The 72,089-nt window shown below is 47.1% G+C and overlaps 1 protein-coding gene across 1 annotated transcript; it reads left to right on the forward strand.

Moving 5' to 3' along the window:
* Positions 1-12,547: 12,547 nt before the first annotated feature.
* LOC147748543 (galectin-1-like) lies at positions 12,548-44,978 on the forward strand. The gene is made up of 4 exons (XM_086962998.1): positions 12,548-12,628; positions 18,300-18,379; positions 19,722-19,893; positions 44,664-44,978. Exons 2-4 carry the CDS (start codon positions 18,303-18,305, stop codon positions 44,805-44,807), a joined length of 393 nt encoding a protein of 130 aa, XP_086819124.1. The 5' UTR covers positions 12,548-12,628; positions 18,300-18,302; the 3' UTR covers positions 44,808-44,978.
* Positions 44,979-72,089: the final 27,111 nt, after the last annotated feature.

Below are 72,089 nucleotides of genomic sequence, written 5' to 3' on the forward strand. Positions count from 1 at the left end.
TGCCTAGTCAGTTTCCGGTCCCAGCGCACCAGGCTAAGTGCGGCGCACCAAGCCATAAGGACCGACCTGGTGACGGAGGGTATGTCTCTGGGCACCGGGGAGCCGTACAGAAAGCCCTCCAGGTGTGTCAACTCAAGAACGGCAAGCTCCACCCGGTAAGCGGGGTCAGACCACCCACCCGCAAACCAATCATGGATCACGATGAGCTTGGTGGCCAGGTAGTAGGCGTAGAGGTTGGGACCACCCATACCACCGTCATATGGGGGAATGCGGGAGTGAGAGAGTGATAGGCGGGAGCGTCCCCTTCCCCACAAGAATCGAATCAACATACTATCTATTTCCCGGAACCAGCCGCTCGTGAGGGGGAATCGAGGCATTTTGTAGGATATATAGGAAGCGTGGGAGGATCATCATCTTAAAAAGGGCACTGCGTCCCAGCAGGTTAAGGGGGAGGGATTGCCAATTACGGAGATCATTTTTCATCCGGGCGACTAGGGGGGTGATGTTAAGGGTCCACTCTAGTTCAGGCAAGAGGGTTATCCACACTCCCAGGTATTTAAAGGACAGTTTCCGAAGGGGGATCACCGCTTGCCAATCACAGCAGGCTTGGAAGGGGTGGAGGGGAAGCAGGGTGGACTTTGCCGGGTTAAGGCAGAGACCGGCTCAAAGGCCGCTAGCGCTCTAAGGGACAGGGGGCCGGAGCACTACGGGTCAGCCAAATAGAGCAACACGTCTGCATATAGAGCGATTTTGTAAGTGTGGCTCAGATCCCTTTGCCATCCCCGAATCAAGGGGTCTTGTCGTATGAGCGCCGCCAGGGGCTCCATCGCCAACGCGAACAGGAGTGGGGAGAGAGGACACCCCTGGCGGGTGCCCCTGCGGACGGGAAACAGGGCGGAGAGTTTGCCGTTAACGAGCACCCGGGCTCTAGGGCCATTGTAGAGGACTTGGATCAGGCGGCGGAAGGGAGGGCCGAAGCCCAGCAGCTCCAAAACATCGCCTAGATACCCCCAGACCCCATGTTGAATGCCTTCTCGAAGTCAAGAAGGAGAAGGGCCAGGTAGGGGGAGAGCCGGTGACGAGGGGCCAGGGCAAGGTGAAGAAGGTGGATGCAATGTCGGGTGCCTCTGGCCGGCATGAAGCCGCATTGATCAGGGTGGACCAGGTCAGACAGGAGAGGGCGGAGCCTCTGGGCAATGGCAGTGGCGAATATCTTAATTTCAGTGTTAATCATGGAAATGGGCCTAAAGGCCGAGCAATCCAGGGAGGGTGGGTGTGTCTTTGGGATGACCACGATGGTCGCCACATCTGATTCCGATGGAAAGGATCCATCCTCCACCACCTGTCGAAAGAGCTCCGTCAGGTAGGGTACCAGATCATCTCGGAATGCAGAGTAGTATTCCTGGGGGAAACCATCCGGCCCAGGCGTGTTTTTTTTTTTTTTTTGTAACCTCATATTGCGAAAGAGTAGATAAAAAGGTATTTTAGAGAATTGACGGTTTTTCCAAACTGTTGCCTTCACTGTCCCATTATTTTCCAGCTGTTACTTGAAACCAGTCAATGTACTCGAATGTACCTTTATCCTGCACAATAATTCCAACGTTCCTGAGATGAGCTAGCTATATAGCTACTCGGCAGAGTTCCGATCTTGCCTGGAAATTATTGTCTCCGCTTTAATCATTGGTAAACAAAAAAAAGAAGAAAAAAGGAAAAGAAAAGGAAACGGAATGAGGAAAAAGAGAAAAAACACATAGGAGGGTAAAGAAAAGAACTGGAGAGAGACAAAGGAATCTATCTTATCAACTAGGGGTGGTAAAATTTTCCCATATCGGCCAGAACAGCGACCTTTTGGTGCGTTTCCCTTTCCTGTCTAGTCTACACATTTTAATAGCAGAATTCAGCCAATCCTCATGTGTCGGTACTGCTGGTTTCACCCAATTTATGCAAATCTCTCTTCTTGCTAACAATATCAGAACATAAATTAGGCTTTCTTGAAGTTTACTTAGCCTTAAGACATCTGTTCGAATCCCAAAAATAATTAAAGGCGTACTTACAGTTATTAATGTTTCCACTACCGCTGATAGTGTCTTACCAATCTCTTGCCAATAACCCATAAGGGCCGGGCATCGATGAAACATATGAATGTCATCCGCCTTATCTTCACCACATTTGCTGCATGCTTTTACTGTTGCACCTTTAAACTTCGATAATCTTTTTGGTGTTCAATACGCTCTATGAATTGAAAGCAGATGATTTCTTTTTAAAGCTGCCAATTTCACACACGCCCAACATTTTTCCGAAGATTTTTTCCAAATCACTTTCAAATCAATCTCTTCGTTAGGGAACTCTTTTCTCCAAATTTTGTCTGATATTGTTAAATCTTCATCTCCAGCCTCGATTAAGGCCCAGTACCATTTTGATACCTCTTTTTTTATTGTGGCTTCTTTCAACATTTCTTCTTCGAGGTTACCCTTATCTGTTGCTTCTTTTGGTATGGTATTAGCCCAGCTATTCAGTTGATAATATTTAAACTTCGAAACCTTCCCTTCCGTTATTGTGTGTAAATGTTCCCAAGATATTAAGGAGTTTTCAAATAGAAGTTGTCCCCATTTTTCAAATCCTAATTGTCGGAGTGGTCTAGATAATGCGTCATTTAAGCACTCCGGTGTTCCAGGTGAGTCCCATATTGGGGCCATATTACTATAATATGGGATCTTCACTACGTTTCTAATCTGAGTCCACAATTTCACCGCATTATTTAGAATCTTCAGTTTTACTCTCTTAAAAAATTTCGGATGGCCAAATTTGAAAAGAAAATAATCTTCTCCATTTGTAAGATGTTGTAGGAAATTTGGGTATACACAGTGTTTTCTTAGCAGGGTTCTGAAGTTTTTAAACTGAAAAGCTCTAAAATATTCAAACACGTCTGGGCTTGCTATGCCGCCTTGTTCTTTTCTTCTCCTGAGTTTATTCCAAGCTATCCTTGTGCTTTTCTCCGACCAAATAAAGCTGGATATTTCTCCTTGTATTTTTTTAAGAGCTACTTTTTTAAACTCCAACGGAATGGCATTGAAAAGATACGTAAATGTAGGGATTATTGTCATTTTGACTGCGTTTGATTTACCCAAAAAGTTTAATGGTAAACCGGACCAGATTTTAAAAAGTCTTCTCATTTCTTTTACTACTATATTTAAGTTTAGTATTTTCTCCAGGTCTTTGGTTAGCGTGATTCCTAGATATTTTATTTTATCCTTTGAGAAAGCTGGCTTTGAGTTGCTATTCCAACTCATTGCTTCTGTCTTGCTATTATTTATCAAGTATCCTGAGACCTTGCCGAAATTGGTCATTATTTCATTAATTGCTTTTTCTGAGAAGTTATAGTTATCCGTGAACACCATGAGGTCATCTGCATATAGTGCCACTTTCTTTGACCAGTTCCGGTATTTAAATGGTGTTATTTGTCTATGATTTCTGATAGCGCAAGCCAGTGGTTCAATGTATAAATTGAAAAGCAGTGGAGACAAGGGGCAACCTTGCCTCGTGCCCCTCTGAATAGTAATATTGGCTGTCAGATATCCATTCACTATTATTTTTGCTCTGGGGCTCATATAAATTTCCTTCACCATGTGACTAAACTTACTTCCTAGATTGTTTTTTTTTTATGATGTTATTTAGAAAGGCCCAATTCACACGATCAAAGGCTTTCGCCACATCGTACGTAATAACTGTAAGAGGTAATTGCTCTAAAATAGCTACATCAATCGCAGCTAATAATTCATGTGTAATTTCTTGAATTTGTCTGCCTTTTATGAAACCCTTCTGATCCCGATCAATTAGTTTAGGCATTACTTTTGATAATCTTTTTGCTATTACGTTCATGAACAATTTATAATCACAATTAAGTAGTGATATTGGTCTATAGGACTCACACAACTTTGGATTTTCCCCTGGTTTTAATATTAGGCTTATAGTTGCTTCATTCGATGAATCAGGGATCTTTTCACAATCCATGTAGATCTTGTTCATGATCTCTGTCAAGTAAGCAATTAACGGCTCTTTTAGAGCTATGTAAAATTTGTTAGGGAGTGCGTCGGGACCAGCGGCTTTCCCCCTTTTTAAACTATTTATAGCAGTTCTCACTTCCTCTGTTGTTATTTCGCTATTCAAAAAATCCACTTCCTCTTCAGTCAATTTTGGCAAAGGTATACCCTCTAAATAGTTCTTGATGTTTTCTTCCATGGGGTTTGTGTCTTCTTTATATATCGTTGAGAAAAAATCTGGAAACTCTTGTCTTATAGAGACATCCTCCACACATAATGCTGATTGATCTTTAGTATATACACTTAAAATGGTATTTCTTGTCTGGTCCGTTTTCATTTTCCATGCTAACATCTTTCCGCAGCCTTCCCCATACTCATAATTAGCCAGTTTACTGTTCTCCCATTTCTCTTGAACAATATTCTCCAGATAGTCTGTCAGGTCTTCTTTTAACTTACGATTCTTCTCTCTTAGTCTTTGTCTTAACTCCGAAGATATCCCATCACTTAGCTGTACTTCTGTTTCTTTGATTTCTACTTCTAATTTTTTAATGTCTAACTTTCTTCGCTTATTTTTGTGGGCTCCCAAACTGAGTAGATTGCCTCTAATTACCGCTTTGTATGCGTCCCATATTACTCTTTTAGGAGTTCCCACATCATTATCTGCAAAATAATTGATGGTGGTTGTTAAAAGTTGATTCACCATATCTTCCACCGTTAATATCGAGCGGTCCAATGTCCATCTAGTCGGAGTTAGAATTTGTGGTAGTAAGAGCTTTAGTAGTACTGCTGAATGATCCGATAAGTGTGCCGGTTGGTGCTCAATGCTTTTAACCTTATCCCGAAGTAAGTTATTTATTAGGAAGAAGTTGATTCTGGATTTATGCCCTAGCTTCTTATTGTGAAAAGTAAAGGGGTAGATTTTCTCTCCCTTTTGCTTCCACATGTCATCCAGATTTAAATCTTTTTTGTATATTCCCAGCCATTCCCTCATTTTTGGTGAGTTCATTTGTTTAGAAGGAGGCAATCTATCTACTTTCGGATCTAGAATGACATTATAATCTCCTCCTACAATTATCGGGGCTGGGGATGTCAGCAGTTCTGAATATAGTTTCTTAAGAGGAACGGAATTATCAATATTTGGGCCATAATATCCTGCAATCGTAAATGTAGATCCTTCGATCCTGATTTTAGCCACTGCCCATCTACCCTTACTATCCACTACTTCAGACTCCAATTTTGCATTCAGGGATTTTTTTATGATGATAGCTACCCCTTTTATGTTACAGTCTTGTGTTGTATGGATGCTTGAGCCTATCCATCGTGAGTTTTTTACCATTTGAGACCATTCCGATTTCACCAGATGGGTTTCTTGGAGAATAATAATCTCGCTTTCAGCTTCTTTCAGATATTCCAGAATTCTTCTTCTTCTTTTGGGAGTTCTAAGTCCATTGATATTCCATGAGAGTATTTTTACCATCTTTTCTCCTGCCATTCCGTATTAAGTACCATCTTATTTTGAAAATGAAATCGAAAGAACCATCTGGTCCCCATCAAATACCTTTTGTTTACCAATTTTGAGGTTATTTTTTTATTTTTTTTCCCTATTTTGCTCCCCACCCTCGTGCAAATGTATCTTACATAATTAGTGTACAGTGTGAATCTAGAGTCCCACCCTGAAGAAGCCTCCCTTTTCTTCTTTCAGGTGGTTTTCCACCCGTTTTCGGACTCCATTTCACCAGTTATCTCTCTTCTTGAACATTTGTTGTACCTGCGTTTCCCCTTCTTTTTACACTCTTTATTCATAGGAATTTAATCCTTTCTTTGTAATGCTGACAGATATCCATAAACTTTACTCCTTATTAATCTTATCTATTTCGATTTGATCTTTTATTTGTTGAATAAGGTTTTCTACCTCTTTTGGTTCCCTTAAATTATGCATTTTGTTTCTCCACATTATTCGCAAAGCTGCAGGGAATTTCAACTGAACATTTGCTCCCAAACTTTTTAATTCCTGCATATATTGGCCCAGTTCCCATTGCCTGTCCTGTGTGGCTTTGCATATATCCGATCTGACTCGGAACGACCAATTATCCTTATTGATGATTCCGATTTTTAATCCTTCATTTAGAATTTTTTCTTTCAAAGCATAAGACCTAAAGTTCACCAAAATTTTTCTCGGGGCTTTTCTCTCCTTACTTTTCCTGAACGGATCCCTGTGGACTCACTGAATGTCTGCTGCTAAGTCACTATCTTTTGCCCAGGGGAAGAATTCCTCTAATAAGGATATAACATACGTCTTGATATCCGACCCCTCCAAATTTTCAGGGATGTTCAGCAGTCTAAGGTTGTTTCTCCTTTCCTGATTCTCTAGGGATTCCAATTTCTCTTTAATCGCCCTCTCACTGTCTTTTAGCTGTCGTATTTCGTTTTGGTTTGTAACCACTTTTTTAGATAAAGAGCCAAGTTCATTTTCTACAGCCGTTACTCTTACTCCTAATTCGTTTAATTTCTGATCTAAATTTTCAACTACCTCTTGAATCTTTGTTTGATTTCCTTCGGATATCGAGAATTTTTCTCTCATTTCCCCCAGAATTTTGTCCATCATTTTGTCCATAAAAATCTCCATTACCCGTTCCATTTTGCTTGTATCTTTCTGGTCTTTTTGGTCTTTATCCTGCTGTCCCGATGTCTCCTCATGGAGTTCTGCCACAAATTCTTCCTCAATTTGCTGCACCGTCGGACTTAAAACTTGTGAGGTTATAGCTGCGTCTGCCTGTTTTCCTGCAGGTTGAGCCATTGCACTACTCATTACTGGCTTTACAGGTAATTTGTGAGTTGTTTGCACTGGCTGAGCCAAAATTGGTGGGTTTATTCCTTGATCATCTGTAGCACCTTCCAAGAAATCTACTGTAAGTACCCTTTCCTCTTCTTCTTCCTCCTCGTCTTCCCACGTGTGTTTTGGAGACCTCTCTTCACCTTCCGCTACACTTTCACCTTCACCTTCACAAAGACTTGGGATTAATTCAGAGGCAATATCAACAGTATCACCCACCATCGACTGACCACTCCTTATTTGTAGTACTTGTTGCACCCTAAAATAAGATCTTAAGGATGGTGTTATCTTTACTTTTTGTCCCTTGATTTTGTTGTCAAGGCTCTAATTTTTACATTCTCAGATAGTGCTTCTAGTCGTGGTAAATTCCTCTTCTTTGTACTTCTTGGGAGTGCACACTTTTGTTTTTGTATTGATAATGTATTTTGTTTGAGTAAATTTCGGTTCCTTATGCAGTACACTGACCTAATTCCTTCTTCTTCTGTGTTGTCTTGTGTAGTTAATGGCGTTAATGGGTTTGTTTTCTCTACCAGTAATTTCCTTGACCTCGTCGTGTAGACAATTGTGCCTTTAATATCTTGAGCTTTAGCTGAATACTGCAATTCAGAAACACCATTTGAACTAGAGGACTGTGCTTCTGTGGGTGCTTTATTATTAGACACGTTTATCTGCTTCTCCTCCCTTATTGTCGTGCACGGTAGTTTACTTTGTGATGACTCTTCACCTTCGGTGAGACTTACTGTTTCAGACGGTTGGAGGCTTTTTTTACTCATCCAGCTCCAGTTATTCAAGGATTGTGGGGTTTTATTTTGTATCTGTTTCTCCTTTAAAGGAATGTTTGAAGTGTTTAAGCGCTTTTTCTCGTCATAGATCCTTACTATATGCCATCGTTCATTTAGCGTGATTTTGCCCTGGCTTAACTCACTCCAACATTGCTTGTGTTCCCCATTACGAGTCTCAGTTATACTGCACTTGCCGTTGGCTCTGCTGCCTCTCCCCCGGAAGAGAAAGGAGATTCCACCGAGAGTCTTCTTGCAGTTCCGGGCTGCGTCTTGTGCTCTCGCTCTAGCCTGGTAACCGGCGTTGCACGCAACCCCCTTTCACACTGCTCCAGCATGCAGGTTTTTTTCTAAGTCACTGCTGCAGCCGTTGTTATTTTCACTTCTTTTATTCTGCCTCTTAGCCTCCCCCTTGCCGGGATTCAGTCTCAAACAGCGGCCCCCCAAGCGATCACAGATTCACACAGTTTACCGCGGTAGCCGACTCCGCCAATGCCAGCCACCGCCGCTTCTGTTACCTGCAGGTAAGCGCCGTCTCCCTATTCGTTTAGCCGCCTCTTGCAGATGTTATCGATATCGGCACTACTAAGTCACATGGATAGAGCGAGTCATTAGTTCCCAACAATCACAACATAATATCAGATTCTTCACGGCTGTAGTACACCAAACCATTTGCCCCATATCTTGTTAAAAAGTTCCGGGCAACCCCTTGCCTCAAAAACTGATTCCTCTTGAGTCCCACACCAGTCCACCCCTCTTCTCCATTGCGACAAGGTCGGTGTCTCCCTCTGAGACCACCTACCAGCGATGTCTCGTTTCGCCACTGCCAGCGCCGTACCCAGAAAACGCTTCTCGGCACGGGAGCCGTCCAGACCATCAAACACTCCAAGAAGCAGATGTCTCGGGTCATGCGGAACCACCCAACCCAGCACACCCGTGAGCTCCCTCTCCACTCCCCTCCAGAAGGGCACCAGGACCGGGCAAAGCCACACCACGTGGAAGAAGTCAGCCGGGGTACCAGCGCATCGGGCACATGACGGGGAGTGCCGCACACCTGCGCGAAAGAGACGGACCGGCGTCAAATAGGCCATGTGGAGGAAGTAGAGCTGGACAAGGCGTTGTTTTAAAGATGAGGTTAGGGTTCTGGGCGCCATAAGGGCGTTACGCCAGTCCACCTCATCCAAGGGGCCCACCCATTCCTCCCATCTGTCTCTAAGGTGATCCAAGGATGCAGGGGAATTATTAATGAGGGCACGGTATATCCGAGAGACCCCTCTCTACCCCAGATCTCTCATCATGACCTGGGCCTCCAGGGGACTAAACTCCGGGAGGGAAGTGGGCATAGGGAGGTGAGTGTGGAGGGCATGTCTGAGTTGTAGGTATTTGTAGAATTGGGAGTGTAGGAGTGAGTGGCGCTGCTGCAGGTCGGCGAAGGAGCGTATGTGGTCCCCCACCCAGACGTCGCCGACGAGGGTTATCCCACTAGGTCCCATTGACAGAACCCCTCCAGGGCCGCGGCCTCACCCAACCAGGTGCCGCACCAAAGAGGTGTCTGTCTAGTCAGTTTCCGGTCCCAGCGCACCAGGCGAAGTGCGGCGCACCAAGCCATAAGGACCGACCTGGTGACGGAGGGTATGTCTCTGGGCACCGGGGAGCCGTACAGAAAGCCCTGCAGGTGTGTCAACTCAAGAACGGCAAACTCCACCCGGTAAGCAGGGTCAGACCACCCACCCGCAAACCAATCATGGATCACGATGAGCTTGGTGGCCAGGTAGTAGGCGTAGAGGTTGGTAACGCCCATACCACCGTCATATGGGGGAATGCGGGAGTGAGAGAGTGATAGGCGGGAGCGTCCCCTTCCCCACAAGAATCGAATCAACATACTATCTATTTCCCGGAACCAGCCGCTCGTGAGGGGGAATCGAGGCATTTTGTAGGATATATAGGAAGCGTGGGAGGATCATCATCTTAAAAAGGGCACTGCGTCCCAGCAGGTTAAGGGGGAGGGATTGCCAATTACGGAGATCATTTTTCATCCGGGCGACTAGGGGGGTGATGTTAAGGGTCCACTCTAGTTCAGGAAAGAGGGTTATCCACACTCCCAGGTATTTAAAGGACAGTTTCCGAAGGGGGATCACCGCTTGCCAATCACAGCAGGCTTGGAAGGGGTGGAGGGGAAGCAGGGTGGACTTTGCCGGGTTAAGGCGGAGACCGGCTCAAAGGCCGCTAGCGCTCTAAGGGACCGGGGGCCGGAGCACTACGGGTCAGCCAAATAGAGCAGCACGTCATCTGCATATAGAGCGATTTTGTCCGTGTGGCTCAGATCCCATTGCCATCCCCGAATCAAGGGGTCTTGTCGTATGAGCGCCGCCAGGGGCTCCATCGCCAACGCGAACAGGAGTGGGGAGAGAGGACACCCCTGGCGGGTGCCCCTGCGGATGGGGAACGGGGCGGAGAGTTTGCCGTTAACGAGCACCCGGGCTCTAGGGCCACTGTAGAGGACTTGGATCAGGCGGCGGAAGGGAGGGCCGAAGCCCAGCAGCTCCAAAACATCGCCTAGATACCCCCAGTCCCCCATGTTGAATGTCTTCTCGAAGTCAAGAAGGAGAAGGGCCAGGTAGGGGGAGAGCCGGTGACGAGGGGCCAGGGCAAGGTGAAGAAGGTGGATGCAATGTCGGGTGCCCCTGGCCGGCATGAAGCCGCATTGATCAGGGTGGATCAGGTCAGACAGGAGAGGGCGGAGCCTCTGGGCAATGGCAGTGGCGAATATCTTAATTTCAGTGTTAATCATGGAAATGGGCCTAAAGGCCGAGCAATCCAGGGAGGGTGGGTGTGTCTTTGGGATGACCACGATGGTCGCCACATCTGATTCCGATGGAAAGGACCCATCCTCCACCACCTGTCGAAAGAGCTCCGTCAGGTCGGGTACCAGATCATCTCGGAATGCAGAGTAGTATTCCTGGGGGAAACCATCCGGCCCAGGCGTTTTGCCGGAGTGTAGCAGGGTGATAGCCCCATGGATTTCTTCCGAGGTAAGCGGGCCGTCAAGGGTGTCTGCTACCTCCTTCGGAAGACAAGGCAGAGATAATCCGGAGTCTGACATCAGGTCTGCAAGGGAGGTACTAGGGGTACACGCAGTGTAGAGGGCCTCATAGTAGTGGGCGAAGGTCTGTGCTAATGCCTGAGACGCCACATGGCGAGTCCCAGCAGCCGCGCGGATCTCGGGGACAATACGGTGAGCGTTGGGATAGGAGATCAAATTATGGAGCAGTTTCCCGTTTTTGTCGCCCCATCCGTATACGCGGGCAACCGAGGATCGCCAGAGCATTTTGGCAGACTCCATAGAGACCCTCCGGATCTCGTCTCGGACCAGGGCCAGTTGTCTGGTAGAATCTGTGGCGTCAGATTCCAGTTGGTCGCGCTCTAGGCGGAGGGCCGTGGATTCCAGCTGCGAGAAGAGGTTGAAGACATTACAATCTGTGGCTTCGGCGATGAGTAGGTAATCGTCGAAGTAGAAGAAGCGTCGCCGATGATACTCGTCGACGTAGAAGCCGTCGTCGACACTGCCGTCGACGGAGCCATTTTCTGAGGTAAATCTTTTTGAGATAGTCTCTTGGAAGATGAAGATTTTCCAGACTTTCTCTGGGGCTTTCCAGGACCAGTTTTAGCAGGTGGAGAAGCCCTTTTTGAAGATGAACCCGAAGGCAAACCACAACCCTTGGAGGGTTGGGCTGTTCTCAACACCTTTGCCCCAGGAGAAGTAATCCCAACCTCAGCTTTCATCTTTCTAGAGGACATAGAAGATCCCGAAGCTATACTCCCTACCTTAGAAAGAGGGTTATCCTGGTCCTTGATCTTCTGCAGCCACAGGAGAAGACGACCTTCTCTGTCTCTGAGGGTCTTCTGAGGAAAGGTTCTGCAGATCTTACACTCCTTTACCTCATGATCTGGATAGAGACAATAAATACATTTCTTGTGGGGATCTTCCTTAAAAAGCCTAAGCTTTCCACAAGATTCACAAGGTCTAAATAGGGATTTAGAAGATGACATCTTCAAGAAGGAAAAAAACAATAAAGTTGTGAAGAACTGAGCAGAGCTCAGGGAGACTCCCTTCACACGACATGCGGAAGAAAATATGAGAGCCTGAGCCTCTGGGGAGAGCATTCTGTTGGGTGCTGACGCCTGATTGGCTGCATTTTGGTCTATACATAACGACTAGGATAGTCATGAGTGTGAGAGTTTTTGCTTCTGTAGCTTAGGGCTACTTTACTTCCTGGTTGGTTATTACCAAGGTTTTCTGGTTATTTTATGCATATTATTGCTTTTTTTAAGTACCGTGGGACTCCCACTTCGACGACGGGGAATGATTCAGGCATGTGAATCTATGAAAGACACCCCAATACTGGAGAAACTCCAAACCTCCTTACGGGGAAATCTTATCAGGTTTTGACCCAGTTTACTGGCTCAATGTGCTATTGTGTGCAGCAGTTGACAATAGCATTCTGTTTCCACTTGTAACAAGAGGGTAATTTCTATCTCTGCTGCATGTGTGTTTTTAACTATGTTCAGTTGTGGCTTTAAAATGTGCCATTTGTCACCCACTTTCACTTCTGAGAAGGAACAACAGCACAAAAAAAAAATTTTGTGGTTTGAAATATCACTGTGTCAATACAGCACACTTTCAAATGCTACCTCTTCCAGCCTGCCTCCTCTCTCCACATACACGTGTTTTTCTTTGCTTGTGGCTGTGCCCTTCAAAATAAATACTGCGTGCTATGGCCCTGGGATCCTCTGTTAATTAAATAACTCCAGCTGGGCTGGTTGCCAGACCCTCCCTGCTGATTGGCTGTGTGACGTTGGGTTCACCTGACACTCTCAGACACTTTCCTAGTCATTTAAGGGGGACGGGGAAGGAACAGAACTACTCGGCTGAGGAGGGAGCAGAGCGGCAGCAGTTACACTCAGACGAGGGACAGGTGAGGGACTTAATCAATTTATTAATTAATAGAGCTGGAGACTGAGCACAAACAATGGAAGATGCGTGAATGGGGGATGCATAGGTAGATGAATGGAGCGTGGGGGGAACAGAGCTGCAGCACTCGAACGCAGTGGAGGTCGGATGGACGCGGTGGGTGATTGGGAGTATATGGAGATTATTGGTATGGAGAGCTCGCACCCAGTAGGCGGACGAAGGAGGTGAATGGAAGTCTTAGTATGGTCAAGGGAGGGGGTGGGAAAGTTCGGTGCGAGAAAGGGTGTGCCGTCAGTCTCCCCAGGTGACAGCATAGACTCAGTCACTGAGTGGACGTTCCGCTCTGTTGATCAGTCTTTCTAGTGGGGTTACTCGCATGAAGTTTCACTCATTGTGTGCGAGTCTCGTGGGCGCACAGTCTCTCTGTGGGTGGGTGTGTTACACTCTTTGAGTGGTCTCCCTCTCAATGATTGTGAGGGGGATTTACTGACTGGTGCACGCTCTCCCTCATCGAGCAGGCGTCCTCTTCTCTACATCTGGCTGATATGAGTGATTCCTGGGGGGAGTATCACATGGCGTGCCAGTGTCGATCACTGGTACAGTCCTCCTTGGGTGTGAGACTCGCTCCTCAAAGCACCACATGGTGTGCATCCTCAATAGCCCCAATGGTTTAATCGTGTCTCACGGCTAGAAAACAATGTAAAACTTAAGGGTCTAGGTGAGATCTAGCTTGGAGGTGAGGGACTGTGCCAGTGTCCCTCAGTGTGGAGTGAGTGTGCTAAGGGGCATTGCAGAGCAGTCATGGTGTATTTGTGAGCAAGGATGTGACCAAAGCTAATGTGTTCCAGATTTTGGGGGCTTTGGGGGGGCGTAGTGGGCGCCGTATTATATTGAATATGCTTCCCCCAGAGACGCCGCAAAGTCGTGCGGCCCTGGGAGTAGTGCGTTCAAGTAAAAACCCGAATTGCTTTGCAGCACCCGCTCGGTGTGTCACTGTGCAGGCAGCAACTCACCTGCACTTTTAAGAGTGGGAGAAGTGAGTGAATACAAGCCTAAAAGGGACTATCGGGATGGGTCAATAGGACCCGTTTCCTTCCAGAGGGCTGCCATCAGGGGGGTGCACTAACAGTGCACCTCCTGACATCTTTTATTAGCCTCTTCACCCATGTCTATAATGACGCTGGGGCAAATAGGTTCCTTTATTTGGATGGGGCCACGCCCCCATGCAAATGAGGAAACCCCCTTCAGTGGCGTAACATAGGCCCCTGCAGTGCAGGGGGGCTCTAAACTACAGCGGCCCCATCAGCACAGTACCCTGGCCTACCTCCCGATTGAGTCCTTCGGAGGCACTTCCATGTACCTTGCAAGGGGGGGGGGGGCTTCAAGTTTCTAGTGATGGCAATGACGCTGTATGTGCACCAGCATTATCTGTATTACATAAAAAGGCTGCACAAGTGTCTGTGGCCCTTTCTGTAATACCAAAGTGACCTGCGGGTGTGCAAAGCAGGCGCACAAGCCCATTGCGCCCACGTGGCACATGCCATAATACAGCCCCTGATGTTTATGGCACATAGCAGGTCTGATTTTTAGATGGCTGTACTGGGAGGATGTGGTGGCTGGTCTGGGTGTGGTGATGGCGTGGGAGGGCATATTTACCATCTGGCATGTTGACTGTGTAAGATTTAGTTTAAAAATTAATACCAGAGTGTGGTTGGTAATAAGGTGTGTGGTGGCTGTGGTTAGTGTGGGATACTCAGTGGGCTGAGCATTGGCATCTTCCAGTCAGCAATGATGGGTATGTGTAGGTAACGCTTGGAGTGGTCAATAAACACTGACAGTGGCGGCTGGTGACATTTGAAAGTGGTAGGGCGTAAAAGCTGGGTATAAGGTTATGTCGCTAGCGTGCGAGGCACAGAAGCCCAACCAACAGAAAGGGTGTTTGGGGGTTCTTCCCCAGAGAAAAGTTTGAAGAAAACAGTGGCAAATAGTACATTTGAAAGCAAATTTGAGAATGGGAAAAAGTTTATATAGCAATTGTGAACATGTGCTGTTAAAATATTTAAGCATATCAGAACTGACCCATATCTTACTGCATTAAAAACATTCAACAGTTTCTGTAGTGAGCCACTTATACAAGTGGACATTAGTACACCAAAACTCGAACTGTCACACGTAAGTAATCTGAAGACTTGGCAGCTGTAAATAAACACTGACTGTCAGATCACCAATTAGCAATTAAAAGGCTTAAAAGCTCACAAAAAGCAACTTAATTGCTCCAAATGTGAATGTCACCTCAGACCAGCTTTCGCCTTTCCCCTCTTTATTTTCACTCTAGTCTACACACTCAAGCAGGCGGCATTGACCAGGGATGAAGACATCCAGCTCATAATTTATGACTTCCCAACAATAAAACCAGCAATTCACAGAACATTGGTTGCAACAATCAAGGGTTCACTGATTTGGGCAAATGCCAAGAAAGCACCTTCCCAAGTATTCATATAATACAATCTCTTAGCTTCCCAAGACTCTGCAGCCTTCAATATTAATGCTGTATGTGAGCCATATGCAGAGCTCTTTTATGCGTTGCGAAGGGTACTGGTTTCTGGTGGCCAGCCGGGGAAAATAAAGAAGCCCTCTCATTTTGTGCTACTCCCACGCCTGGCACTCTGTAAAAGATATTGAAACAAATTCTCATTCAGTCTCACACTAAAACATCTACATCCCCGAGCCAGCATCACTCCTGTGGCGCATTGTGTTAATTTGCTGAATCTCCTGACGGTTACTGTGCGGTTCAGCAGTTGGTGCACCAGGCAAGAGTCAATGGGCGGCCCTCTTCACAATGCAAATCTCAGGCTGTGTGTTGCACAAAAACACGCGCAGCCAAATCAACTGCGAGCGTTTGAAAGGGCAAACACTCCTGTGACCGTCTTTTACGGGCCCAGCAGGGCAAAGCGGAAAGCCAGGCCCCCAGCCACATTGGAAGCAGGCACAGCTAAACGTTCAGCTGCTTCGACGTTATCAATGCAGAGCCCGGTCTGTTTGGAGAAATGGCGGGAGCCCAAAGTGCGGATTAGCTCGGAGCTTGGTGGCTAAAGAACTCTTCACAGAAGACTCCGTGGCCTGCTCCCTCAATAGGCGCGCATTCGAGACAGACACGCCAAGGACCGGTTCAAGAGCATTGTTGCTTATCCTCTGGCTCCGCAACCTCTCCTGGCTCATTCAAATAATGTCCGTCATTTTCCAGAAGTGCTGCGGGCCTTCTCAGGTTTTCAAGTAGCATAAATTAAACAGCTCTAAAACTGCCGTTGTGAAGCCAAAAGCATAGAGCACTTTTACCTAAGCACAATGCCAAGGAAGGTCACTGAGACCCAGTCGTGGCCGGCATTACGGGTGGGGGGGGGGGTGAAAATGGTGTTGTCGCGCTGGGAAGGGGAGGGAGGGGGGGAAGCGGGATAAATAAAATAATAAAAGTCAAAAAACTTAACTTACCTTACCTTCCCGCCTTCAAGTTCCGACTCCGAGACTCCAGACTCCCGCCGTCCTGTTCTTTTGAATTCCCATGGTGCTCGTAGTCACGCAGGAAGGCTACAGGCCAGGCAGCCTTCCTCCCCTCCACCACAGCACAACTTTGTAATTGGTGCAGCCGGCTGCCCCAACCACGTAATTTCTATCTGTATGCTGCAGCATACAGAGAACAGGGAGAGTGGGAGGTGCTACTCGAGGGCAGGGGGGAGCAGCTTGCCCAGTGTTGTTAATACAGTTAATACTGTCTGCTTGGGCAGCCTCTCAGGCTGCCCAAACAGACAGTATTAACAACAGTGAGAAAGCCACTCCCCCTGCCCTCGAGTAACGCCGCCCACTCTCTCAACCAGGAACTTCTGCTTTCTCGCCGTGCGAGAAAGCAGTGAGGCGGCGCCCAATCGCCCCCATGGAGGAGCCGCCACTGAACACTGAGTGTATTCAGTTTGTTGTCTGTTAGTAAGTTGGTGCTTCGGGGTGGAATATCAGTGTGGTTCGTTGATTCTTTAAGGTGTAGGTGTAATAAATTGGTTATGGAATATGGCAGCAAGGGTGCAGGTCCACTTTGATGGCTGTAGGTGGGTTGAGCGTGATGTGTGAAGGGTGAGACTGGTGTGGTTTTGGTGTGCGTTCGAGTTCTTTGACACGCTGGAAATTTATGGGCTAGTATGACAGAGTATTCGGTGTACCTGAGCGGGTCATGGATAAACCCTTGAAGCATTGGTAGATGTGGGTTGGTTATGCAATGGGTACATCGTTGGTCCTCTGTGGACATGGTTGGGTTCGGCAGTGCATACGGGCTGATTCGAATGTGTTTCATTGGGTCCTTCACGCTCCCTCTCAGCGTGCCTAAGCACCACTTCCTCTTAATCGGTCACCGCACATGCGCAGATCTAATGACCCGGTGTTGCCCCGGCGACACCCAGGCCTTGTTTGCACCATAGGTCCATCTAAAGAATTAAACACTAAGCTGACCAGTGTTGGCCAAAGTTGGTCTTTTGTGGTGGTCACCCTTGCCTTCTGTTTCCTCCTGCCCTCGTCTGTTCTAAAGGACTTCAGGTGGCATAGGTCCTTTAGGCAAGTACATGCCATCCCTTAGTTTTAGTGATGAACCAGCATGAGGCTGGTAGACTGCTGTGGTTCTCAAATGCCACTGTAGGGTCTTGGTGACATTTACAAGCCATAAACCCTTATGTTGTGGTCCTGTATTAGCATCATAGGGTTCTGGTGATATTCACAGACCATGAGATTGGGTACAGATATCCCAGGGTTCTTTCAAAATGATGGTCCCATAATGCTGTTGTGGGGTTCTGTTGTCTCTCACAAACCACGAGACTGGGTATAGAACCATTAGGCAATCAGAGGGTTCTTTCAACATTTGCGGACATGAAATCTCAAGACGAAGTAACACGTCAGTCTTATGATGCTCTTGGGGGTTTGGATACATTTTGAAATCACACAGTGGACATGTGCAGTGGACCTATCGTGCCTTTGGCCAGTGTCTATAATACTGTGCTACATCTCACCCGCTGCCCTGGGGCTGCAGGCTTTACTTTCCAGTGGAAGGATTTCACTTATGGGTAGGGTGGGGGCTTTTGCCTACTCACGGAAGCGTAAACTGACAATTTCTGGAAAAAAGTACTTATGGATCAGCTACCACGGCCTAATCCAAGCCTGGGCAGCAGTCCCTGACACCAAACATAGTTCTTTCATCCTCCCTCAGCTCCTTCAAGCTACGTAGCCTGCTCTACAGGGTACAAACGGAATAGCGGCATCTCTGGGCCCGCCCATCTGGTGTAACTGCACATCCTATTTTCGTTTATTAGTAATAGTCAGATAAAACCCAATCTGGACATTGTCCCTGAACTCACCATGGGCACTCTCTTTCCTGTTGTGGGATCAAGGCTAGCTCTAAGCTTAAAGTATAAAACATGGGACCACAAAGGTCAGATGCCTTCCATGCCAGAGTTTCAGAATTTCAATGTGTCACATTTACATATAAAGATTATGAATGCTAGCGCTCTTTAATGTTGAAGTTGGGTAAAAGAGGACTCTAAGCCCCACAGCCTCCGCTCTCATAATATTATTGACGAGGAAAGGTTGCAGGGGTGAACTTAGAACCCCCACAATTCTGATGTCTTTTGCTTTCTTTACAGAAAATGGAAGTGCGCAATATGATCCTCAAGCTGGGCGACTGGGTCAACATTACGGGCATTCTACCACCGGATGCCAAGGAGTAAGGGCCAGGGCATCTGAAGTATTGATTGGGGGTGGGCAGAGGGAGATGGAGCCGGTATCTGAAGTATTGATTTGGGTGGGTAGAGGAAAATGGGTCCGGGTATCTAAAGTATTGATTTGGGGTGGGTAGAGAAGATGGGGCCAGGGTATCTGAAGTATTGATTGGGTGTGGGTAGAGGAAGATGGAGCTGGGGTGTCTGAAGTATTGATTGGGGGTGAGTAGAGGAAGAGGGGCCGGGGAATCTGAAGTATTGATTGGGGGTGGGTAGAGGAAGATGGGGCCGGGGAATCTGAAGTATTGATTGATTGGGGGTGGGTAGAGGAAGGTGGGCCGGGTTATATCAAGTATTGATTGGGAGTGGGTAGAGGAAGATGGGGCTGGGGTATCTAAAGTATTAATTGGGGTGAGTAGAGGAAGATGGGGCCGGGGTATCTGAGGGTAGTGATCCTAGAAGCAGACGGGGCATTGTCTGAATATAGTGACCGGCCCTAGGTTTAGGAGTTGGTGCGTCCAGTGTTGTGTGGGGGGTATTAAAGGTTGGTGAGGTATTAGTAGATAGGACTGCAGCATATTAGGAGAATAAGGCCAGAAGGAAACGGGGTATACCAGGGGTGGGGTATACATATAGTGTTCAAGGCTGAAGCAGAGGATCTTGGGGTAAGTAGTGAGCGGTGAGACCTCTCACGGGTGAGGGGTCACTTTAAGTGGTGATCACCTGGGTACCTGGAGGGTAAGGGGAAGTATGCGGATTAAGGTGCAAGGCTACTCTGAAGAGCGAGAGGGCAAGCTACTTTCCTGGGGTAACTGGAGAGTGAGGGTACAGGACAATCACCTGTGGTTGAGGGAATTAGAGGATGATGGCACAGGAAATGCCCGACTGGGGCAGTGGGTGAGGGAGGCTATAAACGCCTGGGTATCTGGAAGGTAAGGGTGCAGTACAGACTGTGAGTGGCTGGGTATTTGTGGCGGTGAGGGCATGGGGCGAACTAGTGAAGTTGGTGGTACCGGATTTAGCTTTGGTACGTGTTACGGAAGGTGGTTAAGACCCATTTATGGAGGTGGGTGGCGGGGAGGAGGGAAGGGTGGACGGGAGGGGTGTCTTGTATGGTTTTCCTGTGGGGTCGCTGGTATTTGAACCTCGCCCCTTGCATGCACCACATGGTAGCCAGTTGGGTGGGGGCATGTACTGTGCAGATGTAGTGTACGCTAGGACCCTTTAAACATAGCCACCCCATCCCAGTCTGTGTCCACCAGGGTACACTTTAGAACATGCCCCTGTGCTGCAATGTCTGCCTTTTCTGAGCGCAATGTTTTTCCTCTCTTCTCCCTTACGCTTCAGATTCGTTATTAACCTGGGCAAGAACAGCTCGAACATTGCCCTGCACTTCAACCCACGCTTCAAACTCCGGACCGACATCAACACCATCGTTTACAACTCCAGGCAGGCGGGCAGCTGGGGCGAGGAGCGGCGCGAGAGCGCCTTTCCCTTCAAGCAAGGGGAGAAGACCGAGGTGAGCAGGGGCGGCCGCACCGGGGAGCACTCTGGAGCTTCCCCAGCCAGCCACGTGACGGCCAGACCCAACCCAGTCTCTTCTCTGATCATTAGGAAACTACACCTCGTAGGCTGCCTCTTCACAACAGCACCCGGTATACACATAGTGTCAAGTACAACAAGCATTTACAATGCAATGGTCTCGTCTTTTTTAAAGTTAGAGCTATTGGCATTGCTCATGACATTATTTTTGTTTTTAAAACATATAAATAAATGGCATTGTCATTTACAATGCCAATAGCTTAATCTCTCGCAAATGCGTGACCTATTGCATTTGCAACCACACACACACACACAGAGCCACACGCACCCACCCACAAAGTTTAGGAGGTTTTTGATCAGTTAGGCTCCGGGTGCACTGCCCGTTTATACGCACACCAGTATAGAGTTGCTAACTATTGAGGTGCAAAACGGCGAGTGGAAAACCCTGAACCACTCAATTGAGTAGAAAGAAACTACCCCTACATGAACAAACTCGGTTGCCGTTGCACTCAAGACGGTGTATACAATGTTAAGTAACAATATTCAACCAAGATAATGACAAAATGACAGAATTATCAAAACAAAAAAACTCTCAATGAGTAAATCTTGGAGTCTTTAATGTAGCAAACAGCCAGCCGACACGTGTTTCATCGCACTCGCGATTCCTCAGGGCTGAAATGAACAAAAAGTTGACAATGGAGCATGTATCTCGCAAAGTTAAATTATACAATAAGACCTGGTTACATGGTCTTGCATGCTCAGTTGTTGCTTCCACTACAGTGAGTGTACAGAAATACATCTTTGATTCCTGAGTGCCACCCCAACACATCCGTGTCGTAAGTGTAAAAATTACCACTATTATTTCTAACCGTGCAGTTTAATAGTGATTTTGTGTACACAGATAGATCACTTTTCAAATAGAGACTCTGTCTCCTAATAATAATAATTCTGCTACACCCACGTATTAATGCACAAAATACTGTAGTAGAAGCAACAACAAGTATAATTTAACTTTGCGAGCCATCCCTGCGCCAGCCCTCGTCTGATCACCTGAAGCACCCCAAAGAAAACACTACTCATCCCGGGGTTGCTGAAGGCTCTCCCCTCCCCCTCCCCCCTCCCACCCTCTCATCAATCCAGGCGCTAGTTGTTCGTTCCTGGGCCCCAGGACAGCCCATCCCCCCTGGCACCTCAAGGCTCGCTGGCACCGCCTACTCTCCCCCACCTATGGCAGGGGTAATGACTGTTCCCCCGTTCGTGGTCCAGAAGGGCCGCCCTCCCCCTCCTTCCAAGCGGACTCCACTCCTTGGCCACCGAGCCGAATCCTTCTCTAGACCCGGGCCCGCCCCTCCCCCAGAGCTGATTATTTTCTTTGCCCAGAGGCTTGGCTTTTCCCCTCTGCCTGCTCCGGGCAAGCTTTTGTTTTCTTTAGCGCTAGTGAACCAGGAGCGGGCTTCTCTGCACCAGAAAGGGGTAGAGAACACCAGGTGTTGGCGAACCACCACTCACTAGAGTTAGTTTCGCACCGATCAAACTAACCTAGTTCCTCGCCCGTCCCAGTGGCCATCGTGCAATTTCATAACCCCCTCCCACCCCAACATGCATTATCGCATGCAGGGGCATCAGGTCCCAAAAATCCTACTTTATATGTTTAAAAAGCACACACACAAAAAACAGTTATGGGGACCCGCTCACTCCCAGGGGCGTCGGTTACAATACACCTGAGGTAACTTTGATAGCTAAGCCCCTTACTCCGTGATCAACATATGGTTAGACTACAGTGCCACGATTCGTGGCTTCAGGGAGCATTCGAGCCGCTTGCAGACCGAAAAAGCATAAATAACTCTGGGGGTTTACATGCACCTACCAGGCCGACACCCCGTGAGGAGCCCCGTCCTTTTCAGACTGGGGGCGTGTTTTTTGTTGAGTGACTGAAGACGTCACAGAGAGAAAGCACAGCAAAAAACACGCCCCTCAATCCGAAACGGACGGGGCTTAGCTTAAAAAAATGACTGGCCGCCGTTTAGGGAGCCAGCCAATGGAGGAGAGGGGCAGGTTTAAGCCTTGCTACTCTGAGACATAAGATCTCGCCAGCGAGACTGCGCATGCGCAGCCTATGCTAGCCGAGACCTAAAACCATATAATAAGGGTTATTTGTAAAAAATATCGAAGTGGGCGAGGCAGGGGCTCCATCTGACTGGGTTTGAAAAGAAATCTTATGTTTCCTTGCAGTAGAAGGCGTACACTGGAAATGCAGCACTGCCTTCTTTACCAGAAGGCCGCATGACTCTGCGGACACGCAAAGCTATTAACTTTGTGCGTTTCTTTGGTGCTTAGGTTCAGGCCGAGGCGACTGGTCCAGTATCGGCCCTAGGGCTTGGTGAATCTCTCAGAGTGAGTTGAGCTGACACTGCGGCACCATAGGACGAATCTAACTGTACTCGTGACACGGAAAGGGTTTTTGCAAGCGTTTGCATTTTGGCTTCATGTTTGTTTGGTATTCCTTCTGAACTGTGGGTCACATGCTTGAGTGGGGGTGCGCTCACTCTACTTCCCCATGAGGATAGTTTAGCAAGGTAGTGGGGGCTTTGGCCTGGTGCACTGGGCAGGACAAAGTACGCAGTGACGAGCGACTGATTTATAGCCTCTGGCCCAAGGGTGCGATTGCAACATTTCCGGCTTCACACTGGGTTAACAACTGGACTGATTACCTGTCACATCCCATCTTAACTCAGTCCTTTCTAGGTCTCGCCTTAGCCAGCATGCATGCGCTACCCGGCGAGACATTAAGTAAGGGTTTTGAGCCCTGAACACACGCTCATGCGTGTGCTTTTTTAAAATTAACCAGTGATTGGCCTTTGCGTGCGTCTTTCTAAGAAATAGAGCACACAATTGCATGTCCCGCCTTCTCTGGTCCTTGGCCTAGGGTCCTCGGGAGTGCGTGCGACCACTATCTGTTTCCAATTATCTTAAATGGAAACAGATGGTGGTCACGCTGGCCCTGGTGCAAATTCCTTTTAGCGCACGCGCACCATTCCCGGGATTGTTTTTTGTAGAGCTGAGCTTGGCCTGCATACCACGCACGCCTTCACATTAGGGACATGGCCCCACACAAGTGCACTTTCTTACAAAGTCCCAATGTTCTTGTGCTTGTTAATGCTGTACTGGAAGCCATGCACATTTTTCAGTTTCTTCATCGTTCATTTGGGGTGTGGGGGAGAGATAACACAATTGCCAGCTCCGAACAGCCCAGTGTCCCGCTCCTGCAATTGCCGGGCTCAGATTTCAAAAATACACTCAACATAGCCATGGAGGCTTTGAGGCTGGCAGTGAGTGAAGCCTGTGTCACCCTAACTTGATCTGCAATGCTTCCTCCCCAACCCAGGATCTTGTCCTGCCCACGTTCACCTCACCCCACCCCCCATTCCAATTTGCATCTGCTTTGAGCAGGTTATAAATAGGAGCATTAAACTCCCTGGGATGGTGGTGGTGGTGGGGGGCTGCTGACCGCATAAAAGGCAACGGGAATCCTGGGTGTGCAGGTTATTCTCCATCCCAGGCACTTTAACGCATGACCCTTGTACCCTGTTAAATCCTGGGGAGGCACCTGCTGGTATCGCCCTCGATAACGAGGACATCTTAATGAGGCCCTTATTTTGGCAGAATGCAATATTGCGTCAGTTATAATCAACCTTTTAAAGAAGTCTCCATTGATATCGGAATTGATCTAGTTCAGTTTCATGTTTTGCCCAGGCTCCACTCTCCTTGCCTTCAGTGAAATCTACACTCATTACGCTGCAACGTGTCCAAGATGCGGCTGGTCAAGGGTTTCTTTTTCCTTATAATGCAGCCAAATCTACAAATTGTTAGTTTTTGATCGGAAAAGTGGAGAGATTGCGTTGTGTCCACTCAACTTTTCATTCTTCTGAGGTCGATACAATGAGTACCACTGAGTTGGATACAGTAAACATCTGACATTCAGCACCAAGATACCCTTGAGTGAACGTGCGCTCTACATATGCACGTTATGTTATGTTATTGTGTGGGACCATGCAGTTGAGTGTGACCCCGTGACATGTTAGCTGGGTCTGCTTTTCACAACAAAGGTGGTGGGAAGGTAAACATAAAGTGACTCAGTTTCTCGTTGTGTACATTGGAGATGAATGTGTAAAAGACAAAATGATAAAAACAGAGTTAGACTAGGGTATACCTGGTCATTGATCCGTTCTGGGGTGGCGCGGCGTGAACCGCATTCATGTGCTGTGAGATTTATAACTGGATAATGCTCAGTCATCGTCGATATGTCATTGGATCACTTGTTTGATGAATTTTGTGCTGCCTATAAACATTTTTAAAAAGTTGGATCTCGCTTAGCGCGACACTTGGACACAATTTGTGACTGAACTATACTGGTTTTGACTAGTGATCGAGTTGGTAACCCCACTGTTGAATCTGAGCTCTAACACATCCCGGTTACATGCATGAGTAGCTCAAAAGCCATCCTTTTTGCTTTGTATTCTGGGATTTGTAGTTCAGTCGATCATAGTAAATCAGGACTACAAGTCACAGAATGTAAAACAAAAGCTTGCAGTGGACGCCATACTGACATATGAAAGCGGGAAACCTTTTAAGAGATGATCATGAAGCATGTCTCAGCTTCGGAGAACGGGGTGGCTGATGCACAGAAGAGTTCAGCTAGGGTGGCGGCAACCTCAACGAGACAAGACTACCCGCAGATGCTCGTGGTCGGAGGAGCTTCCGTTAGAAAGTTGCTGATCTGATACTACTGTAGAGCCAGCACTCCCATGTGTACTGTGCTCCTCGGATAGCGGAACAGCCAGATAGGAGCTAGCAATAGCGCCTTGCGTAAGTACTTGCCTTTCATCTGTTCCTCGCCCTCCCAGACCCCCATGCACGCCCTGTGGGGTGTGGTGAGCAAGTTCCTAATCTGCGTGAAACAGATTTGCGCCTGTAAACCGAGCTTTGGATCTAAGAAACGAAATCGAAGCCGCCTGTCACCTCTAACTGCAAAAGCCAAGTAATGCGTATATTTTCATGAGAAAAAATTAATTGTTTAGAAATGATCTTTGTTGACTGGTTTGCGTAGCTTGGGAATTTACATAAAATTTTAATACACATATTTTGGAACTGACAGAAAAAACTGAATGCAGCGGCATTATTTTAATTTGAGAAACCTTTTTCTGCTTCCACTAATCTCCTGAAGTAAATATGAATCATGTATGCAATATATATAAGCGCACCCTCCCAGTTTTCTAGGTCAGTGATCCTTAACCCTTTGACTTCTGTGAACCCCCAATTAATCATTACTGGAACCTGGGGACCCACTGAAACATTATTGGAATCTGGGAACACCCACTGTCTTACAGGGCACAAGTCCTAAAATAAGCATTGGCATAGCCAATAGGTCTCGCCTTTGGGACCTTCTAAGTAAAAAAAAACAAAAAATGAAGTGCAAGAATTCACGTTTATATTTACTACATCCTAAATACGAAGTAAATGTAAACGTGAAGTCTTATACTTCAGTTTTTCTCTTTTTACTTAGAAGGTCCCAAAGGCGAGAACTATTGGCTATGCCAATGCTTGTTCTTTGTATTCTGACGTCAGCTCGTTGTATTGCATGCAAAGTTTTTTAGCTGAGAACTCTGGGCAGGAGGGGGGTGTTTCTCACAGGCGGTATCTTGGGTGCAGACTTCAGCCACCCGGACACTCAGCTGCCTCCTTGGCATCGCCACAGGTGTTGGGGCAGCCTCTACCGGTGTTGTGGGTTGGCCACCTGCCTGGACGTCCAGTCGGACTCACTCGTCATCCCATGATCGCCTTCTCCCCTTGTGACTTCGTTCTCTCTGGTTGGGGTTGGGAAATCTCCTTCCACTTCCTTGAACCAGGAGATATTTCTGGTCACAGACTCTCCATCTTCCTCAGCGGTCACCATAGTCCCCTTGACATCCACCACTGTCCAGTGGCCAGGTTTGTAGGGGGTCCGGAACTTTCTGCCCGGTCTCCTGTCCTTGATTATCACCTGGTCTCATGATTGTAGGTTGCAGTGCCTGGCTCTTCTGTGGCTGGCAGCCAGGTTCTGCTGTTCTCGCCACACGCTCGGGCTTCCTCCTCATTGTACGTGGGTCTGTTGAACATGAGCGTCTAGGGCACTTGCTGGGTGGTGCTGTGTGGCTAGCTTCTGTAGTCCGCAAGAAAAGCTGCACTTGGCGTTCTGAATTTGCGCTTTCTGCAACTGCAATTCACAATGTCTTGTTGAGTATATGCATAAATCTTTCAATTTCTCTATTTGCCTGCAGCCACTGTGGGGTGATGCAGCGGTGTCGTACTCCGTGAAGTTGCATGAACTTGCGAAACACCCCTCCTTGAAAAGGGGGTCCATTGTCGCTCTTGATCTCTTCGGGGCATCCGAACATTGAGAATATCTTCTCCAGAACGGGGGCTACTCGGATGAACGCGATAGAGCCAATGACCTCAACCACTGGGTATTAGGAATAGCTGTCTATCATAACCAAAGTCATCCTGCCGTCTGGGAAGCTCTCAAAGTCTATGCTTACTTTCTCCAATGGTGCCTTTGCAGGCTCTTCTGCCTGAAGGGGTCCTGGCCGTTCTGGGGCACTGGTCAGCTGGCAGGCTGGACACCTTCTCACGTTCTCCTCCACTCGTTAATCCTGTCCTGGGAACCAAACCTTCTCCCGCATTCTTGCCTTCATCTTCATGGCCCCTTTGTGCCTCCCATGGGCCCGTTGGGTGACGTGGTGATGTAAGTTTGACGGGACCACAATTAGGAATCCTAGCAGTAGGATGCTCTCCAGGGTCACGATCTGCTCATTCCGTACTCTCCACATCTTTGTGAGATACTTCCTCTCTTGCCCTGACCAGTCCTTGGCGTTCCGTAGGATGGGTTGCCACACTCCCCCTTGGACAGCTTAGTGCACTTTGATGAGGATTGGGTCAGCTTTGGCTGCTTCAGTAATGTCCGCCAGGGTTAGGGTCTTGGGGCATGTGGCTGCTGACATTATGTTGATGTGCGCCTTCATCACTTTGGTCTCCAGTATCCCTTCAGGGCTCCTTTTTGTAGCTGGGTGGTGGTAGAGGAAATCCGCTGGGTTTTCGCGCCTGGTCGATAGATCGCCTCCATCTGGCACTGCTGCAAACTGGTAGCCCAGGGCTCGATCCAGGGGGGTGGGTGAGGGGCCGACACTCTGAAGAGGGGTACCACTGGCTGGTGGTCCATGACAACCTGGAAAGGTTGGCCGCAGATGTAGAGGTGGAAGTGCCGGCATGGCAACCTTATAGCTAGAGCCTCCTGCTCTATTTGAGCTTATCATGCTTAGGTGGGTGAAAGGCACTTGCTGGCGAAAGCCAGAGCGGCGCACCTTCCCGGCTCATGCTCCTGTGCAAGTACCGCTCCCAGGCCCACCGAGCTGGCATCCACAAGGAGCTCCTTATGCTTGGTGGGGTCGAAGTATACCGGGGTGGTGGTGTCAAGGAGAGTGCTCTTGATTTTCTGGAATGCTGCTTCTTCTTGTTTTTCCTACTTCCACCTTGTGTCTGATTGGGTGAGATTCCTTAGTGGTTCTGTGATGGTAGCTAGGTCTGGAATGAACCGCCATAGTACGTGGCCATCCCGAGGAAACTCTGCACTTCTGACACCGTGGTGGGGGGGGGGGGGGGGGGAGGGGGTGGCACTTCTTTTATGGCTTGAACTTTTCGCGGGTCCACCTGGATTCCCTCCTGATTGAAGATGTACCCAAAGAAATCGATTTCTCATTGGAAAAATAAGCATTTCTCCCGGTGCAGGGTGACTACATGGTGATGAAGGCATTTTAGTGTGCTTCGGAGATGATTGTAGTGCTCGTAGTGCTTGTCTGCGGAAGGGGAGTGAATGAGAATGCATCACTGATGTTTAGTACACCTGGCAGCCATGTCGAAATTTCGCATATTGAGTTCTGGAACACCATTGCTGCTGCTGCTATCCCAAAATTGAGGCGCTGGAGGCACTGCAGCACCAGATGAGTGCTCAATGTTGTGATATATCTACTCTCCTCTGCAAGGACCAGTTAGTGGTACCCTGCATTTAGGTCTAGTTTTAAATACCACTGGGATCCGTTGACGTCAGCCACGATTACATACATCATTGGTGTGACGTGACGCTCTTAGAAAGGCCTTCTTGGGGAGGCGCACATCGATGCACAGTCTGATTTTTCACAGTTGCCGTGGTTTTTTTCGATGACAATGGGGGACATCCAGGTGGTTGGCCCCGACACCGTCTCGATTACCCCATATCATCTAATTTCTGCAATTCGTGTTCCACCAGTGCCCAAAAGTGGAAGAGAATTTGTCTGTGGCGGAGTGCTGTGGGTGTCACTGAGGGGTCGATATGATGTGTCGCTTCATAGGGGGTCGTTTGATGCACCCCAGACCTTCAAAGAGGCTCGTAAATTGTTTCAGCAGTTCATCTGTTTGGTTTGCTTTCACTGTTCTCATGAAGGTCACGAGGGCCAAGTTCACAGCTGCATAACTGCTGAGTAGTGTGTCTGCCTCTTGATTGATGGCATGAACGGTTGTGACGATTTTGTGGTCGTCCGACTGGATGGGTACGGTCATTTTTCCTCGTAGAGGCAGAGGTGAGTAACGGCGTGTCACGACGGGTACACCCCCACAGCCCCCGCCCAGGCGTCCACATTGCTGCGCCTGGCATCTTTTTTACAACCATTGGTACTGCCTTACTCAGCAGACATTCTTATGAGGCTGCCCAGATCCCCGGGCCCCTCTTCATTACTAAACATGCCACCACTTTGCGGGCACTTGGAATTTCAACAGCTCGACGCTTCGCTGCATTTAGCATGTGTTCCACTCCTGGTTCACCTGACTGCTGCCCATTTGGACACGCCACTGCAGCCCAACAACTGGCAATTGTTTTTTTACGAGGCTTGACTCTGCCAGTATCCATTACCAGCTAAATCGTACTGCTTCAGTGGTTGAACTTGTTTTCAGGGACGCACAATTGTTATTTGACACGCTGATCTGGTCCGGTTCCAGGCACTTGTATCTGAAGGCCCTGATTCCCTCCATGGCATTCACTCAGGTATGTAATTTAATGTCCTGATAATGATCCCACAATTGCTGCATGTCTTATTTAATGTATTGTACACAAGTATTTAGTACTGCCTGAGCCCTTTGTTGTCTTAGAGTTTTGTTTTATGTATACCTCGTCGGATGCAGGATTGTGTCCCCACTTTATTTCTTGCTAAATAAAAGTGAAATATTAAATTGATCCTGTCCGGTTGGACAGCAGAAACATAGTACTGATTCTTCGTCTATATTTATTTTTCTTCTCTTATTGTCCTTGTCCGGGACCACTGTGTTTATAATGTACTGATTACCCAAGGTCCCTGACCAAAGTAATTGGGTTCCCTTGTTTCTAATAACTTCTACTCTGTAGGTGGCCTGTGCGGTTCCTTTCGTGCTGCCCTCCAGCGCGAGGGTGGCATGTTGCTTCAGTTATCTCTCCTCTGGTTCTTCTTCTGGCACACCAATACAAAGTGATTTGGGATCCTGCAGTGGGAGCACGTTCTGCCTTGTGTCGGGCACCCTTGGATGGGGTGTTCTTCTCGCTCGCAGTATCCACACCTTCCTTTCAGAGTTTGAAGTGGACGGCCTCCCTGCCCACTTCCTCTATCTCGTGTTCTCGCTGGATCGGTTCGCTCGGTATTAACGGCCTCCCTTCTCTCTGGCGCCTGTGTCAGTGCTAGGTCCATCTAGTCCGCCCTTGCCACGGAGAGGTCGTGTGTTCTGGCTAGGACTAGTATTTCATCCAGGGCTATGCTTGGTTGCCTCATGATCAGGCCTCATAGCGTCTAATTGCAGCAACCTATGAATTTCTGTGGGCAAATTTCTTCCTTAGCCTGATCGTCGGTCGCATAGGTGCTTGCCAGCTCTCGCAGGCTCGTATAAAAAGCATCAGTTGACTCTCCTTGTCTCTATCGGGCCTGACGTAGTTTGATTCGCTCAAATGTGCGTTGAATGCTGTCACAGCGGCGTCATAATTGGTAGGTGCTCCTGTGTTCGGGAGATTGTGAACAGGAGGTACACTTCCTCTCCTGCATAGTGGAGGAGTAGCGATCTTTTCACAGCGCCTTCCATCTCCCTTGTCGCCACAAAGTAGTTCGTACTAGCCTCTTCTTCCATCATGGGGACGCTGTGGGGGGGGGCGTCTAGCTAGCTGAATGGGGGTAGGACACCAGTAAGGGCATGCTGTATGACAATGCGGCTGGGTTGCAGGGCTGCATTATCTTCTTCTCCCATTTTGTTGGTTTATGTGGACGTCTGTGGGTGGTGTGCCTTCCTCCTGGACTGGTCCCCTGATGTATCGAATCCTTTTGTTTTTTTTTGTTTTTTTATTCTTCTTACTCTCTATTTGTTCTAACCCCTAGTGGGCACTAGGTACTCTTACTCCTCCCATTGGAAGCGGTGTCACCTGTCAGAATCGAACAGTCTTTAGGCACATGCCGCAGGCCTGGCCTCGTGGGAGGTCTGGCGCCCCGCCGGATGTTCTGACTCATGCATGAGCTAAGCTGCAGGGCTTGGCCACTCAAGATTGTTGTGCGCGTCACACGCATGTGTCAGGGAAGGCTCCTGGGCCAGCGATGCAGTGGTGCCGATATCGTCGTGCTAGGGTTTATCCTACCTGCTTCGTCACTGGAGGTAGTACTGTGTCACGGATGCTGCTGGGCTGGGGATACCACCAGCGGTGCACTGTGATGATGTCGACTGGTGAGCCCATCTCTGCCTTGTCTGCAGTGTAGCAAGGTAGGGGGGCTTAGGCCTGGTGCGCTGCATAGGTCAATGGTTGTAAATTGCATAAGATAAAATGCTTCAGTTCTTGTGGACGAGGCTGTGGCTAAGGCTGGAGCTATCGCCTTTGGAGCTGAGAAAGCAGCTTCGAGACTCATGTCGGCTCAATCAACATCTTGTGATTCAAAACATGAATATGTCCTTGTGTAATGTAACTGGTGCTCATGTTTGCTCCAAGTTTGTGCTATTTAAAACTGGAAAGATTAGCCTCTTTGAAGTTACACCAAAAGCAGTGACTGGTAGTACTATTGCAGAGTTAAGCTTCTGTTTTTCCCACCCTGAAGGTAAAAATGGAGAGCCCGGTAGGGACCCGTCTCAGCGCCTGCTTTTAAGAACTGCCGTGGCTGAGCACTGGCAGGACCCGACCCACTTAAAACCCTGACTCCAACAGTACTTCAAAACATACATGCAAGGGAAGTATGGAAGATGGGTGTGTTTGATAAATACAACAGTTCAGTGGCGGCTCCTCCATGGGGGCGTTTGGGCACCGCCCCACTGCTTTCTCGCCATGCGAGAAGGCAGAAACAAATAGTAGAATAACTACCATTGTTTCTGCCTTCTCGCACGGCGAGAAAGCAGAAGTTCCTGGTTGAGAGAGTGGGCGGCGTTACTCGAGGGCAGGGGGAGTGGCTTTCCCACTGTTGTTAATACTGTCTGTTTGGGCAGCCTGAGTGGCTGCCCAAACAGACAGTATTAACAACAGTGGGCAAGCCGCTCCCCCTGCCCTCGAGTAACACCTCCCACTCTCCCTGTTCTCTACATGCTGCAGCATACAGAGAGAAATGACGTGGTTGGGGCAGCCGGTCGCACCAATCACAGCGCTGTGCTGTGGTGGAGGGGAGGGAGGCTGCCTGCCCTGCAGCCTTCCTGCCTGACGACGAGCACCATGGGAATTCAAAAGAACAGGACAACGGGAGTCGGGAGTCTGGAGTCTCGGAGTCAGAACTTGAAGGCGGGAAGGTAAGGTAAGTAAAGTTTATTGACTTTTATTATTTTATTTATCCTGCTTCCCCCCCATCCCTCCCCACCATTTCCACCCCCCCACCCGTAATGCCGGCCGCGACTTGGTCTCAGTGACCTTTCTTCACATTGTGCTTCGGTAAAAGTGCTCTATGCTTTTGGCTCCACAACGACAGTTTTAGAGCTGTTCAATTTATGCTACTTGAAAACCTGAGGAGGCCCGCAGCACGTCTGGACAATGACGGACAATATTTGAATGAGCCAGGAGAGGTTGCGGAGCCAGAGGATAAGCAACAATGCTCTTGAACCGGTCCTTGGCGTGTGTCTCGAATGCGTGCCTATTGAGGGAGCAGGCCATGGAGTCTTCTGTGAAGAGTTCTTTAGCCGCCAAGCTCCGAGCTAATCCGCACTTTGGGCTCCCGCCATTTCTCCAAACAGATCGGGCTCTGCATTGATAACGTCGAAGCAGCTGAACGTTTAGCTGTGCCTGCTTCCAATGTGGCTGCGGGGCCTGGCTTTCCGCTTTGCCCTGCTGGGCCCGTAAAAGACGGTCTCTGGAGTGTTTGCCCTTTCAAACACTTGCCGTTGATGTGGCTGAGCGTGTTTTTGTGCAACACACAGCCTGAGATTTGCATTGTGAAGAGGGCCGCCCATTGACTCTCGCCTGGTGCACCAACTGCTGAACCGCACAGTAACCGTCAGTAGATGCAGCAAATTAACACAATGCGCCACAGGAGTGATGCCGGCTCGGGGATTTAGATGTTTTAGTGTGAGACTGAATGAGAATTTGTTTCAATATCTTTTACAGAGTGCCAGGCGTGGGAGTAAGCCAAAATGAGAGGGCTTCTTTATTTTCCCCGGCTGGCCAGCAGACACCAGTAATCTCGGAGCACCTGCACCCTTCGCAACGCATAAAAGAGCTCTGTATATGGCTCACAGACAGCATAAATATTTAAGGCTGCAGAGTCTTGGGAAGCTAAGAGATTGTATTATATGAATGCTTGGGAAGGTGCTTTCTTGACATTTGTCCAAATCAGTGAACCCTTGATTGTTGCAACCAATGCTCTGCGAATTGCTGGTTTTATTGTTGGGAAGTCATAAATTATGAGCTGGATGTCTTCATTCCTGGTCAATGCCGCCTGCTTGAGTGTGTAGACTAGAGTGAAAATAAAGAGGGGAAAGGTGAAAGCTGGTCTGAGGTGACATTCACATTTGGAGCAATTAAGTCGCTTTTTGTGACCTTTTTAGCCTTTTAATTGGTGATCTGACAGTCAAAGTGTTTATTTACAGCTGCCAAGTCTTCAGATTGCTTACGTGTGACAGTTCGAGTTTTGGTGTACTAATGTCCACTTGTATATGGCTATGTATATGGCTCACTACAGAAACTGTTGAATGTTTTTAATGCAGTAAGATATGGGTCAGTTCTGATATGCTTAAATATTTTAACAGCACACGTTCACAATTGCTATATAAACTTTCTTCCATTCTCAAATTTGCTTTCAAATGTACTATTTGCCACTGTTTTCTTCAAACTTTTCTCTGGGGAAGAACCCCCAAACACCCTTTCTGTTGGTTGGGCTTCTGTGCTTCGCACGCTAGCGACATAACACTTATACCCAGCTTTTACGCCCTACCACTTTCTAATGTCACCAGCCGCCACTGCAACAGTTATGACTGCATACTGCTGCTGTCACCTGCAAAAGCAAGTCAGAGCAGCCTCCCTACTTCAGTCACTCTGGCGAATGAGGCAACACTTCTTATATGTGAAAACCTGTGACATTTCATTACAGGCCCATGTAAGGAAGTGACAGCAGCAGCGTGAGTACAGAAAATGTAGAAATGCTGCCAGTGTGATACACGGTCGATACAGAGGGCACCCCGCTACAAAGTGAGCTGTGTTTGTGTACAAAAGTATATATTCTGCTGTTGTGGTGGTGCAAACTGCTAAAAGAAATATGCTCTCCAAGAAAAACAAGCATTTACAATGCAATGGTCTCGGCAATATTATAGGTAGAGCTATTGGCATTGCTTTTTTATCCCTAAGTAAATGTTATTGTCATTTCTATTGTCAATAGCTTAAGTGTTTGCATATGTGTTACATATTGCATTAGACATATTGTATTAGCAGAGAGAGAATGTGGTAGCGAGATAGAGAGGTATTGAAATAGAGAGTGAGTGAGGTAGTGAGAGAATGAGGTAGATAGAGAGTGAGGTAGTGATGGAGAGTGATGTTGTGAGGTAGTGAGATAGAGAGTTTCATACCACTCGGAGCTACATGAGCGGGTGGGGGCGGGAGGGAGGACAGCGGGAGCCCTGAACAGCAGGAGGGGGCGGGAGGGGGGACAGCGGGAGCCACGAACAGCGGGAGGGGGCGGGAGGGGGACAGCGGGAGCCACAAACTGCGGGAGGGGGCGGGAGCCACGAACAGCGAGACGATCCTCATGGGAAGACAAAACAAATAATGGCGGACACAACGTTCAAGATTTTTCGGATTGGGGGCGTGTTCGGTGTTCTCAGAATGGGCGTGGCCTAAAAGTGGAAAGAAGAACACCGAACACACCTCCAAATCCGAAAAGGACGGAGCCTATTCGGAGGGACAGCTCTTTCTTCCAATGGCTGGCCTCCGTTTAGGAAGCCAGCCAGTGGGAGAGAGGCAAAAACAGAGACGGGACAAATAGTCCATACTAAGAATCATTAAATCTCGGTACTTCCGGTTCTGCCTTCGGCAGACCGGATATTACCTCGACCTAAAAACGCATACGTTCAAAACTGCGTAACAATTCAGGCCTTTTATCGTGCCTACGTAAGCTTGAAAAAGTTCTAAAAGTTAAAGCATGCCACCACGAGAATCCAGGCTAATGAGCATGAGGCAATTAGAACATAATTACAGAGCTCTAAAGAAAGTTGTGCTCTTTGTTCAAAGACATTACAGCTGAAAAGTGCATCATGCAGCATAAACAGGAACGTGGACACAAGCAAGAAGCTTCTATTAGTTTAGGTTGCATTAAAGGGTAATTTGATCAGGTAACACATGCACTGGAAGAAAGCTACAACTGTCCAAGCCAAATGGGCAATATAGGATATTCCAGCAAGGACAGGTTTACCTCAGGCTCCGCAGTGCAGCAATTGTTATCCGGCGTCATTTGGCTGCATATCGTGCACAGCCTCACTAGAGGCAGACTTTCTTGTAAATCAAAGTATCTGCATAAAGAGCACGGAAATCCCTTCAAATACTAGAGCTTGCTGTGCTCAGAAAAATGTATCTCAAACTTGACAGCATGCCTTAAAATTTTGAAGTTTACTAGGACCTAGCTCATTTCTAAAATACTATTTCTTAAAGATGAGTAAGGCTGCAGTGTCTTCAAGCAGCTTGCCATGACTAGTTTGTACACAGCAAATTCAAAACCTCCTGCAGCTGGGGTGCTTCAGCACCCCTCTTTCTGGGAGTTTGCTTGCACTTATTACAGATGCATGCATTGTTTCCCTGTTAAACTGACATGCCAGAGGCTACTACTTACACTACAGCTGATTTGGTGAGGATGTGGCGTAATGACCAGAGCTGTTGACATTGGAAATGGTCATCCTGTTTAGAGTCTCTGCATCGCCTCAACATCCGGTGATTCTGTGCTAATCACGTGACCTCCTCGTGCCAAACAAAAATGAATGTGCTGTGGGAAAGTGGGTGTAGAATGTATTACTGACAACTTCTGGAAATGGCCGCTTTATTGAGGTAGGAGCACATCACAAAAACATTACCCAAAACCCCAGGCAGAAATGCCTTACAGAAATAAAGCCTCCCTATACAGGTAATACACACCCAGCAACTTACACTGCCCCTCTCCTCTTCAATAGAGATCGGTTCCCATGTCCGGCAAGTGAGTGCTCTCATCACCCCTGGAAAAAATATGCCGCCTCAAACCTGATCTGAGTGTACCACTCTACTCAGCCTTCTTTCTCAACAAAACTTCCTCACATCCCTATTGCTTTTCCTCTGTGCCTGGTCAATGGCCACCAGTCTCTCTGCTCCTCTCCCCTACAGTGTGGAATTAGTTTACTCCTCAAAATGAGTACCTGCCAGAGACCTCAGTATTTTCTACAAATCTGCCTTCAACAGTGTCTGTCCCTTTCTCTGAACCAAATGATTTTCCCCCAAGTGACTGGCAATACATAAGGGCAGTCATTCAAACCCTTTAAACAATTCAAACGAGGAAGCCGTTCCGTCCATAACAGCCCCCTTTTCCTAAAGCATGCAACCTTACTCCCCTGTTGTGACAAACCAAGCTGTGATCCAAAACTCCTTCCATTCGCCTGCAATTCTACCCATCTTACAAGAGTCCCACAATCCCAACGCTAAACCCAGAACTCTGGTCCCAGCACCGAACCTTGAGAGAAACATATAATTAGATAGTCACTGTGAGAAGTTGACCTGGTATATGCTATGCACTAATTAAAGTGGGCACCTTGCACTAGTCCAAATAACCCTTAAGGTGATTTAAGAGGTCTCAGACAACCTTAAAAAGCTATCAAAGCTTGGTAGCTGTGGAGAGCATCCTTCAGGCTTAGTCTTGAAAGAGTGCAAAGCAGCTTGTTTAGAATGCAATCCAATAGTATAGATTAAATGAAAGGAGAACCACACAGTAGTTATAAAAATATGTATTTATTATATAACACTTATCTAGTATGTTACAGTATATCCTACATGGAGATAGACACAAATCACACAATACTTCAGCAAAGAAATAACAGTAAATAGCACTATTACACAGTGGGCCCCAGGGGGGACCAAACCATATACCAAAAACGTGATATAAGAACCACAACTCGAGTCAATACAGTGTCGAGAGGAAGTAGAATTGCTGGGACCCCAAGGAAACAACCAGGGTGAGTAGATAGGGACCTCACGGAGTGCGTGTGCAGTGTGGGAACACGACCTCGTGCTCCATACAAGTCTATGTGAAAGTCGCAGTTAGAATTTTAGAGTTTAAGGCCCCTAACCAGGGGACTTCAAAGAAACCCTGTGCAGGACAGAAGATTGGAGAGCCAACCCACCCGTGCATACCGAAGTACCCAAGTTACCTATCCCAGGGGAGCCGGGTGCATAGGTCTAAAGTTGTGTCGGAAACCGCTGCTAACCCAATGGAGGACTTCAAAGAAGTGCTGCTGCAGCAAGGAAGAAAAGTGTCCGATGGAATTCAAACGTGAATTGTTGTTGAGAGGTACCTGAAAGCAGAGGGTACAGAGTCTGGGTCACTTGGGAGTGACCAGGGGCTCAGTAGACAAATGCCCACCAATGTCGGGCGCTTCAGGATAGTTGATGGTGTCCTTGACTCTGCAGCTGCAGGGACCAGGAGATGTCGAGGATGACCAGGAACCGGATGTGAGCTGTCCCATGAAGAATGTCAAGTGCGGAAGGGTCGGTGTCCTGCGGGAGCACCAACAAGCCTTGGCAACAGCAACCCATGCAGGAGGTCAAGGCAGAGTACGGTTCGGACAAGCAAGGCCCAGGAGACTCACCAAAGGGAGGGGAGTCAGGGCAGGCCCCAAGAAATTAGGGGAGCCCAGGAAAAGCAAAGTTGACCCTCAAGGGGACCCACAGGCCGGAGGCACAGGAGTCGCAAGAGGACCTAGAGCAGCTCTACATACAACAGGCAACAGAGCACTTGGTGCGAAGTGAGTGAAGATCTCTGTAGGAAAAGTTGCCAGAGATTGGGGCTACTCGTAGACAAATGCACTTGCTGCAGAATTGCCAACAAGCATTTGCACTTGCAAAGGTATGCGGTGCACAGGGGTTTGGGTATTGCAGCCCCCCAAAGGATTCTGACCTCAAAATGAGTGAGAGGGCAGCTCGGGCCTTGAGGGACATAGGAACCCACCACCTGTGTTGCTTAACATCTTGGAGTCTGTAGGAGCTCGGGATCAGCAGACCGGTCAGCAGTGTTGCAGTGCCTGCAAATGCAGGGGAGTAACTCATTCACTCCAAGGGAGATTATCTTCAGTTGTCTTGGATGCTACACAGGTCCAGCACGTATCCTGTATGGTGCACAGGCACAGACGATGCAGCAGACATAGAGGGAGACGAAGTCAGGCCCAAACAAATTCCAGAGTGCCCAGACAGTCGAAGTGCAGGGGTTTCAAGTTTTGAATCTTGTCCATAACGAATCTAAGGACCTACAGCCAGGTAAGCCCTTAAATACCCACGGACGATGGTTGGAAAGATTCAGGGGACCCTCCCAGGGGAGGGTCTGGGCAGAGAGGAGGTTACTTCCATGTCCTTTGTCCAGTTTCGCGCCAGAGCGGAAGCCATTGGCTCCCAGGACTGGTTTGAAATGGACTATGCACAGGGACACCAAATGTGCCCCTCATGCAGACTTTCAGGCGCTGGCAATAGCACCCACCCAGCCCCAATACACTAAATCCCATCTGGGAGGTGGTCGCACCTCGCTGTGACAGGATGCCTATTGTCCTGCCTTCCCCTGCTCGAGCTTGGCTTAGGAGCAGGAGGGCAGAAATGTGTCTCTGGTCGGTAGTAACCAGTTTGTGCTGTCCGGGACTAGAAGGCTGGTACCGGGAAAAGCAGGAGCCCCAGGAAGGATGCTTCTGATGGGTGGAATCATACCTCCCACACTGGTTACCTGTGTGGGAGTATGATTCCAACATGTTTGACACCGAAAACGATAGGGTTTGTTTCAGCCGTTTTAGAGTTGGTCATCACACGGTCGCGTGACTTATGGACCATACACATGGCCCTGAACGAAAACCTTTCCTGCACAGGCAGCCAGTGTAGTTGTGGCAGCGCCGCCTTAGCAGAGCTACGTCTAGGGACATTCATAAGAAGTCGGGCAGCACAGTTCTGAACAGTCTGTAAGATTTTGATGGTTCCCTGTGGTGCACCCAGATAGACCGCATTTGCATAGTCCAAACATGATAAAATAAGTGCCTGGACTAGAAGGCGTCTGGCTTCAAGAGGAAGAAGAACCAGGACCTTCCTCAACAGTCTAAGCAGACCATAACACGTAGCCGCGACCTTACGAGCTTGCACTAGAAAACCCAGACTAGGATCTAGCCATACGACCAGACTCTTAATTTGTTTTTTTGGCGAAGGAGGAGGGCCGAGGCACCCAGGCCATCAAGGGTCTAGATTGATAGGGGCCTTGTACCCTAACATCATAATTTCGGTTTTTGAGCCATTGAGTTTGAGGAAGGAGGAGTCCATCCATTCAAGAACTTTACTGAGACAGGGGGTAAGATTGTTCTCCACTGTCTCGGCTGTATCAGCCCGTGAAAGAGAAACCACCAGCTGCGTATCATCGGCGTAGGTGACCAACTGAATTCCCCAGGAAAGAACTACATCAGCCAAAGGCCTCATGTAGATATTAAACATGGTAGGGCTCAGGGAGGATCCCTGGGGAATGCCATGCTGCAGGGGGAGCTGTTTAGAAGTTACTTCATCTTCAAACACAGCAAAAGTTCTATCAGCAAGAAAGGACTGCAACCACTTGAGGGCAGTCCCTGTAACTCCTACCTCCATCAGACGCTGAATCATAAGCAGGTGATTAACCGTGTCGAAGGCTGCGCTGAGGTCCAAAAGGACAACAGCAACGCAGCCTCCATCATAAACAATTGTCCTTGCTTTCTCGACCACGGCAACCAAGGCAGTCTCTGTGCCCTGCGGCACAGAGGGTGCTTCTGTGAGCTGTTTAAACTGTGTTCAACCCAGGAGAATGGACTCTGAAGGCTGTAGGGGTGTCCTGCTCATGCAGGGGCACCTTGTCACTGAGGACCAAGCACCCTGCCCCTGGGACTGTAAAGGCCTGCTTGATGGATGACGTATAGGTTTTAAGTGTAGTGACGCTTAGATATAGTGAGCCTATATCTTTAGTAAGTGCTGCATGCACCACTTACACTTATCATCTGTACCATATACTAGGGACTGACAAGGGTCTACAATCTGGAGAATACCCAAGTATATAGCATAACACTTTAGGGAGAATCTCTTTATCTGCTCTTTTCCTCCATCCAGTCCTCCCTGCCTCAGTAGCCACTCCTATTCTGAAGGAACAAGTCCATATTCTACTGGCAGCCCCGCTTGCTGCAAAGTCTTGCACAGTACTTACAAAAGCTGGAAGGCTGAAATCGCCGATCCATTGTCATGCCAAAAAGTCATACCCTGTGGATCTCCTGCTCGTCTTTTTAACTACTAAAACACCAGGCAATAATGACTACGTGGATGTGGCTGCAATCAGGGTTGCTCCTTCCCCTTCTGAACACCTTAGACCTCAGAATTCCCCATTGCTCTGGCTGCCCCCTTTTTTGCCCCAGAAGTTCAGACCTCCTAAACTCTCCAAGAAAATATGGAACACATGAGACAAGTAAACAAGACCGCTTCCCCAGAGCTGGCGAACAATGTATCATCACTTTGCAAAAAACTGGCCAAACTAAAGGTCTCGGCATCTGACCCCCCCCCCCCCTCCAAAATTACCAGGCTCCCGCACCCAACCTTCCAATAGCAGCGAACCCAGTTCCCTGGCCAACAGCCCATAGCCCCACAACATCTAACCCCACAAAGGAAATGCCAAAAAGGTTCCTAGCAAATTTCACCCTGGACCTACCCTTGTCCACTATCAACCTTATAAAGTTCTCCCTCTTCCTGTTTTCTCCCAAATTCACAATCCCATCTCCTCCTCTGTGCCCCCGATGCCAGAAACTCCCTCCATGCTTGGCCGTATGCCCATCTTGTAGAAATGGCTAAGGAACCTATTACTAATTGGGGCATTTTTCTCCTACTCTTCACAAATGGTCTGGCATCACTGTGCTGTCAACTTCTGACGCAAGACCACAGAACCTCTGCCACTAAAAACAAGACAGTCTGCAATAATATTTTGGCCTGGTACATGCCACGCTCTGCAATAAATGTTCTGGCATAAATATCTCTACACAAACAGTCAGCAACTTCAAAACTTGGATCATACACCAACTTCTGATGCACCACTGCCATGTAACCACGTTAAAGAACAATAGGTTGCAAACTCGCCACTCCACAGAGCCAGCACCGCCAACAGTGGAAACGACTCCAGGAAAGCTATGGGCCTAAGATGGACCTGACAATGCCAATATACCAACAAAGTCCTGCCTGCGCCACCCTGCATGCAGAAGTCAAACGTCCCAAAAGGACCTGTACTTCCTTCACTTGCACCTTCTTGCTCTGCATTCTCTAAATCACCCAGACCATGATATCTCTTCACCTTGGGGTAAGTGAGAAATACCAGACTCTCCAGAGTCTGCTCCATTGTCCATCACAGCAGACAAAGGTACTGTGTGCACGGGCATGCCCTGCCCTACCCTTTACCTCTCCTGGCACCCAACTACCTGTAAATACCGTGCCATGCTGGAACGTCTTCTTTCTGGCCCAGGCCCTGGCCCCTTAGGTTTCTTTATTTAGGACGGTGGGCAGGTGTTTTCTGGGGGACATTCTTCCGTACTGGAAAACAGCTCTGAGATGGGTACACTACACGGATGCTTGATAGTGGACCTCTCTGGCCTCTTGTTAGACGTTTGGAAATGGGAGAATCTGGTCATGAGGCCTGGCCTTTTGGTTGTCTGCTTTTCAAGCTGTGGTAGCAGTCTGTTGCCAATAACTGACTTCCTCAGTTTGCAGGTCTAAGGACTTGGATAGTTAGTCTGGGTTTCAGACCAGTTCTTACTTTGTAAGAATGTAAGTGCAAAGGGCCTTCTCAGGAAGTCACTGCAGCTTGCACCACACATTGTCCCTGCCAGTGCACCAATGACAATGCCTACACAACTACTAGTCATCACACTGCTACAAGTGACAATTAAGACTATTCCAGGCTCTAAAGCTTTACGAATGGGATGGGTGATGGCCATTGTGTTCATCTTAAAATTGTACAAATCAGGTGGTGGACTGTCATAAATATTTCGGTGTTTAGAATAAAGTGGCGAGCATGAGTATTGCATACTACCAGCACAAATTGAGCACTGGTCCAAATTCTATTCCTCATTCACTCTACTTAACGAACCATCTCATTCCCTCCCATCCGTACATCAACACTGTGCGAGCTCGATGCCTGCTATGTAGTCATGGGTGTGTTTGGAGTCTATGGAGCAAGTTCCATGCATTGAATATGGCCACCCGCATTGCAGAAAACAATCTAGGTGATGTCCGTTGCTTGTGTAGAAGCGAGACTCCATTTGGGCAGGGGAGAACAGGTATCTCTAGATGCACCCATGCAGGGAGGTCATTCTCACATGGTGGGAGGTACATCGGTTGGTGTAAATGATTTGTGAAATACATTTCACGTGGATGAGTCTTATTGCCCCCAGTTGTGCGCGCGCTGACATGGTTCACTCTTAAGATTTGAGTCTGTCCAGCGTCGCATCAACCCCCACTGGGCATGTGTAATGGTGGCAACCCAAAAATGGAACTATAACTAAATGGAATTGTCATTTTGACAGCCTGTATCCTATGGTGTATAGATATGCTAAGACTGAATTAATTAGCGACATTATTTTTAGATTCAGGTTATCTTCTACTGTCCATTAAAGAACAGAAGAGGAGCCCTGTGTCTAAGGAGATACTACAAAGGGAAACAACCCGCCAGGGCGAGAACAAATGGGAGAAACATGAGAAGGGGGTGTTCCCTTACTAGACAGAGATCAAAATTCAACTCACATCAGCAGCTTACCCACACACAAAAATACAGAAAATTTTTTTATTCAAAAAAGTTTTTAATTTTCATTTTTTATATAAATATAGATATCAACATACTTTTCTTAGATAAATAATTCCATTTGGACAGTAAAAAGCATATAGAGGGAATTTGACATAATCATGAGTGAACAAAAACAGTATAAAAACTAGGACACGCACAAACAATTCAAAGAAAGGCACCAATTACATCCATTCATACATTCAAACATCACTTTTATACAGTCAATTTCACACACAAACATTCACATCCATATCACTACACACAAGGACAAGAAAAGCGCTTCTACTGTCCTCCAGGTCAGTATTTGAGTCTTATCCCTAAGCACGTGAGGCCCTTTGGTACCCATTGCCTATCGTGAGGGGAATATGGGGAACATCCTTTTCAACGCAACTTTTACGACGCATGCCTTTACATCGCAAGTTTTAGAACGCATGTCATTACAACGCATTGCGCTGGGGGGCGCTCTAGGATAGGGAATAGATTTAATTAACTATCCAACACCTTCCCTACTATCCACAGGGACTGGAGTTGGAATAGTAAATTAAACTATTCACTATCCAGCGCCCCTCAACACTATGCTTTGTAACAGCATGCGTTGTAAAGGCATGCGTAGTAAAAGCATGCGTTGTAATGTCATACAACCGGGGAATATTGATCTAAAAAGAGGGCTTGACCTGCCCAATTCATGTACATATGGCAGGTGACAAATAGCTTCCAGACAAGTGGAACAAGGAACAAGAGTGGTGGAGGGGGGGGGGGGCTGCTGCTCTCGTTTACTGCTCCTAACTATTCTGTATTAAAACCCCATTGCAATTGCAATCGTCAGTTGTAGGACATCTGTACAGCCATCACACCTTGCCAAGGACATCTGGCTTTCTACAGGGCCCTATGAAATGTGCTTTTATCGTCAAATGAAATGGCTGCAATTTCCTCTCCTGTTTGGTCTTACTGAGGTGGGACAAGGTTCGAGGGTGATTTCTAGATCTTTCTGACAAACCACACTTGACCACTGATGAAGATTACCTTGTACAGTCTATTCACTAGGATCCTGGCTACGACTTTTCAATCTAATCTGTTAATTGGAGAGAGGGCGACAACCAGAAAGTAGCCACAGGCACCTGCTGCTCTACCGCCCCCCGCGAGTGGGTAAGATAGAGATGGTCTCAGTCATTTCTTCTTTCATGACCCCTCCCTCGAGTAGTGAGTGCACTTTCATCAGGGACGGAGCAGGCATATGCACGATGAATACAAAGCCTTCTCTGATTGGAAATGTCTACCTTGTTTAAACCATAATGGTCCTCGTAGTACGATGCAAAGGTGCCAATGGCTTTGATTGACATGAGGAGACTTGCTCGGTCACCAGGGGAGAAGGAACTTAATTTGAGAACTCCACGTCTTCCCTTTGAGGGATTTCTTAAACTTTCATCATATCTGTCTTGGATCGTTTGAGTTGTCCTCTGAAGGGGGTGGGGTTGTGACCTTTAACTGAGGCAGTTTAGCTGGGTCCATGACCTCTGCAGCTCGTCCTGAGTGTTGAGCAGACACCAGGACCTGATGGTAGGGTGGGGGCAGGATCGTGTCTTGGTGCCTGGGGGCTCTCAACACTAGGTGGGTGGGTCAGGAGAGTGAGTAAGATGGACCTTATGGCTATATAGCCTACTCTTGGTAGGGCATAGGGAAGGAGTGTGTAGCAGGATGTTTGGTAGTTTCAAACTTTGGTGTATGGGTGGAATGAGTAGAACAGTCAGTAGAGCGCCCACCTCGCGGCCATTACTGATAGTCTCCAGTTTTGAAATTTTAACCTACAAATCATGTTTTTAGATTTTAGTTTATATTAGTTCAGTGGAAGTAACCCAAGTCTACAGCACCCAGAATGCAGTGGGTTACTACACTAAACTGGTGGACCTGTCACTGTCCATATTGACCTGTATGGGTGTTGATCACCCCTAAGGTTGAGTTGGATGCAGCCAGGGCTACCAAGCTTTTGAATGCGGTGTGGAGAAGAACATTGGATTGGAGGCATTATGAGCTACAAACCTTGGTAGGAGGGTGATGGAGGCACTGTAATGGTATTTGGGGGTAGGCGGGCGGTGGTGGTAGTGTCTTGTCAGGGGGCTTTGTTACCATGTTGCTCCTGGTGGGAATGCTCCCCTGATCCATCTCCTCTCGCTCACCCTTGTAGATCTCGATACAATTAGACAAGGACCATGTGACCACCAAGCTCCCTGGCGGCCAGGAAATAAAGTTCCCTAACCGACTGGGGCTCAAGGAGGCTGCCTACTTGTATATGGACGGCTTCCAAGTGAAATCTGTGACGATGGAGTAGAGCAGCCACGCCCTACAGATGGACCATTCTTGCCAACCGAGTAACCTCAGTGTGCGTATCCAGTCTCTTCACCAGCAGAGGACGTCAGAAACCAAGGAACCCGCTTCACCCTCAATCATTTTGACCTGTGTTTTCTGCCATTTGCTTTGAATAAATTATTCTTTTCTCTGATTGCTAGTTCTTCATTGGCTCTCCTCCTTTACAGTGATTTAATCACAAATTATCTACAGCACGGATACTTACAGGAAATGTCTAATTATCTATTCATTGGCTGTGCGTAGAATGTCTGCTGTCTTCTGGAAAGGATCAGCGCATCTGCTTTGTATCTGAGCTGCAACGCATGTCTTCTAATGCTTTCATAATGGCTCCTCATGGTGCTTCTCGTTGGGGGTAGTGTAAGGATGGAGACAGACAGGACCTAAAGGGGTAGCTTTTCTTCTGCCCTGGGGCTCCTCCAAATCCAGGCTGGGGAGTGTTATGGAGGAAGTGGCTGCTGTCACTCAGTTGCAGGGGGTGGGGATAGGCGGGGTGATAAATATATTTTTTTAATTACTTATCTTGCTGCCGTAACGCTGTCTCCTCTCGCCCTCTTCTGTTACTGCTTGAAGCAGGAAGCACACCCAAGGCTCCCCTAAGCCAATGACAACGCTGCAATACAGAATTGTGGTTGGTCTGAACGCTGTGGTTCGGTGCTTTGACAGGCAGTGGGGGCATGTGCATGTTCTTCACCAGGCTGGTATTACAGCCTGCTGGGGAACACACAAAGTGCACATGGCGGTTTTACTGGCCCAAGGCAGCCTGCCAAAAGTCATGCGGAGTAAAGTACCTATCACTCCTCCACTTGCGGGCTGTGACGAGAGCAAAGTCCTGCAAACCTGCCCGACAATGGAAAAAGAAATGTTATCATTTTATTTTTCCTTTTTCCACTACACCTAAGCGGAAGAGCCTCTGTGTGGAGAAATCTGGAAGGGTTACGATATGTAATGGACAATCCACTTGAAAACCCATTCATAGCGTCATCCAAAAGCTTGGTGTCTACTGGTGTGTGGGGATGAACCAAGCAAACAAACTCCCACAATTCTTTACAAGGGCTAACTGGGTGGGACCAGAGACCCTCTCAAAGGCAGGCCTCATGGGTGCAAACTCTTATTGCTAAAGTGCTGTTAAAAGTCCCAAAGGCATGTCTCTCCTCCAGGAATCTGCATGGACCAGCAGTCTGCGCCCGCCTGACTGAGTTACAGTAACGGATGTCTAAGGCCAGGAGAACACCTTACTCACTACACGGGTCTGTGCTGAACCAAGGTGAATTCAGTAAGTTCTTTGTGGCGAGTACAGACATGCGGAGGGATAAGGGGGAGACATGTCTGCACGCTTTCTAGTCGTGATATTGGGCCAGCGCCAGATTCTGTTAACTCCTTATGTTCCATGGAGCACACTTGGCACCTTCCAAGCCATAGTCTGCTGCTTATGTGTCTGGGTCTGCCCCAGTGACCAGGCATGATTTGATGGTCTTCCTAAGGAGGGTATCGCACACTAGACTGAGAAACTGGATGGGGACTAAGTTAAAACTTGGGCTCTCCCGTTTTCTATTTGTGCTGCTTTCTACTCAAATACAGACTAAAATAGTCAATTTTTAACATCGAAATAGATAGCATTGTGTTTGACTTTAACTAATGCCAATCATGGGAGACAGGCCTGTAGCGCTGTGTGTGTGAGGGGGGGAGGGGGAAGAGGGATTATATGTACAGTTGTCCTAACAAAACTTAACTGCAGATGTCCAGCTGTTAAACTGCTTTACAATGCAAGCGTATTTAGATGATTATATTGTATGTAAATGGTTAATAGGAGCTTTCAAACTTGAGTCTCCACTTATTGGGAGAGTGTGAAATACACTCTTTGCAGCTACAGTTTTACCCTTAACACAAATTGAATATGGATATTTAGACAAAATGAGCGAAAACAAATATTGATAAATACAGACCGGTATGTAAAATACCCGAACATTCGGAGCCTTCATTATAATTAGAACCAGTGGAATTGTGGTTCTGCGGCTGCAGTTTTATCCATAATGAGGTATTTGCCACATAATCCAAAACCGGCTGATTTTAACCCCAAAAAATCAGTTCTAGGTTAAAGAGATCAAAGGTTAACATTCGTGGTGACCAGTGTCATGCAGTGCAAGGCCTTATGCCAAGGTTGACTGGCCATCTTTCTGTTGCCTATCACTACATTTGGATGATAAAGTGGTACTAATAAGGTGAAACCTTTGCCCAGTGTTAACATGAAACTATAATTCTGCAGTGATACGATCAGTGTGTTGCTTTGGGTAGTATAACTTCCTCGATCTTAGTGCATATTTTGGTCCTCACATGCCACAATTCCATTGAACGTGGTTATAATTATTTGTCTCGCTTGATTACATCATATAATCAATCCCTTGTCTAACATACATCATATCCTTCTCCACAAGGGGTCTTTCTTGGGGACAAAAATCATGTTGTAGGACTACTTTTTAGGTTGAAGCCTACCAGAAAGCACAGCTGCCTGGTTTGTTAAAGACTCCTTCGGGACATTCAGAAATCTGACCCATGAATACATTCCACCCGTTGCTTACCATTGGGTTTGTAGCTCACGTTTTCTAGTTTTCTATTTGCTGGCTTTATTTGCTTTAAGCTGTCCAGCTTGCATTCATCCCTCCTGTTGCCCAAATCTTGTTTACTGTATTCTTCCACTACCTCCATTTCTGGAAACGGGCCTTTAAATCGTGTCATTTTGTCACATTTGCTGTGCATTCAAAAACAGGTCAACGGTAAAGCTCTTCTGAGGGAGCTTGGTGCTTACTTTTCTTTCTCTTACTTCAAAGTGAGAATTTGTGGCAATCTTGCAGAATATCCCTGTAAGATGCCAGTGTGTTTCTCCCCCCCATGGATTTGACCAAAAATAACTCTGCTGATTCAGAATATATCAGAAGAAGTACAAATAAAGCACTTTATTGTAATTCTGAAGTGTGGTTGAAACGAATATTTAAATATGATAAACAACAATAAACTAGGTGACAACATTTGCAAAAATGATCGCTTGTGTGCAGTAAAACCGCATTTCGGTGCAAATGTAATGGTCATTTAAATTAAAAATGTGTTTGTAATGGCAGTGTGCTACCACGCCATGCATACTCCACATTATGCCACTCCACTATGCCTCTCCTCTGGACTTAACACCACTCCAATCTACGCCAATACTCCATGACATGCCACTCCACACCGTTCTAGCACACTCCTCCCCAACTCCGCCACTACACTGGTGTACATAGTGGCTAAAACACATCTGCCAAAGTCAACAGCTTTCATGAGCAAGACCTACTGGCTTTTCAATGCTTTATTTTGGGGGGGGGGGGATGTGAGGCAAAAGCGTGTTAAATTGCCATGGGCCATCGTAACAGCAGTGTCACGGTGGGAGGCAAGAGCAATCAAAAAGAGGGCATCACTCACTTTATAGCACTGCCAGTACATATAAATGTGCAAAAGACTAAAACATGTTCTAAAAAATGTCAGTAAATTAGCTGCCAGGGTCTTGTCTCCCTTCTTTTAGACAGCTGGAAAGGTAACTTCCATTGATAGTTTGTTTCCAGATTTGGCAGGGTGTGTGGTCCCTTGGCATTATGGAAAGAGGCCATGGGCAAAAATGTGGTGGTGGGTCCAGAGAAAGCACCACTTGTGGGTGTTTTTTACTCCTCTCCTGGGCTCCATCTGGTTACAGCTGCCTTTGTGATTGGCATGATGCCACTACTTAATTGGCTGCATACAACACTTACCGAGTGCCTTGATTAGCGCCTTCAGGCTGCTGCCCGCATCATCTTGTGGTCACACTTCAGCTGGCACTTAAATCACTGTTCCCAAGGTATGGACACTGCAGGCCTTCACTTGTGCACTCTAGTTTTCATGCTGGACACCCAGGCACCAATACGTTCTCTTCTAAATAGGATCACTCTTGAAAATGGTGTGAGGAAATTTTGGGCCAAACAATTGTACAATACAAAATTGCTGGTCATTCATTTTTTTGAAAATGAATTTCATTTCAATAATTTGTATACCAACTTTGCAATTTCCTATGTCTTTAGACTTTGTAAGATGGCTGCCTGATTATTAGCAAGGTTGATCTGGACAGATGACTTAAAACAGCATGTCCTCTTTCTAACGAGATTTCACAAGTTATTGTGGTGTTCTTAGTGTGTTCTGTGATTCCTGCACTAGACACTAAAGACAGTGCAGCAGATAGCATAATTGCATGGATGCCCCATGCTAGGCAGGGGAAAAACATCACACTCCTTGTTGAGGGGAGCCATTTCGCATAGGAAGAAGGAAAAGAGATGTTAATTTGTAAATAAGCTAATAATAAATAGGTTACCGCATAAGAACAAAAAAGGAATTCAAAATGTTTAGCTGAAATGACACTAAGTTGGTCCCAGGGTGTCATAGGGCTGCGTACATGTCTGTATACAGCTGGAGCATTTTTGCTGAAAGTGCTTAACTCATAACAGTATGATCCTCTTATTGGAGGCTGAACCATCTTTGAGAGCCTATCAAAATTTGTACAGCCGCTTTAGTGCCCAGAAGAAACAGATAACTGAATCAAAGTGACAATTTTTTAAATTTATTTCAAGGTATGATTGGACTCCCCTAGGATGCTTGAGGTAAAGAAAATGTCGTGTGGAGGTTACGGAATGTTCCTAATTGGATATAGAACTGCGTCAGCCTAGACTTTTGTTGCCCTAGGGTGTAAGTTGCATCCTTTACTGGCACATTTAGCAAGAACATATTTTGGCAGGTACACTCAGACTTCACAGCTCAATCAGGCATTTATAAAGTGTGGCAGTTCACCCACGAGGGTCTCTAGGTGCTGGCAAAGTATTAACCACGGCATAGTGGTGTCATTCGAACTACCAGGTCTTAAGTTGCTTCATGAATTACTCCGAAGGTGCAGGGGAGGTTGGCCCATGCCTTGGCTGCCAGGTACGAGAATGAGCGTCCTCTACTGTTGGCCTGGCAGATCTGAAGGGTGTCTGCGAAGGAGAGGAGGCGAATCAGAGGTGTCTGGCTGGTTGGTGAAAGTCAGGCACTTGATGTATGCAGAACCTTTGTTGTGCAGGGCCCTGTAGGCGTGGGTCAGCATCTTGAACTTGCATCTCTTCTGAATCAGGACCCGGTGTTGTTTCTTGAGATTGGGTGTGATGTGACTACTTGGGAGGTAGAGGATGTGTCTTGCCGCTGAGTTTTGTTTTGTCTGAAATTTCTTCATGAGCCATGCTGTGATTCCTGCATAGGTCGAAATGAAAGAACAAGGGAACCCTACTCACTGTGGAACCAGGGTGTAGACTTTATATAGGAAACAGCGGTTCCAGTGGAGTAATATAATCACTTTGTATGGTAACATTAGAGCATAATAGCAATAATAAACAAGGGTTATATGGGATGTCAAAGAGAGAAAAGGAGGCTCACAACGAAGAATTCTGATAATGCAATTATATTTATATAAATAAATCAAGATATATACATTTACAAGAATATTTCAGTGCAAAAAGTGTCCCCGGTGTATATATGAAGAACCAAGAGAACAATTGAGTGATTACTGGTGACTGTATTTACAAGGTTTCTGTGCAATTATTGTTTCAAGGAAAGCGACCGTTCTGAATATGTACAAGAGAGATATGCAGACACTTTACACAATCATAAGTGCTGTTTGCAAGGTTTGTTTTCCTTTTTATTGTCACGGCGTTTCGACCCTGTGGTGAATAGAGGGTCTCATCAGGACCAATGGTAGGGGGACATCTGAAGGATAAGATAAAGATAAGGTAAGGACTGTACCTATGGGAATACCCATGTGACTAAAGAAGACAGCTCAAGAAGGTGGGGTGATATGTACCTGCTTTATACAGTGAAGGTCACGTGCGTTGTACTGTGTCAACCCTGTGCGTGAAGGTGAAGTAAAAGTACTCACAGTGAACCCAGCCGGGTTCTGGACAGTGAATAATTGGGGAAAAGAAACATGAAAATGGAAATTAAAAATAAATAAATTGAGGACGGTTCATAACAGTGCAGACATGTGATGTTGGTAGTCACTGTCAGGGTAACTTACCACTGGTACAAGTGACTGGCCAATGGATGTAGTCAAGGGTGGGGCGCTTAGGGATGGAGCGCGATGCTGTCTCAAAGGTAGGACTGAATCCAGAAGACTTGATTTGGCCCAAAATGGGGCGATTGTTACTGAGGGTAATACCTGTGTGGAAGGGACAGCAAGTTAGAGTCTGCTAGCTTCAGTAAAGGGCCGAGAAGAGGTCACTGGATGTGTGGCTTACCTCATGTAATAGCTTCGATGGCATAGGAGCAGTCCGAATGAATCGGTCTGCTCCGGCAAGAATAACCGCGTTAGTCGGCGTCCTCTTGGAAGAACCGTATAAACGGTAGAGTGCGCAGGGTAAAAAAGGATCTATAAGAGATCGATGTGAGCACGGGGCAAGATTCGATTACAGATGGAGTGAGCTGCTGTGGGTCATAACTGTGTATGACCAAGTGCATGGACTGCGTATACAGGGGGAGAGCTACCACTAGTGACCTTTTGACTGCAGCTACGTGACACATAAGGGCATGGAGGCAATGCACAGTATGATGAGGCATGGGCATAATAAGGAAAAAAGGAAAACAAACCTTGCAAACAGCACTTATGATTGTGTAAAGTGGCTGCATATCTCTCTTGTACATATTCAGAACGGTCGCTTTCCTTGAAACAATAATTGCACAGAAACCTTGTAAATACAGTCACCAGTAATCACTCAATTGTTCTTTTAGTTCTTCATATATACACTGGGGACACTTTGCACTGAAATATTCTAGTAAATGTATATATCTTGAGTTATTTATATAAATATAATTGCATTATCAGCATTCTTCGTTGTGAGCCTCCTTTTCTCTCATTGACATCCCATATAACCCTTGTTTATTATTGCTATTATGCTCTAATGTTACCATACAAAGTGATTATATTACTCCACTGGAACCGCTGTTGTCCTTCATCCAGTCCGTGATGTTCCTCCAACATCTATGGATTGGCTTGGGTGGTGGAGGGATCTTCTGCTAGGCAGAGGATGAGTTGGGTGTCGTCGACATAGGAGATGTTGATTCTGTGTTATCTGACAATGTCAGCAGGGGGTCATGTAGGAGTTGAAGAGGGTGAGGCTGAGGGACGCCCCTTGGGGAATTCTGCATATCTTTGGCTCTGACGTAAATGGTGGGAGGCGGGTCCTCTGGGTTCTGCCGGTGAGGTACAAGCTGATCCATTTGAGATAGGCTTCCTCGTGTCCCTATGAATAAAGTCTGATCAGGACGTGGTGGAAGATGGTGTCAAATGTGGCTGACCGGTATAGGAGGATGAGGTCAACTGTTTCTCCGCGCTCAAGGAGTGCTCGGATGTTGTTGGTTGCTGCATTCAGAATTGTCACAGTGCTGTGGTTAGCTCTGATCCCTGATTGGGAGGGGTCCAGGAGGGTGCCATCTTGTATGTGTTGATTGAGTGAGTTGTTGGTTGAACAGTTTCTCTGAGACTTTTGCTGTAAGCGAGTAGAGTCGGGCTAGTAGTTCTTTAGTTTGGTTCTGTCAGCAGACTGTTTCTTCAGGAGGGTCTCACTTCGGTGTTTTTCCAATCTTCTTGGAAGGTGGCCGAGGTAACAGAGTTGTTCAGGATCTTCCTGAGTTTGTCGCAGATTTTCTTGCTTTCATGGTTTACGTTTTGGTGAGGGTAGGGGTCTGTGAGTGCTTTAGAGTGTATGGAGTTCATGATGGAGATTGTGTCTGGCATGGTGAGGGGTTCCAGTGGTTTAGCAGGTGTTCAGATATTGAGTGCGAGGTTTTGAGCTAGTTGAAACTGTCAGAGGTGAAGGGTTGGTGTTTGAGGTTTTCGTATATGGCTGAGATCTTGTCATGGAAGAAGTCTGCATGGTTATTGTATAATCTGGGAGGATATAATGTCATTCTCTGTGGCTGTGGGATTGGACAAAGGGTTCTTTGCTGTGGTTTGCGCCAGCTTCAAGGCGGTCGGCCACGGTGTTCTTTTTGGTTACTTTCAGAAAAGGAAAGGAGTACCTCTCATTGTTCCAAGGGCTTATGGCTGAGTACACTAAAGTGGATTTTTTTTTACATTGCAATGAGTGCTAAATAAAAAACGTTGCATATTCACGTGTTTTCCCTCGTTCTGAGGTGTAAAAAGATAAAAATTATGCATTTTTCCTGCATGAAATATACCAGTTTTTATCTGCAAAAATGTGTGAGGGGCAGCTCAGATGAGCAGTAATTACTACAACACTCGTATTTCTGAGAGTTTACACTCAATTCGGGTAACCTACAGGAATTGGAATGAGGCCACAATGTGATCACCTTAGAATATTTTGCTCCGAAAGGGCACCCCACCTCCTGCCTAGTTAGATCCATTCATAGAACAATAAAAAGTCATTTAATTCTGCCATAGAATAGTCTGCGACACTGTCCATTGTCCTAATAAGTCAGGCAAAACATAAAAGTCGCAAAATGATGGGTTTATCGACATGTGAAGGCGTTAGGATTTTTACATATTAAGGCTCCAATTTACCCGGTTAGGTCCCAGTCCTGGCAAAACAAGCCCCTCTCCTGGGGCACGGTCTGTCCCCACCTGCCCTCAGAGCCCTGCATATCTTTCCAGGCACACCCCATCTGGCCTTGCTGTCCTCTATCACAGCCTGGCCTGTTTCCCTGGACACAGCCTATAGGAGAGTAGGATCTGCTTCTTATAGTTATCCCCATTTTTTGCTGTTGGTTCAGTGTTTTTCGACTTTAGTCTGGCTGGGGCCCTGCTATCCAGGACCCCAGCCTAGCTGTTTCCTCTCTAAAATGATTGTATGTACTTTAGGCACACCACAGATTGGATTCTGGGGTACCCTTATAAGTCCCTAGTATATGGTATCCTATATACCCAGGGCATAGGTACACCAGAGGCCTCTCAGGGGCTGCAGCATGTATTATGCCACCCTTGATAGACCACTCAAAATGACACCACAGGTCTGCTACAGCAGCTTGTGTAAGGTGGTGTATGCACCCCTTACTTAGATATAGGTTCCTAATATCACTACACATATAAACCTATCAGTCACCCCTATGGCAGGCCTTATCAATCCTAAAGGCAGGGTGCTGGGTTTTGTGTGAGAGGGTGCCAATGCATGAGCAGGGCCCCTCTGCAACCTTCGGAATCTATTATGTGGGGTTGTTCAGTGATGCAGCCAGACCATATACTCTTTTGTATTAAAACCTCGCGGTAAATGCTAACTTGGGAATGGCTGCAAGGAAACATGTCGTGTTTGGTGTCAAACACCTTGGAATCATACCTCCCCGTCAGTACTGGCGGCGGAGGTATGATTCCACCCTCCTAGAGGGAGAAATGTGACTACACCGGTACACCCGGTACCAGTTTAACAGAACCCTGGCATCACAAAATGGATTCTGCAGCCACAGACAGGAGTCTGGCCTCCTGCTGCTGGATGAAACTCCGGCAGGAGAGGCCTGGACAATATTTTTCCTGTCACAGGGAGGTGTAACCACCTCCCAGACAGGCTTTAGTGTACTGGGGCTGGGTGGGTGCCCCCTCCAAGAGTGCTTTGAAGTCTACACTGGGGGCACATTTGGTGTCCCTGTGCATAGCCCAGTTCAAATCGGTTGCAGGGGCTACCAGCCCCTGCTCTGGCGCGAAACTGGACAAAGGAAATGGGTGTAGCCACCACTCTTTCCTGACCCTCCCATAGGTGGGTCCCCAGAGTTTGTCCCACCCCTTCCTTGGGTATAAAGTAGGAACCCTTGACTACAGGACTTTAGATATACCTGGACGAAACTCTGATACATAATCCTGGAACTTTGACAATCTACAAGGCGCTAGATAACTGAAGAATCTCGCTTGGGGTAAATGAGTTACTCCCCTGCGTGGCAGGCACCAAAGACGCATCTGACCGGTTTGCATCTCCGAAGCTCTTGAGGACTCCGAAGAACTTTGCAACACAGGAGGTGGGTTTCCGTGGTCTCTGAGGTCGATCTGTGTGCTCAGCAAGTCTGAGGTCTGTATCCATCATGGAGACCGTGCAACCTGAACCCCTGGACACCGCAATCATTTGCAGAGGCATCAGCTTTCCGGCGACCCCTGAGGCTGGGCTTTGGGTTACTTGTAGCCCTGACCCCAAGTAGCAATTCCACTGAAGATTGCTGGCCTATACTCCACGAGTATTACATGAGCTGGCCCTTTGTGTTTTCTCTCAAGATCCTTTTGCGATCTCCAGTCTGTCGACCTGTGGGTCCCTGAGAAGGCAACTCCAAGTTTAATTGGACTTCCCTGGTTGCTCCAGACGTGCCCTGACTCCCCATCTCTTGGGGAGTCCCTTGGACCTTGCTAGTCCACATTGAAGCATCTTTTCTCTTTCTGCGTGGGTTGCTGTTGCCAAGGCTTGTTGTGTTCAATCTGAGCACCGACGCTGCAGCACTTGACATCCTTCGTGGGATAGCTTGAATCCAGCTCCTGGCCGTCGTCGACACCACTGGTCCTCATGACTGCAAAGTCAAGCTTCACCTCTTCGCACCTGAAATCGGTGGGCATTCGTTTATTGTGCCCCTGGTCACTGGCTAGTGACCCAGACTCAGTCCCCTCTGCTTTCAGGTTCTTCACATCTCCGATTCTGGCAGCAGCACTTTGCAGCACATCACCGACGATTCCCGACACCATTTGACACCTATACACCCAGCTTCCCTGGGTGAGGTAACTAGAGAACTCCAGTGCTCCCGTGGATGTTGGCCATAGAACTACTTAAGTCTAAAGGGGTTTGCTCCAAGTCCTCTCCTAAGGGTCCTTTATCTTAAAAATCCCAACCACGACTTTCCCCTTAGAAGCTAACGGAGCTCGTGGCTGTGTTCTCACCCTGCAAGCGTCCCCCGTGGGTCCCCTGTGTCACTACCTTGGGTGGTGACTTGGGGTCCCAGCAATTCTACGTGCTCTAGGCACTGTGTCTAGTCAAGTCGTGCTTCTTATACCACTTTTTTTAATATATGGTTTGGTCTCCCCCTGGGACCCATTGTATATTGTGCTATTTACTGAAGTTCTATTGTGCTGATATTGTGTATCTTGCTCTGTAATCTCACCAAGAGATTACTAGAGAGTGTTTAGTAATAAATACATATTTTTATATATACCTTGTGTGGATGTCCTTTCATTTAGACATTTAAGAGGTTATAATCTGGTAAACCAAGCTGCTTTACATTCCTTCGAGGCTTAGCCTGAAGGCTGGTCTCCATAGCTACCACTAGGATACCTTTCAGTAAAGGTTGTCTTAAACCTATCATCAATAAGGGTTGTCTGGACTGATGCAAGGTGCCCACTAGAACTAGTGGACAGCATATATCAGGCCAACTTCTCACATTGGTGTGCAGCGGTTGAATTCAAGCTTGCTATTGCTTTATCAGACAATCTCGTTGAGTGACTAACTGAAAACCACTATAGGTCCATAGGTACATATAAATCAAGAATAGAATACAGTAAGTTCTACTGAACTTAGAGTTGTGTGTCAAGGGCTTAGCACACCCTTTCTCCAACTGAAGAGAGAGTTTAATATTCCCACTAGAGTGGTAGGTGCAGACACCACACCACACTAGTATGTCTTCAAGGGCTGAAGCCAGTGGCTCCAGATTATCTAAGTATGACCATGCCCCATTTCAGGAACTGAGAAACATGTGAGCATCTAGGTAATTGAAGACAGGGAAAAACCCTAAGGCCCAACACCTCATAGAGGTATTGCTTTTAGATGACCTCAGAAAGACCCCAGGGTCTGATGAGACAGGCAGGTTGGGTAGGGGAGCAGAAGAGCAATTGCAAGGAGGTGAAAACGTCCAAGACCTAGACCTTGATGCCGACCAGGAAGAACATGATACTTCTAACCTGGACAATCCAATTCCCCATGGGAATGAAAAAGAGAGCCCCAGTGGCCCTCTCTTCACCCCTCCAGGAAGAGTTAACAGTGCACCTAGAAGGTCTAGATCTCCTTCTCAGGAATCTAATAATTCTGGTTCATCTGTAGGGACCTCTGTTTCTCATAGGACCTCAGCTTCTTCCAGAAGAGAGTCCTCCTATGTTAAAAAGAGCAGACTGCTCCAGTTTGAAGAAGCTAAGCTTAGAATTAAGAGAGAGCAGCTGGCCTTAGACAGGGTATCTCTGGAGCTCCAGAGAGCTTCGAGAAAAGAGGGGCTTGTGCCCGATGGTGGCAGCTACAGTGTCCCTAGAGGTAGAGAGCATACTCATGACCATAGGAACCTGAACAAGATTATCCCACCCTACCAGAATGGGGATGACATCCACAAATGGATAACTGCACTTGAGAGGGCCTGTAAAGTACAGAGGGTCCCTCAGGAGCAGTGGGCAGCAATCTTGTGGCTCTCCTTTGCAGACAAAGGTAGAGACAAGCTCCTCACTGTAAGAGAAGAGTATGCTGGGAGTTACAGTGTCTTGAAGAGTGCCCGATGGATGAGTTTGGCTTAACCACTGAGAAATATAGGATTAGGTTCAGAGACAACCAAAAGGCACAGCCTCAAGACTGGGTTGACTTGGTAGATTGTGCTACCAAGGCTCTGGAGGGATGGTTACTTGGCAGTAAGGTGTGTGATTTTAAAGGATTGTACAACTTAATTATGAGGGAGCAGATCCTTAAAAATTGTCAAAATCAGCTGTTGCCTCAGTATCTGGTGGACTCTGGTCTGACCCCTCCCCAGACTCTGATCTGACTCTTCCCCAAGAATTGGGTCAGAAGGCAGACAAATGGGTCAGAACCAGGGTGAGGCAGAAGGTTCAGAACCAAGGTGACTCCGCAAGAAGCAAGATTCTAAGAACTCAGATAAGGGTGAGGACTAGGGTAAAGACCAGAAGTCTTCTCAAGGCAGAGGCGCTACGGGGCGCACAGCGGAATGGCTGGGTAACACCGCAGCTCCGCCGGACGGCCGCTATCAACAAGACTGTAACCCGGCTGATTCTCAGAAATCCTGAAGACTGAGCACCGAAATGGGTGTCGGAACACGGCGTGCACATTTTAAGCTATGTGCGGACCGGCAACAAGTGTTCTAACGGGTGTAATCGGCCTCTTTTCGGTGGCGAACCGGTCCCCGTGATCCAAGATGGCGGCCAACATGATCCCGGGCAGACCCTCTAATCGGGACGCGCAGTGAGTGGGTACCAGTACTTCGCAAAAGCGCTTCGTGGCTTCCGATTGTCTAAGTCTGCATGATGTGCCCATAGAACTACTGGCGAACTGTTTGAAAAGGGGATTATATATCGCGGATCGCATTAGCTATGCTGAGAATTCCCCAAGGCAAAATGGCGCCGCCCAATGAGTTCTGCAATGCCAAAACCGAATGACCGGCGTAAAAGCTCAAAATCCACGAGGGGGGATCCTGCCATAGGCATCGTGGCATGCTTTGAACAACCTGGATGGATAATACCGAGAACGACGTCTGTGAGCAGAGAACTGTTACACGTGGCATATCGAAAATGGCGCCGCCAGCTATGAAACGCGTGAGGGTGATCGGGGCATCGGGTGTCAACTAGATCATCACCCCTGACAGTGCGCTTATCAAAAATGTGCTCACCCGGGCTATAAGACATTTGCGGAACACAGCGTTAGGCTACGCAGTGACTGACACACTGGCACGTACTCTGCAAGGGAGAGGGTAGCAGAGCATTAACACAAGGCCCTCGGGGCGAGCTGGATTCCCGTTACTATCGCGTGAGCTGCTACACAGGCTCATTTATCGTTCCACTGCGGCACTCCAAACGCTCTGATTTATGCCGCTATTGGGCACCTACTGTTCTCCAACACGTGCGGTGGAGCGGGGGTAATATACAAGTGGTGCTCCTCTGAAACCCGGGCATGGTCACTTGGCCATCTATAACGCCATACCACGCACAACCAACAAGAAGCTTTTGCAATTGGTAGCTGCACAGCACTATCTACATCGGTACAGAGGTTGCATCCGCGCGTTGCTGGGAAGAAACCACAACGGCGTCCACCAGAACTACAAGATCCTCCTCACAGCCGGCCAAAACGCTAACGACTCAGCCGGGGATGATGGTTAGACCGGAGAAACAACAGCAGAAAATAAATTTTGAAACTAAAAAAACCCCCAAGAACACTGAACAGGTGGCAGAAGGTGGCGGGCAGCCTGAGTCGACGCCCAATTCAAACATGGAGAAGATACTCCAGGCAATCCAATCCAATCTACAGGAGATCAATGGTAAACTTGATCATTTAACATGCAGGATGGATACCATGTCGGGCAAAATTGAAAAACATGGCGAACGATTGGAAGCAGCTGAATCTAATAATAATAATAATAATACTGACATTTCTAAAGCGCGATCAGCTACCTCACAAGGAGGTGTCCCGGCGCTAAGTGGGCAACTCTTGTTAGGCAGGAAAAACAAAAAGGGGGGAGAGTGCTTATCTTTTCTGGGCAAATAGCCAGGTCTTTAGTAGCTTCTTGAAACAGGATTCAGTCGTGGCAGCTTGGATGGCGACCGGCAGGGTATTCCAAAGTATTGCCGTGTTAGCAGAAAAGGACCTGCCACCGAGTCTGGCTTTTTTGGCGCGAGGGACGAGGAGCTGAAGCCGAGCGTTAAAACTCAGGTGCCTCTCCTGCTGATACCTGGGAAGTCTAAGTTTTAAGTAATCAGGACAGGACCCCTTAAGTGCTCTGAAAGCCAAGGTTAGAGCTTTGAACTTTATTCTACTAGCCACAGGGAGCCAATGCAGGTCGTGTAGATGCGGAGAGACATGCTGTCTAAAAGGGATGTGTTTTAGCAGTCTCGCAGCCGCATTCTGCACGATCTGCAGGCGATGTACCAAATATTTGGGTAGGCCAAGATATAGGCCATTCGCGTAGTCCAATCTGGATGTAACTGTTGCAAGGACTACCATTTTTCGGCCGTCTGCTGGCAAAAGCGCAAGGAACTTCCGAAGGTTCCAAAGTTTGAAAAGACAGCCAGTTGTGACTTGTTGTATGTGTGACGAAAAGGAGAGACCCTCGTCCCATCTGACACCTAAGTTCTTCGCATAGGTGCTAGGAGGAGGGGGGGGGACCCATTTCAGGAGGCCACCACAGGTCAGAGGGAGGGCGATTATGTTTGCCAAAACAGACAACCTCCGTTTTGCCAGCATTCAGTTTTAATTTGTTAGTATTCATCCAGCTGGAGATATCCCGAAGACATCCCCTCAATTTGCTGAAGGCTGCCTCAGATACGTCAGAGAAAGGGAAGACTAATTGCGTATCATCTGCATACGAAATTGCCTTCACTCCCCATTTTGAGATCAAGGTAAAGAGTGGGGCTAAGTAAACATTAAAAAGTAATGGGCTGAGAGCCGACCCCTGAGGGACGCCACACTTGAGGTGTTTTGGTTTTGAGGTGAAGGTGCCCCGCGCTACTTTCTGGGAACGATCTGTAAGATAGGATTGTAGCCAGCCCAATGCTTTGTCTTTCAGACCTATATCCTTCAGCAGTGAGATCAATCTGTCGTGATCCACCGTATCAAATGCGGCTGATAGATCCAGGAGTACCAGCATGGCTGATGCTCCTGAATCTAAAGACCATCTAATCGACTCAGCCACCTCAATGAGGGCAGTCTCGGTGCTAAATCCCGATCTGAAGCCTGACTGAGTTTCATGCAGAATCTCGTTGTCCTCGATAAATCTGTTCAATTGACGTTGTATCATTTTTTCGAGCATTTTGCCCGGGGCTGCTAGAAGGGAGATTGGGCGGAGATTACTTAGATCATCCGGAGCGCCATTTGGCTTCTTTTTCAGGGGAAGGAGAGTGGCGTTTTTCCAACAGTCCGGAAATATGCCTGATGCAATGGACGTGTTCCATATGTGTAAGAGCGGTAAAGCGATCGCCTCCGACCAAAGCTTAGGCGGGCAGGGGTCGTCAGGGGCCCCTGCTTTACATTTTTTTATTTCCAACAGGGCCTCGGCCAAGGGAATGGGGTAAAAATGGGCTAGGGAGGGGGAGGGCAGCACTATGTCAGTCATATCCGTCAATACTGTGGGCTCGGGGCTAATGAAAGAGGCATAAACCTTCTCAATTTTTTTATCAAAAAAAAAAAAATCTAGAATATCGGAAGTGGAAGATGAGTCGAGAACCACCTCAACCAAGTGTACGGGCATGGAACGTATTCTTGAAGTGATTCGTGTAAAGGAGGAGGAATTGGAAGCGCGGTCAAGGCGCAACAACGTTTGCATCACCGGAGTTCCGGAATCTACAAACCCGGGCCGAATGGAACTGTATGTAGAACAACTGTGCACGGAACTGTTTGGACCTGAGGCCCTTTCCGCAGTCTTTATTGTGGAGAGGGCTCACAGATCTCTAGCGCCACGTCCTCCTCCGGGAGCCACTCCAAGGCCCATTGTGGCGCGCATATTGAACTACCGTGAAAGGGATGCCATCCTCAGAATGGCGCGGGAGAAGGGTCCCATAACCCACCAAGGAAACAAACTGGAGTTCTATCCCGACCACACTGTTGCAGTCCAACAGGCGAGGAGAGAGTTTGCATCGGTGAAAGCCAAACTGCGAGAACTACATGTTGAATATTCCATGCTGTACCCGGCATGACTACGCGTCAATTGGGAAGGTAAAGCAGTCATTCTATCCACGCCAAAAGCTGCACAAGAGTTCGTTAAAAAGGCAGAAAAACAGGTAAAGTCCAAGACGCGTGATAACCAACAAGAACACTCGGATTAGAACTCATCACTCCGACATGCAGACGAGGTGTGAAAACGGTAAGGTGGAACTGCTTATTTTGAATTGAGGGGCCCCGGACCTCATGCACACCCCTGGGATATGCTGGAATGTGACTCAAACCTATGGGATGCGGCCATGAGGGAAGGCCAATTAACTATGTACTGGCACTGCACGATCCCACAGGTATATGTACATTGCTATATTGACGATTTTGGGATAAGAGTACTATGGGGTGTTTGGCTGCACATGTCCGCACTCTCCATTACCAATACTATGTATGCGGCGTTAGTCCCCTACTTTTGTTTGGAAACGTACAGCGAACTGGTGACATGAGCATGAGGCTGTTGTTATTTTATCACTAAAGGTTGTATGTCATGTGCAACTTTTACTGTTACCAGTGGGTGCAATGTCAATTCTTTGAGAAAAACCGATTAATGACACACTGATTAGGCGTTGGGATCGCCATGGTACATTTCCTGGGCATGGGCGTGTACACTCATGTTCTTGATTAGTGTAGGGGGGTGAAATGTGCCTTATTACTACTGTTCAAGATATTTACTAGGCCGCCTATTGATGGACTATTTCATGGCTAGACACCGAGCAGCGAACAGAGTCTATGTGATGAGGCTTTAGAATGGTGACCCCGGAGGGAATAAAGAACGTAAGCAGGTTCCACCAGGATTAAACTCATGTATTGCACTACTTATGGTAGTGCCGAAATGCTACACTATAATGCTACACCATGTTGTTTATGGGACTATACTCCATGCCCATATCGTTTTTGAGAGCCTGGACTCATTAGTGACTTGAGTGATGATAGCGCCATATTGCAGCCCGGCACGTATCCAAGGATGGCTGAGGATTACACAGTCACGACACTTATGCATAACGGTAACGCTATTAGTGCCATCCACGTCCATTCAGTTGGATGGTTGAGTTGTGCCCCAAGCGGACCTCCACAAGGGAGCTCCCCACAAAAGTTGTGTTCAGATGGGAGGAGCACCTACTCTTTCCAGGGTTAAAAACAGTTACTACAAGGGTAAATGGCTTCGGCAGAGTTGGGTTGCTGGAGTGGGTGGGAAAAGGGGTAGTTGGGATTTAGTTTCCGTTGAATTGCTGGGACGATTGAGATGCACTGCTGTCCTCCACAGTATACTGAAGATGAACAGATCGGAGTCTAATACTATAATATTGTATTCTAAGAGGCTGAGAACAGAAGGTTTGAAATGTACTAAATTGTATAAGAAATCTAAATACGGGAGCTGCACGAAGGGATAATCTAAACATATTAACATGGAATGTGCGGGCCTTACAAACCCTAAGAAGGTTAGACAGATATTTGCCTGTCTCGACAGGAATCATATCGATATAGCATTGCTACAAGAGACTCACCTGGACCCTAAGGCGCGCAGAGTAATTGGGGCACGCTGGGCGGAGACTAGTCACTCGGGCTCTTATTCATCCTACTCCAGGGGAGTGCTAACATTGGTTAAGAAAGGTACGGATTACAGAATTGTTCGCACGATTGCTGATAGGGAGGGCAGATATGTGATTGTTTCTGGGGTGTTAAGGGGACAACGTCTAACAATAGTGAATATATATGGGCCGAATGTTGATTCCCCGGAATTCTTTCAGACATTGTGGGATCATTTACTGGAATTTACGGACACGACTATTATATGGGGCGGGGATTTTAATGTGACACTATGTTCTGAGCTGGATCGTTCTGCACTCTCCACTGAACCACATAAGAGAGCAAGGGAGAAACTGGAAGATATCATGGAGGAACTGTTTCTTTAGGACATTTGGAGGGTTAAACAACAAACAAATCATGGGGCAACACACGTTAACATGGCACACGGGAGCTGGTCGAGGATAGATTATTGTTTGTGATCAGATGACGCAGTACTATGGACCACAACGATAAAGACGCTCCCACGCACACTGTCAGACCATAACCCTGTGGTGCTAACACTGACGATCCCATATTACACCCCCCCTCCTTTTAGCTGGCGGTTTAATGCAAAGGCTCTCTTGGAACCCCTATATGTAACCACTATAACCAAAGCCATCAAAGATTACTTCCAGATTAACACAGGTACTATAGAGGATCCTTGTACGCTCTGGGAAGCATTCAAAGCGACACTCAGAGGTGTCTGCATTACTACATCTATAGGAATATTGAGGGACATTAGAGCTCAAATCGCCAGGCTAGAGCAACGTCTGACAGTTCTAGAACAAGAATATGAGCGCACGGGTGATAATACCCTACTGGGAGAGATAAGGCAGACATTAAACGAACATCAGACATATGCGGAAGACGAGCTAAAATATATCACAAAGCGTCCACGAGCGAGACAATTCGGGGAGGCGGGGAGACCTGGTAGGATTTTAGCGAGAACGATATGTGAAGGGCGTTGTCCCCAGACGATTATACAGGTGCGGGACATACACGGTACAATTCACACACAACCGGAAGGAATACTCAATAGTTTTGTTCACAACTATGCAACACTTTACACGTCCCAAAAACCGGCAGCCTCACAGGACACTTTCCGTTACCTAAACGACATAGCCATAGCGTGGCTATCAGACAACCAACGCGAGTACTTGGCGCAGCCCATAACGGTGGAGGAAGTGACAGCGGTCATACTTGCACTACCGAATGGAAAGGCGCAAGGCCCGATGGTTACACTTGTGAATTTTGCAAAAAATTTGTTGACATACAGGCTCCTTACATGGTTGAGATGTATGGTGCTGCATTCGAACAGGGGTCGTTGCCGCCGTCGTTGCGGGAAGCGGTCATAATCACACTTATGAAACCAGGTAAAAATCCAGAACTTTGCGAATCATACAGACCGTTATCCCTTATCAATGTTGACTCAAAAATTCTAGCCAAATTGTTGGCAGTACGATTGCAACCCCTGATGACTAACTTAATATTGCCAGATCAGGCTGGGTTCATCCCTACGAGAGCCACATCCCATAACACACGTACTTTGTTTGCTGTCTCATTATCTGACTGAATTGCGGCGTGAAGAATTGCCCCACATCGCGTTTTGCCCACGGGGTCTCACACTGATGCACCTCTTGTAAGTTTAAGGAGGGGCCTCCCTGTCTTCCATGTGTCTCCGCTGTTTGGCTCTAGTAAATCCTCTATTCATAGAGCCTTTATTTGACTCTTACTTCTGTGTGAATGAGTAAACCAAGTGCATACTTTCGTTTTTTGTTATTGTTTTCACCACTCCCAATCTGCCACTGCATTTAACAGGCCAGGCAGATTGCTGGATCCTCGAGATATTTGAGGACATGTAAAGTTGTGTGAACTAATGAAACTCCCAGTAGACTGTTTTGAAATTAATTGCATGTCTCTATAAAGGGGAATACCCTTCAAATTATACCCACTATGATTAAGTCACCAGATGGGTGCCTATCTTTGTCTGGGTGATGGGACGTATTAGTATTATGTGATATTGCAATACAATGTTGGGACTGAATCGCTCTAATCATTGAAACATTCTTTCCCTACAGGTACATGACCCCAGCAAAATTGCTGCGTGTGTCTTGAACGGCTTTTTTGCCGTAAGTATAATACTCACTGGAAAGGGAAAAACTTTTTCTTTTTCACACAAACTCCTCACGGCAGGGTGCACCTTAGGGCGTGTACACCACCGGAGGATCACACTTTATGGTCCTGACGAAAGCTGAGCGTCTCGGGCTCTTATTAAGCAGAAACATGTCGACCTACTCTTTCACTATGGACTAGGGGTCTTTAATAACCGAGACCACACCTATGTGTCCATCTAAATTTGTTTTTAACCAGTGCACATCGGACTATTAATAAAATAGTTGAAAGTCACGATTCTGCACTTTTTAAGTTTTTTCTTTATCTTCGCACTCACTCAAGCTGAATTTGGCTTCAATCACACCCTCAACACTCACAACATCCAGCTCCGCTGTAACCAGGCGTTGAAGCACACTGGAAAGACACTCTGTCTTTCCAGTGGGAACCCGGTGATGAAGCATGTCACCACCAGGTGGTGAGTGAGGGTTCTTAAAATCACTTGGTTGTGTCCCACTCCCTTATGTATGTATTACTACATCCATTTTCTTTCCTTTGCATCTCGGACGTCCAGTACGAGGTTGCTATATATGTTTTTGATTCACTCTTTTGTTGATCTGAGTTACTAGAACTAAGGGTATAAGAGTGAATATTCATACCCTTTCTCTCTTGTTGGTTTTGGTTGATTTAGGCAGCGCGCAGCTGCGAGAGATAATTTATTTTAACAATAAGCTTTTGCACTTGCTTCTTCTGAATTTCTCTCTTCACACAGCGGGAACAATGGAGGACATAGGCCTATCCTTTTCTAAGGAGGAAGTTGATGCCCTACTAGGGGATAACTCCCTTTTTTCGGACACTTTGTTGGCGCAGACCATTTCTCAGACAGAAGACTGGGATAAGCTAGGTGAACTCAAAAGGAGTCGCATAAGGGCCATATTACATGGAACTATGATCAAAGAGTACCTCAATAATAATGCAGCGCCTAAAGGGCTACTTGTTACAAATGCTCCCAGGATTTTTCTGGATGATGCTATATTCCGAAAGGAATGGGCGCAGATAGCCTGGCACTGCACCAGAGATAGGGGTATTCTGATCATAAAGACAGCATTACGCCTTTCTGAGACTCTCCTACTAGAAATTCAAACGACTGAATCTCAGTTCAAGGCAACACTAACGGGTTATAAAAAGAAATTAGAAGAACTGAACAAAGAACAAAATGAATATAAAGAAAACCTAGCACAATCCAAAGCTCAGAAACTTCAGAAAGATCTGAAACGCTGGTCTTATACACGAGTCTATCCCTATTCAAGCCCGGACTATGTCCAACCTACAACTATGGACTATAGTTCAGACTCATCAATAGATTCGAACACTAGTGGTTCAAGCGGGGGAAACACACGAAGAGGCAATAGAGGAAGGGGACGAGGTTGAGGTTGAGGCAACCAGGCAACTCCCACATACCAAGGATGGCCACAATATTTTCAACATCCAGGTCTAGTACCCTACCACAACACCCCTTTTCCTCCACCCGCACCACCAATGATGGGGTGGAATCCTCATTTTGCCCCGCCACCTTTTCAACAAAATTCATACCGTCAGCCTTTTTTAGACCAGGGCCGACGAGGCAGGGGGAAACGCAAGGGACAGAACCAGGTACATTGGGACCAATCAGAAGCTGTAGGGGACAATACCCGAAGCAAAACGGGGGAACAGAGAGCGGGCCCAAGCAACAAGTAAGTTTGGTCACCAATCTATCCTCATACACTCTGAAGGACGCGGAGAAAGCAGACCTGGAGAAAGGCCTAGGGTTCATACCTACCCCCAGCTTTGATAAATTTAAACTACTTTGTGAGCTCAATGAGTTTTTTAGAAAACAGACTCAAGAGCTTCTTTGAAAAGAATAAAGACAATGAACTCACTGAAGTGACCAAAACTGATACCCCTTTCAGACTCAAATCAAATTTTGTACCACCAGCTCATCTTGTACCACCTGAAGTTCTAGCTTTTGAACAGGCGGTTCTACACGAAGTTAATTCACTCTCTAGTCCAACTGTTTTCAAGAATCTGAGTGCTACAGAATATCAAGCAATACAATCACTTAAAGAAAATCAAACCATAGTGATTAAAAGTGCAGACAAAGGCGGAGGTATAGTGCTGCAGGACAAACAAGCCTACGACACGGAATGCAGACGGCTCCTGAATAAGGTTACCAATTACACCATTCTGAGAACAGACCCCACCGAAAGCCTTCGTGATGAAATTCTGGAACTGGTCTCCACGGCAGAATCTGATGGTTGGATATCTAAACGAGAGGCAGATTTTCTTACCTCATCGCCTGGCAGACTACCATACTTTTACACCCTGCCGAAAACCCATAAGAACGTCATGCCGCCACCCGGACGCCCAATTGTATCTGGGATTGGTTCTTTGTTGGAACCCCTTTCGCAATACTGCGACTTTTTTCTGAAACCATTAATTCAATCAACTGAGACCTACATTAAGGACACGAAAAGTCTTTTGGCTATGCTCAAGACCATTGAGATGCCCGATGATCCCATTCTTCTAGTCACCCTGGACATCGAGAGCCTCTATACTTGCATACCGCAGGATGACACCATCAAGGTAGTAGCGGATGCTCTCGACCAGACTCCCTGGGACTTTACAGTACCTAGAGGTTTTGTGGTGGATTGTGCAACGTTAGCCTTAAAGAGGAATTATTTGAGTACGAGAGGCAGATTTTCCTCCAAACAACCGGGACTTCCATGGGCAGTACTTTTGCCCCCTCGGTAGCAGGACTGTATGTTTACAGTTTTGAAAGAAAACATATTCTGACCCCGACTAATCCATTCTCAACTAACATCGTCTTGTGGCAACGATACATCGACGATATTCTGATGTTATGGAAAGGAGACGAAGCGTCCTTACAACCTTTTTTCAACTGGTTGAATACCTGTGATTCACACCTAAGGTTCACGAATGAAGTTGCCAGAGAGAGTATCACCTTCCTGGACATCACCATTGACAAAAAGGAACACTTTTTACAGACCCGAACCTACTACAAACCCACAACTAAAAATAATCTTCTGTTGTTTAGTAGTTTTCATCCCCGCCCGCTAAGGGAGAATCTGCCTTATGGACAGTATCTTCGCTATAGGCGCAACTGTAGCGAGCTTACTACCTTCAAAAAACAAGCAGATGATTTGACAGAGAAACTACTGACACGTGGGTACCCTAAGAAAATACTCCAGAAAAGTCGGAAGAGAGCGCTCAACCAGAATAGAGATGCCTTTTTGGAGACATATCCGAAGAATACCGAAGAGGAAGCCCCTTTGACTTGCGTTACCACCTATAACAGTCTATCCAACGTGGTGAGCCGCAGCATCCAAAAAAATTGGAAAATTGTGAAGAGCAACCAACTGAACTGGGAAAAACCTCTCTTTTCTTATAAGAGAGCGACCAGCTTGAGGGACTCCCTAGTCCACACCCGTCCTATGAGAAAGCAGAATACCCAGGAACCCACGGTACTATCAACATGGGGTTTGCCCCCAGTGACGGGACATTTTCCGTGTGGCGACTGTAGTATCTGCCACTTAACCACCCATACAAAACATCTGAACTTGGAACCTGGAAAACAATGGGAACAACGTAGTCATACCAATTGTAATACTAGCAATGTAGTATACTTAATCATCTGCACCTGCGGTCTCAAGTACGTTGGTATGACTAAGAGGCGTGTCAAGCTCAGGATTTGCGAGCATCGCAGCAACATTCGATGCAAACGAAATACCACAAAGCTGACCAGCCACTTCATTGAACATAACCATACACCAAACGACATGCGTTGGACTGTCGTAGAACATGTGTCTGGGAATGAGAAGATCCTATTTGAGAAAGAACAGCGCTGGATCCATCGTCTGTCTAGTCATCGCTCAGGCCTCAATGACGATATCCCTTGGGGGTTAGTACTATGACGTTGACCCCCGTCTCATTAATAGACTATACATGAGCCCTTTGTTGACACCGAGAGACCTCATCAATAGGTGTCCATCCTTGTATTTCTATGAGCCTAATATTAACAAGGATTCGAAGGCCAGTACTCCAATAATTTACAATACATTGGGTCCCCTGTAAAATTCTCATTTCATAACACACTCAACCCCTTGCGGGGTTATAAATCTACCTTAGGTTAAATAATCCCATGTAGATAGCATTTGCTGTAAATACGATTGGTTTTGTAATGGTCAGCTGTTTGAGAGATTGGTTTGGGCCACATTAGTGTTCTGTCATGAGGGAGGTTTGAATAAACCTAACTGAACTCCTGCCTGGGTAGGGTTGCCCGTGGGTGGTTAATACAACTTCCGCCCACCAGTTAAGCAGACCTGCATTTAAGCGATAAAAATTCCTCCTAAAAAAATTTGTTCTCAATTATTCGCGAACCGTAGCTACTTGGTTTCACACGATTCGAAATCTGTACGTGTAAACTTTGCGATTTACTAATCAAAACCGCATTCTGATATCCAACTATTGGGGAATAATAACGCTGCTGTTCCCTTTAACGTTAAGATCTCCCGTCACACAACACGTGACCTCCCAAGCGATCACGTGGTGAAACCAGGAAGTATCATCACCTTTCCACCGCCAGCTCGGCGTTCAGTCCGGGCCGCGATTTGAAGAAGAGTTGATAAGGACCAATTATGGCAGAGTCCTTTCAGAGTTGGAGGTAAAAGTTGCCAGGTGGATTCAGCTGCCACTGACACTAGCTGATCGGATCGCGATAGTTAAAATGAATATCCTACCCAAGTTCCTGTATTTGTTCAATAACATACCGATTACACCGCCTAAAGCAGTGTTCCAAAACATAACATCGTTGGTTCTAAAACTCATATGGGCAGGCAAACATGCACGCATTGAGTTACGCACATTGACATTACCATACGAAAAGGGAGGATTCTGTGTACCTGATTTCTTCCTCTACTACCAATGTGCACAGGCACAATTTGCAGCGCACTGGTATCACCCATCACCATACCTCACACATACTGCGGTTGAAGAGGGAGACGCTTTGCCGGTACCGCTGACATCCATCATTACACATAAGAGACCTCCGTTACATTCAGCGGACATAAACACAATCGACGCAACTACTCATGCATGGAGAACTTTAGGGCGACTAGCACACAAATGACCACTATACGCTCCAGCGCTCCCATTGCACTATCACCCTGAAATTTCGGTGACAAACGAACAAGTGGGACTGGATTTACTGAAACACATAGGTATAGTTACACTGGGAGACCTGTACCATGAAGGGGTGTTTCGTAAAGCGGAAGAACTGTCCTACATTAGCAACCCCACGCTCCTGTTTAGGTTCACATACTACATGTTGCAAAAGGCGATTCAGGACTTGTACCCATGCTATCCAGATGAACCGCCAGAGCTGAAGACACTACAACTAGTTATCACATCCCCAAACACGACTCATTTGGTTTCACGACTGTACAGGGTAGCCCAAAGCGAAATCCCATATGACGCTGACAGGGCAAGGCACCGGTGGAACGACATACTGCCGGAGGCATTATCGGACAAAGAATGGTCAGCCGCATGCACACTCATAAAACTGCTCACCCCAAATGGGAATTTACGCATCACACATCTTAAATATTTGCATCAAACATATTACACGCCACAGAGATTACATAAATATGGCTTGCGAGAAGATGTGGGATGTTAGAAATGTGGGTATCAGGAGGCAGATTTTGCACACTTGGCCTGGCATTGCACTACGATAAATGAGTATTGGAGATCGGTCACAACCCTTCTAAGTGGGATGGTGGGGATTACAATAGAGTGTACGATGAAGGTCTGCTTGCTAGGATTGTTAACAAATGTAAAAGCAGGGAAGCGGAAATTCTGTGCAGTGGCCCTACTACTCGCTAAGAGACAAATCTCGAAATGCTGGGAGGGGAAGAATGTACCACACACTAAAGCCTGGCTGCATGATATGACATACTGCAGGGATAGGCTCCTTACATTTGAGGAAGAACTGCCCACGAAGTTGCGCCCAAAAGACTACTGGTGCTATTTGACAGACTATTTACTCAGTAATGCTGAAGATGAAGTGCAATGATTAAGTTCACTGTATACTCCTGTTTACGAGGGGGCCCACATAATTGGTAGAGTTACGGCACATCATGATCTATTAGACACGATCTTCGCAAGAGCAAGTTTGGGTGCGTAAGTTGGAGTAAGAGTGCAGAATTGTCCTGGGTTTATTGTTTACATTGTTCTACTTCAAAAAAGGGGAAAAACCCGAGGTTCAATGCAAAACACATGGAGAGCGTTCTCCGAATATGGAGGTACATTACCAACTGCACGTGCTAATCACGCCGCTGGGCCCCTGGGATGCCAGCTGTAAGGCTGTGTTAATTTGCTCACAGGATCCGATTACTGCGGCCGGCCCCAGGGTTGTAGGCCACTGGTTGTGTTAAATCTTGCGAATGTACTTCATTAAAAAAAAAAAATTTAAACTTAAAAAAAAAAAAAAAGAAGAAGTCTTCTCAAGGCCCCCACAAATCTGCATCTGGTGGGGAGTCCCAACTTAACAAAGGAAAAGGCCACAAGAACCCATTGTGTAAAATCTGTAAACAGAAAACCCATTGGACTAGTGATTGTACCAAGTCCAAAGACTCAACTCCAGCCACCATTGCCCCTAAGGCATCTGTTCCCCCTAGTTCAGCTCCAAGCGGTGGTACTCAGAATAAGGGCGTAGTAGGGTTAACCCTGGGTTCTGAGATGGATTCTGGCCTAGTCAGTGTTCCAACTCAGGCTGTACTGATCAGTAATGGAGGCATGGATATGTCCTCCTTTGTCAGTCCCAGTTATCTGGGCAA

The sequence above is a fragment of the Lissotriton vulgaris genome, chromosome 1_1, assembly GCF_964263255.1.
Source record: "Lissotriton vulgaris chromosome 1_1, aLisVul1.2, whole genome shotgun sequence".
Lineage (NCBI taxonomy): Eukaryota > Metazoa > Chordata > Amphibia > Caudata > Salamandridae > Lissotriton > Lissotriton vulgaris.

What these genes read in the sequence shown, in the direction of transcription:
- LOC147748543 (XM_086962998.1), top strand. Translation starts at nt 18,303, where the DNA reads ATGGAAGTGCGCAATATGATCCTCAAGCTGGGCGACTGGGTCAACATT. An exon ending in CTACCACCGGATGCCAAGGA is followed by an intron (nt 18,380 to 19,721) that starts GTAAGGGCCAGG and finishes CTTACGCTTCAG; the next exon opens with ATTCGTTATTAACCTGGGCA. An exon ending in AGCAAGGGGAGAAGACCGAG is followed by an intron (nt 19,894 to 44,663) that starts GTGAGCAGGGGC and finishes TCACCCTTGTAG; the next exon opens with ATCTCGATACAATTAGACAA.